Source organism: Pezoporus wallicus, unplaced genomic scaffold, assembly GCF_028554395.1.
Source record: "Pezoporus wallicus isolate ANWC-B61680 ecotype Strahan unplaced genomic scaffold, APGP_CSIRO_Pwel_v1 scaffold_7402, whole genome shotgun sequence".
NCBI lineage: Eukaryota > Metazoa > Chordata > Aves > Psittaciformes > Psittacidae > Pezoporus > Pezoporus wallicus.
In genome coordinates this window covers 2,545,307-2,617,096 of record NW_026641037.1, presented here as the reverse complement: position 1 = coordinate 2,617,096, position 71,790 = coordinate 2,545,307, and the positions used below count along the sequence as shown (strand labels likewise).

The following is a 71,790-nucleotide window of genomic DNA, read 5'->3' as shown; positions in this document are numbered from 1 at the left end:
GGTTTCCTCATGCCCTGAAGTTGTACAGTGAATGTTATCATTAACAGAAATCAAGTTAAACATCAACACCAAAGAGAAGGGAATCAGGGTACAAGAAGAAGGCTCAATGTGTTTGTTTCATTAAGGCATATGCATGTTCTGCAGAGAATTTTCATACATTTATTAGCGGTTCAGTTTGTTCTTTTGATCATTAATTCCTCTAAAAAGTTACTTATTTTTATAACACTAAAAAAAAGATGTTAAAAAAAAAAAGCTGCCAGACTGTTCATGATAGTTGATTTGCATTTTGCTATTTCTCCAGATGGCCTAAACTCTGTCAAAGCTACTGCAGGAGTCCCCTCCATATCACAGTTGACATGGTGAACTACAATTTTTATTGTATCCTCACTGGATCCACTTCAATCTGTTTAGACCTGGCATGTATGAATTGAGCTTAAAAATTAATTCTAAAACAGTAAACTCACTCAGGAGTATTTACAAAGGAGTTTGGACAGGCTTAACTGAACAGATCACAAAGAATCATTAGTTATACAAGTCGAAAGGTGTGGATTGTACCATGGCTTAGACTGTAATGTAAGACCAAATTCCTTTCCTGTGAGCTTTACTGTATGGTTATTGCCAAGTCACAAGAGTCCATAAAGGCACGGGCAAAGCAGTATACTACAGTAAAATCCATAGAAAGTATCTGGACGGAAAAACATCTTCCTTGAAAAAACTGAACATTCTCTCCCATTCAGCACATGAGAATTCACCTCTTGCAAGCACTTATATCTAATATCCCACATCTCTAAGCTAGGTCTTAAAATAATCGCTCTTATATAACTTAAAGTGAGATGACTAATATGATTTATTTTGGTTATTTTGCTACTTGAAGAATTGATTAATTATGATACAGAGCAGGTGGGTATCAAGCTAAGTAAACCGGCTTGTAACACGTTTTTCTCTTTTGTCTTAGAGAGAAAAACATATTTTGTTTCCGTCTAGCTTCTGGCTTTTATCACTGAAAACCCAAGAACATAAACCACATTATAACATTGCCTAGGAATGTTATCCATTGCTTCAGTAACTGCTTATTCAGCTAGTGAACACACTGATACTGCAGTGCGGCACTTGTGAATGTTGGCCTGACAAGTGCCAGCTTAAGTCAGTACTGTAGGACAGAGGATGCCAGCAGTTTAGTATCTCTCTTCTTATTTGTCTTACTTTTTAAGACACGCAGAAACAAGAACAGGAAGCATTTTACAGTGCTTCATAGACAAACTGCCACTTTAAGTTCTCTTTCTAGGTTTTCCAAGTAATGACACAAAGGTTAATTGTTTTTCTCTTGCTTTCAGACTGTATTTTAACGTATTATCAGCCACCTTATTTGCCTTTCATCACCTGGGAAACTTCGAATGAAACTGTAAATGAAGCATAAACACTTTGACATCACACATGTATTTAACAGCACAGAGCTTGCTAGGAAGAAACCATGCAAAATTTTCTGAGAGCTGCAAAGAAACATTCTTGCTGTATGTGTGCACACCTTAATCTACACTTAACTTCTTTCTTCTAATACCCCAGAGCATAATTCAACGTTAAAAAAAAAAACCAACCTGTGCAAAATACATAGTATCAGCCTGTAAAAATAAAACCCCAAAGCAGAGTAAGATCATGCACAACTATGAGCAGTGTTTTAACAGGAACGACATTTGCAGAGGTCTTGTTGCCATTCAGACACCACAGAGCATTGCACCTCTGCTGTGAAACTACTGAGAATTCCTAGTCCATGTATTAGTTCAGAGGACTTTTTTTGGCTCTCTAAAGCCTGCTGAAAACCAGCGCTGCTAAAAGTTGCTTCTCAGCTTAATGGATCATGTAAACATTCAAGGTGGTATCCCAGTGCATTCAGGGCAGCTCATATTTTGTTTCTATGGCCATGAAGCAAGTGCCATGTTGGCTTCTAGTTTCAGATACTTGTAAGGCCTTTGCCAAGTCAGTGAAACTCAGCTGAGTAAGTTCTCATCCTCTGAGAAGGGCTCTTGCCTTTTAAAGCTCTTCCCAACTAGGTAAAGTATGTGGACTTAAAACTGCCTGAGCAGTCTTCTCTTTGTTAGGTCCATGCTTACGCACCGCTGGCCAGCCAGCCTGCTGGAATAAATAAGTTTGCATGACTCCCGTGCTCAGTTTTTTCAGAGTAACTTGAAAAGTATTTAAACTCTTCATTATCATTTATAAAACTGTTTATTCTCCACGGCAGCTACGCTGGGCAAGTTTTCTGCTTATTTTGGGTCCAGTATTGCCTCTCTGGAGGAATGCCGATTTCAAGGTCTTGATCACCTTCAGTTTGATTTAAGGGATAAAATTAGTCTCTGACTAATTTTGAAACCAACTGAAAGGCAATAAAATGTTTTGTCCCTGGGGACTTGTTTCACAGATAAAATTAACAATCTCAGCCAAATTTACTGCTTAGGCAGAGTGCGTTAACTGTTCTCCTTCAGACAGAGGCCTTTGGCAAAATGGTGCTTTGTCCACTTTTTTTTTTTTCCCCCTTCCTTTTGAATCCAGAGTTTTCTCGTTTGGGATTCTGCTCTGTTCTTGGCTGAGTGTGTGTCTCCACCCCCCTCTTCTCTCTTTTTAGTCTTGTTGGAAGTGGTGTATGAATTCTCAGACTTCTCACTCTGCTTCTAACTTGCTTTTGTTTCAGCTGAAGGTCTTTCCCACAATATTCTGATTTACAAACCCACTTTCCTTTTTGTCTTCCTCATGACTGCACCTTTCAGGTCTAGAAGTTCAATTGCCAGAGCTAGTATTTACAAACCATGCCGTAAATGTGCTTCATAAATTGTGCTTCTGTGATGCTCTGTGGTACTGAGATCACAAATGTGGATGCCCTATCCCTGGCAGTGTTCAAGGCCAGGCTAGATGGGGCTTTGAGCAGCCTGGTCTAGTGGAAGGTGTCCTGCCCATGGCAGGGGGCTGGGACTGGATATTCTTTCTAACTGAAACAATTCTATGATTCTGTGATTCTGTAAGTTCTGTGCTAGCACATTACCATCCTGGTCCAGTCTGATGCTCTCCCATGCTTTACTGCTGCAGGAGGAAGTACTTCTGGTATCTGTTACACTGGGAGATGTAGTCCTAGTGAAGCCATGTTTGGAAATAGACCCAGAACCATTGTTGCTGCTTTTACTAATCTGCACTGAGCACAGACAATTGGAAAGGAGATCTAAAGGGACAGCTGGAGGCTTCCTCTGTACAGGAGAGATACTAAGCTGTAGAAAGCTCTGGTGTTGCGAGTTTTGTGTTTCTTATTGCCACAGTGATCTACCAGAAGTGGTATAATGACTCCTGGCAGGTCATGGGCATGTCATTTGTGTCTCCATGACTTGACAATAAACAGGGGAGAATGGTCCTTACCAGCAGAGCAAAGTGCAGTGAGAGCACTCAAGCTGACCAGGTACTAAGACAAGTACTTTAGCTTAAGTTGCTTAGTTAAGGCTTGTGCTTTTAACAGACATGCTACACCTAAGTGCTGAAGATGTCCTTTGGGGTTTTGTGTACTTGTTTTATATATAGATACACACACATAAAACCATGTATAATTTAAGTATGAGAATTATTTTGGTAGAGCTATACAGATTCTTGTGCATTGCTTATCTAATCATGTTAACAGTCTCCTATCTTAATTAACATAAATTTATTTGAGAGATGTGAATGATTAAAATTATTTCAGAAGGGCTTGTTGTCTGAAGAAAAATTATAATTTTTTAAAATAGTGGTGTATGGAATGAGAAAATGGAAGGTTTAGCCTGGGATGAGTCTTTTCATTCATAGGGCTCTTTGGAGCAGAGATATCATCAGCTTTGAATTTCTGTATGGTAGGTTAGGAAGTAAGTCACAGCCACGGTGGAGGATGAAAAGAAGGACTTGCATAATATAATAGAAATTATTTTCAAATAAGAACAGTTCAGTGACTGCTAGCAAATGAGCATGAATCTGACTGGAAAGGAGACAACTTTAGAAAACTCAAGCTTAGGGAAACCATACAGCAGAATTTTGGCACACATAACAGAATAAATGCCACTAATTAAAATGTATTTGAGCTAATTAGTGGGTTCAGAGTTGAATTAGGAACACTTCTCACAGCTTGAGGAGGAAAGATAAAAGAAGGGCCAATTTTTCAGAATGTTTAGGAAAGGAGCAATCTTACATATACATGCTTTGAACAGCACATTGTGCATAGCACACTGCCATGTGGAAGGGACTGGTGAAATGCGAGAATGGCCTCTCACTGAGCAGATCAGGGAATTCTGTCAAGCTCACAGTTATTCATGTCCAATTAGTCCTACTGCAGCCAAAATCATGGTTGAAGTCTGTAATAAAACTCCCACAGTTTTTCACAGAACCAGGATCTCACCCATTATGCGTGCATTGATGCATAGTTTCCACTAAAGGAGCTTCAGCCAAGAAGCTAAGCGAAGCATGGAATCTGAAAGTAGAAAGTACAAATGAGAAACTTGAATTTAAGGAGGAAAGGCACACTTCAGAGTTTCAGCTCATTAGAGAAAAAGATAAGAGCTTCCATGCCTCATACTTTAGGTTTCCTCATTTTCTGATTCTGTTGCTATGGCATTCATAAAATCACAGCATTTTAATGCAGCAAAGGAAAAATCTGAGGCATAACTGTGGATTAATCAGTTGTCCAGTTGTTTGAAGCTAAACCAGGTTCAGCGTTTCTGAAAATCATCCCGGTTTAGGTAAGCCATTAAATAGGGCTTAGGTATCTAACCTGAGAGATCTGGGTCTGACTTGTGCCTCCATTTACCACAGCTGCCCTATCCACAGAGGCCATAGCACTGTGTTCAGAGTGGGCTTGTGGAGTTACATGGTGTGAAGGTTCAGCAGTCAGCAGAGGGCAAGTAGAACCACATCTCACTTGTAAGTGCAGGATGGACTGTCCAAGTCCAGCAACACAGAGAGGCTGGAGAATCCTAGCCTGCCAGGGGCTCCCTCCTTCTCTGAGTGCAAAGAATCATAGAATCATAGAATAGTTAGGGTTGGAAAGGACCTTAAGATCATCTAGTTCCAACGCCCCTGCCATGGGCAGGGACTGTTCACTCTAAACCATGTCGCCCAATGCTCTGTCCAACCTGGCCTTGAACACTGCCAGGGATGGAACATTTATCACTTCTTTGGGCAATCTGTTCCAGTGCCTCACCACATTCATAGTAATGAACTTCTTCCTTATATCTAATCTAAACTTCCCCTGTTTAAATTTAAACCCATTCCCCCTTGTCCTATCACTACAGTCCCTAATGAAGAGTCCCTCCCCAGCATCCCTATAGCCCCCCTTCAGATACTGGAAGGCTTCTATGAGGTCTCCAAGCAGCCTTCTCTTCTCCAGGCTGAACAGCCTCAATTTTCTCAGCCTGTCTTCATACAGGAGGTGCTGAAGCTGCCATCCTCCTGACCCTCCTCTGGACTTGCTCCAGCAGCTCCAGAATTTTTTATCTATCATTAAGGAAGCACATAAAAACCACAGTGGTTCTCCTTTTGTTTTTTTTTTATTTCTGTATGAGCAGAATGTGCATTCCTGAACCCTCCTGCACCCGCAACCAAAAAAAACAAGAAACCAACAAAACACAACGACCACAACAAAGGAAACCAAACCACACAAACACAAAACCGACAACAGAATAAATCTAAAGAGTCAGAAGCTGTTCTTTGGAGACATACCCACAGTAATGATCCTCTTCCTCCTGTCACTTGTTCAGGCACTTTCTGTGCAACATGCAGACAAAGAAAGAATAAAAAGCAAGCACACATAGAAAATAGCAACCTTTAGCTGTAAAGATGTGGTTTTGCAGCTCTCCAGTTTCCTTTAGTTTCTAATAGCAACCACAGAATGTCTTCAGCTATGGCAAGCAATGTTTCAGTCCTTTTGTTAGTAAATGTTTTAAGTACCTTATCTTCCTGCTAAACTGTTTAAATAGCAACATCTTATGAACTGTATTAACCAGTTAAAAGCGTTTATATCTACATTTGTCAGAGACTTTCCTTAACTTTTCTTATAGAATGGATGTTCTTAGAATTACCGAGATGAAATTCATTGTCAGAATTGCAGACGTAAATGCAATCCTAAAACTGGAAAAACAAGGCATATAAATACATAAGAGATGAAGGGTCCCAGTTTTCAGTTTCACGATTCTCCCTTAAAATTCAGATTCATTGTACATTCCCTGCACAAAAATTAGAAATAAATGGAACTTTTGGAAAGTTTGATAACCTTTTACAGAAATTTCCTGCTTTAACAATAGACAGGCCTAATCCTGATGGACCTAATTATCAACATAGTATGATAATTATCAACATTTAGTGTGAGGTGTCCTTGCCCACGTCATGGGGATTGGAACTAGATGATCGTAAGGTCCTTTCCAACCCTAACTGTTCTATGATTCTATGAACATGGAAGTCCATGGGAGTTTTACTAGTGAAAGTATTGTAAATCTAAAATTTGTCAGAAAATAAAAAGTAACAGCAAAGGAGGACATATAATTTAAGCCAAGGCAGGAAATAGTTTTTTCATATAAATTTGAAATACACACACACAAAATTTGGTTAAGATATTGAAATCTCAAAAACTTCCTGTTGGAAAATTCCTAAGCACCATTACAAGAATCAAAGAGGTGGCAGTACCTCAATCATCAGTCATGTCTCTCAAGGTACTCATTCCTTCTTACTTTTTTCCTGCTGTTCTGTTCCAAGCTACATCCCAGTTTAACATTTAAAATTTAGCTAAGCGTTATTCAGAGCAAAACCTCTCACAGTCTACAGTTGTATAGAAAAGAAAGAGGGGGAGAAGCTAGGAAGGCACTGCGCTTTCTATATGGCATGGCTGTAAGTGCATGGAGATTGCCTGTGTTGCTGGAGTAACAAGTGTCCTCCTCAGTAAAAATCTGGTGCTCTCATTGGCAAGAAGCTCCACTCCCTTTCAGTTCACATCTCTGCTGGAATGCAGAAACCAGTAACAGAAGTTTTTCACCAGTGATCTGGCTCTGTCACACTTGTATCTCATCTTTTCTTCAGTTTGTGGTGACTTCTGTCTCTCCTATTGTTGTGGTAGGGTTTTGTGAGACAGTAAGAGTCCTATTCCTTTATTATGCATGCTAATTATGAGCTGGAGACTTGCTCATAACTTGGAGACTAATCTTCTGGGTACTTCCGGCTCTTTTTCAGCTGACTGCAAACAGGCTGCCCAAAGTCATGAAGAGCATGAAGAGCTTAAAAAGGATGTTATTTATATTAATCATAGAATGATTAGGGTTGGAAAGGACCTTAAAATCTAGTTTCAGTCCCCCTGACATAATCAGGGGCATCTTATATTTCATAGCTTAGCTGCCAGTTAATGCAGATGGGACATACAGGTGATTTCATTGAGTATTAAACAACAGCTAGGCACTTCCTTGGAGCTCTTTCATCCCCTTCACCACTGCTTGCAGGCACAGAAGAGACAGATGAAAACACCAATTGCAAGAGGCTGCCTGCAGCAAAAGAGTTGAGGACCCCAGACAGCAGCAAGGCTCACCTTCAGGGTCATGGCTGGTTTGGGACCCAGTTTTGGGAAGGGTTTCCAGAGTAATGCATTACATGCATGGGAACTCTTTCTGCTGCAGTTTCCACTCCACAGGTTCTTGCTTACCCCACCCTAAAACCGACTGGGAGGTAAAGAGGACTGATAAGTGTACGGGTTGTATGGATTTCACATCACTGATACAGCAAACAGACTAAATCAAATTATTTAAAACCACCAAATTACAGGTGCTTTCTGAACATCTTCAGGTACTTGCAAGGTTGAAAAGCTGTACCCCTGCACACAGCAGAGAGAGAGCCCTGAGGCTGATGACAGAATTTAAATGGTTTTGAAATGAAACATACGAAGTGTACTGGTATTTTTCTCTTTTTTCTCTTGTTTGCCAGAAAGCACAGCCCGAGCTCTTGAGTTTTTACAGATCTCCTGTAAGTTACTGCATGATCATTTTAATTTGGTTTTTACATTACAATCTTAGAAAAATGCATATACTGAAACTTGTAACCTTTCCAAAGCTATGTTTTATCTTATTATGACTTGTTGGCTTGTTTTCTTGGGAGAATCTCTCACCTGTATCTGAGTGACAAGATATAATTCTGCTGTACTGAGTTGGAGAGAAGACAATGGTATATTTAATATACCTGAAAAGTGTAGAGTATAATACTGATTACACTGTTATCTATTAAAAATTATTCTACAGGACACATAAAGGGAGCACTGCATTTGGGACTGTGAAGCACATTAATTCATAAACTCAGAGTCCAACTAATGCATTCTCTGTCAGATTTCACAGGGAGGATTTTGATTGACTCTTGATTTGGGTGGGGGGGGAAAGATGAACAGTCCTCCATCTTCCTTGGCAGATTTTCAGGGAATAACAAAATTCACCACTGAAAATGCCTGTACATGTCTTCTAATCTGTATTTGTCTCCTATTGGTTGTGATAATCATGGTCTTCTGGACATCATAGAATGCTGGGTGGCAAGCAGGTATAGAAATGCTTTCTGGTTTGGTGCACATTCATAATGCCAGCTTTTAGGTGTTTTGTACTAGCTCAGAAATGGTGAACTGATGTAAAATGTTCACTAGTGAACGTTCACAGTCATTAACTGGATTAACCTGTTTGCTGTGACAACGTGGCTGAAAGCTTTGCTGGCAGGTTTCTTCCCTCTATATACTGGGCTGTGTTGGGGGCCGGGTTTTACCTTTGGCAAGCAACTGCACTTTATCTGTAATGGGGCCCAGGGAAAGATGCTCTCCCTGCTGGTACTTAGTTCATTTCAGGTTTTTTCACTTCTAGAAAAGCACCTCAGTGGTCTTACACCAAGACCTTGCTTTGTACAAGGCGTTAATAACTATGTTTAAATGTCCTTATTCTTTTAAATTATATAGTCGATTTTACTTTTCTCATGATGGCAATTTTATTGTAAGGGTTTTATTTCCTTTTTACTGTGTACAAACTCAAACACTGAGGTGGCTGTTAAGAAACAAAAATTATTCTTGCATCATAGTTAATAAGTATGTGTAAGAGAATAATCTTGTAAAAGCTGATTGTCTCAGTTATTAATAATTAGGATTTATGAGTTAAGTAATATGCTGCAACTATATCAAATTCCCTGGGAATTTAATGTAGAAAGTCGAGAGATAATTTTAGAAATACTCCCATGTGTGAATTTTCCTTATAATTAATGCCTGAGACTGTGAAACCCTAGGTGACAACTGAACTAGCATTTTAGGTTATGCCTGTGGCTGCTCCTTGTATGCCTTCCTATTTGAAGCTGATGTGGCAATCTGTCTCATTTGTGAGACATAAGAATTTGTCAAATTTTACTTTACTGTGCTTTGCTTAGTTTTATTCTTAGTACTATGTGTGGTTTTCCAGGATTACTCTGGGAGAAGAATTAACATATTTGAACTTCATGTGCACATACATGTGGTTGGCTGTTCCGTTTTCTTCTGTATTTTTTTCTGTTTACTACCTATTAAACAGGCTTAGTATAAGCAGTTTTTAATATCTTAAAAAAGATAATAGAGCACTCTTCATCTATTTTTTCTGGTTCATTGATACATGAACTCTTGCAAGTCTGGAGGCAACAATTAAAAATCTAACAATTTTTTTTAGTCAGGAGCTTAAGCATGAGCCCATACTTAAATAAGCAAGTTATTTTTTTGAACTTGAGATGTAAAATTTGAACTCTTGAAGTTAGGCATGTGTTGATGCACCAGAGTGAATTACAGCCCATTGAGGCTACCCTGGTCCTTTCTCCTGTGATTCTGTACTCAGGCATGTTTGGGGGGGATCAGTTAGATAGCCTTGGCAATGCCATTTGCCAGCAAGTCTGATGATAGCCCTTCTCTTTAGATCTCCCTCCTTCTCTAATTAAATTATTTTCTTGTAACAAACACAATCATCACCTCAGCTTTTAAATTTCCTAAGTATCAGTTCAAGATTTGGCATCTGCCAGGTACAAATGCAGTGGGGTTTCTTGGTTAAATACACTCTCAGGATAACAAACCACCCTGCTGCTTCTGCCAACCACGACAACTTGAACAGTTTCTTAAATCCATGTGCTGCTTCTGCCCTGAGAACAGAGCTCTCATTGCGCATTCAGAAACCACCCGTCTCATATGCATAGCGCAGGACTAGCTCTGCACCCCCAAAAAATCTCTTCTGCACCCCCCAGCTGGTCGCCAGCCCTAAGCCCTTCAGGCAGCTGCTGGGTGGTGGGCTCTGCCATACTGGGCTGCTGGCCTAGTCTTGACATCAAAGCTTTTTGTATTATTCTTTGTTAGCAGAAGTCTGTGGAGAGATCAAGCTTGTATCTTGCAGAGAATGAAAGCAGACTGCTTTCTCAGTCTCAGCCAGGTGTGAGGAAACATGTTCAGCCTAACAAAGGTTTTGCTGCTCCCAGCTGCTCAGCCATTTCCTAAAAGTCTCTCAGATGTAAACGACCTGAATGTTTCACCACTAATTCAGGTGACAGCAAACTTGAGAATGAAGGCTAAGATTAAAGGAATAGGTATGTGCCACATGTCCTTCGGTGCCTTATTGTCCCATCTCCAAGCCTCTGGATTGCAGAGTGTCCTAGGCTGTGAATGTCAAGCCTGGACTGAGCATCTTGAAGTATTCAAGGTGTTCCTGTTCTACTAATCTGCATCAGATACATTACATGGGAACAGAAATCACACCCAGAGGTGATCTGTCATCCACCTGAGGGAAGCCTGACAAATAATCAAGTTTTGTGATTCAGTACTAGGAAAGCATTCTAAGTTTTATTTTATATTCATATCCAATGTGACATTTAATAGTGGAGCTAAATAATAACCCATGCTTAATGTTCCCCATAATGTGATAACATGGCTTTTAAAACATAGGGATATTTTTTTTTTTCAACAGAAGTAGACACAAGTTTTGACTGTGGAGAGGAAGATAGTGGAACAAGGCCATGTTGTCATTGTTACTAGATGTGTAGTTAGAACAGAAGTGTTCGTGTACTTATTTCAGGGCCCATGCTGCAAGGCTCTCCCCTCCTGGCAGTGGTGGCCTTGGCAGAAGAAAGTGGAAAGCAGAACCTCCCGTGCCGGCACCAAAATGTGAGTCGTGTTTTGTTTTGCTTTTTAAAACCTCCTGTTATCTTTTTATCTACGTTTAAGTTATGTACCAAAGTTACAGTTAAGTTTTACTAGTTTTACAGACACATGCTTATGTCCTGTTCTCTTACAGAAAAGCTACTCCTCCCAGCTTTTCTCCAGTGCTTCTTTAGCAGTGAGCCAGCCCCAGCTGGCCGAGTCCAATGCTTTCTCCCATTAATGAGCAAGCGTAGGGGCAGCAAGAATGTGCCAGCCTCTGCCCAGGTTGGCAGTCGGGGATCACATGGTTGCACACAGGCATATCTGTCAAGGATAAAATCAAACATTTTCCCTGTGTAGAGGTACTTGTGCATTCTTCCAGCGAGAAGCCCGGCCGAGGCTGTCCGTATGAGTTGGAGAGGGGCTCTGTACACTGCAGGCTGGTGTGCTTCTCCATCCACCAGAACTGGTCTAGATGCCGCTCCTGCCCGTGCTGCACCTGAGTGTACGGTAACGCTGTGGTAACTACTTCAGCTGTTGGCGAGGTGTGACGCTAATTACTGCTGCCGGCCCCGGCCTCCTCCGAGACCGCGCTGCGCGGCCAGCCGCGCCTTAAGGGCTTTGCCGGGGTTACGGTTCACTGAGGCCCAGTCAGGCTCCGGCGGAAGCCTAACCCCTCCTGCTGCTGTTACCTGCGCGTCCCGGAGCTGGCCCGCGCTTTGCAGGCAGGGGAGGGGCCCGGCGGCGGGGCCGGGCTGGGCCGTGGCGGGCCAGCCGGGCACAGCGCCGCTGTAGCTGCAGCCACAGGGGCTGACGGAAGGATACGAAAAGGCCGCGCGTCGCAGGTGGGGCGGGGAGGTGGCCGTGTCCCCCCATCCCCGCGGGGAGCTGCCATGAGGTGAGGCCCTGGGCCGGCGGGCAGACTGGGAACTGGCCCTCCCCTCCCCTACCCGGCGGTTCAGCGCGGGCTCTTCACTGTGGGATCAGCGCCTGTCGGCGGGAAGCGCGGGGTGCGTACGATCCGGGGGTGTCTCTGCCCTGCCCCTCCCCTCCCCCGCGGCCCGGCGCCCGCCGCGCCGGCGGGGCTGTCGCGGCCTGAGAGGTGCCGCTTGCTTCCCCTTCGCCGAACTGCAGGGAGCGGTGGTGGCGGGCGGGAGGTGCTGCCGCCGCCCTGAGGTCGCGGCGGCCCCAAGGAGCGGACGATGGATGGGGAGGGCGAAGCGGATCTCTCAAGCGACAAGGCGGCGCCGCGGTGGAAAAGGAGGTCGACCCCCCGGCCGCAGTCCCGTGTCTGGAACAAGCCCCGGCCCCAGTCGTACCAGAGCCCCAACGGGGTGCTTTTCACCGACTTTCCCGTGGAGGACAGGTGCACCTTCACCGTAACTCAGCCTTCCGGCACCATCGGCACCTGCCTAGGCAGCAGAGCGTTGCGAAGGAGCCCCTTGTTTTTCAGCTCCAGCATGGGATCGGTGTCCAACGGGACGGTGCGGCCTCCAGCCCGTCAAGCGATCTCCCCTGAGCGGTCCTCTCAGGTGCTCCCTATGGTCTCCAACAGTTCTGTTGGTGTCACTGCCAACGGCACCATTACCTCACCGGGAAGCCAGCTGGGTCGGCCCCTCAGGATTTCCAGTCAGTCAGCACTTTCACCACAGCGAGAGCGGATTGTTTTCACGGGCAGCCCTCAGCTCTCACCTACTGGAAACACGTCTTCCCCTAGTAACAGCAACGCGGCAGCGCTGCCCTTGCAATACAGCCGGGTTTCCAAAATGCCAGAGAAAGTACCGCCGGTTTCGCAGGCGATTTCCCCAGAGCAAGGAGTGCCTCCTCAGAGGCCTGCATCCCCTCGGGATCAGCCTGCCATCCTGAGCACCAACAGCCCCGCCGCTCTCAAAGTAGGCACGCAGCAGATCATTCCTAAGAGTTTGGCTTCCGAAATAAAGGTAACGAGTAAAGCCAACAGCCAGAATGAGGACATGAGCAAGAGAGTGCTGAAGGTCCGCAGCATGGTGGAAAGCCTCAGCGTGCCTTTGGTTGCCGACGCTGAGGAAGAGGCTGAGGGTGACTTGGAGAGTCCAGGGACCCTGCGTCGCGGCCTGAGATCAACATCCTACCGCAGAGCGGTGGTAAGCGGTGTGGACATCGACAGCTCTAATAATTTTAAGAAAAAGAACAGGATGTCACAGCCCATACTTAAAGCAGTTGTTGAAGATAAGGAGAAATTTTCGAGCCTGGGGAGGATAAAGGTAAGTTGTGTTGATCAGTGGCATGGGGATTTGAGTAGTGTAGGTTACACTGGAGTGTAATTTGCAGTCTCTCTTGTCTGTAAATGCTGGGGGGGGAGGGGGGGTGTTCAGTTTTCTTTTTGCTACCTCCGAACTTTATATGGATGAGTCTCACAGGTCACTTCCAAGTGTTGCTTTCAAAGTAAAGTGGCAGAGGCTTCAGGGACATGATTACTGTGGAAATCTGGGCAGTTCCAAACTGTGTTAATGGTAGTCTCATGCTGCGTTTCTTGCTGGATTCCCCAGCACGTTGAGGTTTTCTTTCACAATCAAGATGATGTTTTAAAACCTGTTTTCCAGAAAGTAATAATAAAACCAGAAAAAAAAAACCAACGTAATAAAGACACAAAGTCTGCTAAAGTAGTAGCATCCTCCCCTACTCCTCTGTCTGAGACATAACTTTTAAAATATTTTTAAAAATCAGAGTGAGGGTTTGTTTTTTTTTTTTTGTGGGGTTTCTTTTTGTTTGTTTTGGTTTGTAATTGGTAGGGACCACTTCAGGTATCTTTTTATACTTTTAATGCCTGCAAGTAAAAGCTGAATGTCTGTTTATAGTTTTTGGTTGTAATCCCTTAGGAGTAGTAGATCTATATTTAATGTTAGCATTTTCAAATTGTAAAGACTTCCTGAAAATCTTTTTACTTGAACATACAATATAGTAATCTTCTATTCCTTCTTTTTAAATACAGTTTGTTACTTTAAAAATGTATTTGTTACATTCTGCACAGTTTTTAATTGTGTAATAAAGTACTCCAGGCTGACGGGCTAATGCTGTAGCTATTGAAATAATTATCAGCTCTATGACAATTTTCAGTGAAATTAAAAATTATGGTTTGTGAAAATGCTACAAGTGGTGAAATAGTAACTGATTAAATTGTGAACTCCTACAGCATAGGAAGGTGGTTTGTTTTGGTTTGGTAACAGATTTGTAACAGTAAGTTGTATTTAAAATAGGAGGACATGATGTTGTCCTGTCCTTACACCCTAAACTCTTTTTGCTGATAATATTTTCTTTAAATAGACCTCTTAGACCATAAGACTTGTTGCACCAAAAGAGCTGTTTTATTTCAGGGGTTTCTTTAGTCTTATCATTAGTTTACAGAATATTTGATGTGGCTGTTATTTGTAGAGTGTGTGGAAAGTGGCAGCTGCTCAGTCCTGCACCTTATGTCCTCGTAGGAAAGGCCCAGTGACAGGGGACAAGTTGAGAGTTCATTGAATTCTTGTAAAGCTAGTAGTATACTACGCTTTTGAAGCGTAGGAAAATGAAGCATTTGGGACAAATACGTATAAAAAGCACACAAGAGAAGGAAAACTAGAGCAGATTTTCACCTTTTGTGTGGAAACAATCATTTTCATGAATACGTGTCCAGCTCCAGAAGTTTATAGATTAGGGTCTGTCAATTTGGTGCCTAAGTATCAAATAAAACAGAAGCTCTTGGTACTGTTGGTTATTTTTGCATTCTTCTTTTAATGTGTATTCATCTCTTTCATGTTAAAATCGTCAGAAGAAAGTGCTGAAAGGACAAGGAACGTTTGATGGAGAAGGTAAGTCCTTTTCTGTACAGACTTGATAATATGCTCAATCACGAGAAATGAACTTCAGGATCATTTTGCGCACTTTCGTATGTAGTCAAAGGCTAAGTACCTTGTTTTACAGTAAACTGGCTAGAATATGGAACTGTAACTTTGGTTCTAGACATACTTTAGAGACTATTTTAAAGAATACAGAATGGCAGGCTAAAAATTGGGGTTTAGAGGCTTCTTTTGCATTCAAACTCCTGTCCCTCCTAGAAGATAAACTGACCAATGTGTCCATATCAGCTCTGACAGTTCTTTAGAATTACATGGATGAGGCTTATTCTTCCTCCATTTGGCACTGCCTTCCTGCCTGTTCCTGGTGTCTCCTCCCAGGTGCAAGATGTAACTTTTGTGCATCAGCTAATGGGTTTGGGGTAAACACCTGCAGCAGGTGCCTGAATTGTTGCTCCTTGAGTTTATGGTTCATGCAGCTATTTCACTCTTTTCCTTGTAAGGCAAGGGTGCTGGAGTGAATTCTTTGACTTCCTAATACTCTTGCTACAAGTTTCAAGTTCGTCAGAAGAATGCTGTCTGTGTATCTGTTTTTTATGTTACTCATTAGTTCCAGGCTTTGCCAAGTTTGCTGCTTTTCTCAGTATTTTGACATGAAAAAAATCTTTCCTGGCTATGAGTCCATGGCAGTTTCATTGTAACAACTGCTACTTTCTTGGCTTTTATTTGCTAGATGCCTCCTTAAGGTCATCTCAGCTGCTGTGTTGCCTTCCTTTTCTTCTTGTTTCTATTCAAAACATTCCACTTTATCCTCTCTGCATCACCCTGTCTTACTTTCAGCTTTCTAACGCTATCTCCTGATGATGCTTTCTACGTTATCTTCCAGTGGCTTCCTTTTATCTTGGACTGATCCCAACTAATAACTTTCTCTGTAATGCCTCTCAGAATTCAGTTGCTGTACACAATTTCCTGACTTAAAAGTGTATAAACTATACAGCCATGTTCCAAAGAACAAATACAAAAGGCCAGACCTTGTGTAAGATTTAGCCACAGCTATATGGTCTGAGCAGGTGAAACAGATCCAGCCAGCTTGGTGTAAGACCTCAGGAGCTGCAGCTGTGCATGGAGCAGCTACACCTTTTGCTCCTTTCTCTTGTAGGGGAAGATTAGCTATTGTCCAAATCCTGGCCTGTCTCTGCACTACTGTTTAGAGTTTGCTTTCTTAGCACTTAATCCTTCTTTGTTATTTTGGCCTCAAATTTCTCTGTCCTTTTCTGACTGCTTTTAAAAAGGGTGTGTGGTAAGGAGGTTGGGAAATGGAAAAGTTATGCTCCACACCTGCATTTCTTTGCCATTGATATTACTGAATTAATATTAATACCAAATTAATACTGAAATACATAATGAATGTATTTTACCTCAAGGTTCATAGGCCTCCTGCTTACCCAAGCAAGCTTGGGAGTTTCTGTTTGGAATAACTTGACCTCAGATTGCTGAAATTTGGATCATTACCTTCTTTTAGTGAAATGCAAAGATGGTAATTTAAAGCTGACAAAGTTGGTATGGATAGTGGATTTACAATGGTCTGGTAGATTAAAATAGCTAGACCTCCAGATTAATGACTCTGTTCTACTGACATGCTTGTTCCATTTTTAAATTGCTGGCTAATTATGAGACATTGTACAGCAAACCAAGGAAGAAAAAATTGTTTTCTGCTTTTTCTTGACAAAGGATGCATCTGTTTTTTAATTCAGTCAGTGTGGATCTTCTTGGTAGCGGTACAGTGATCCATTGTTACTGTGCTGCACCATTGTCCATCCTAAATAAGATGCTATCTTTGTCTTGTGGAGTTTGTGAACGGCACATTGACATTTTGGTTTCTTTCATTGTTTAGATGTTAACTTACAGTTTTTATGAAAACAACTAAGCTAACTTTCTAGCAATTAATGGCATATTGGTGTTGTTTTATAGAAGATGCTGTATTATATCAGAACTATAAAGAAAAAGCTTTGGACATAGATTCTGATGAAGAGTCTGAGCCTCGAGAGCAGAAATCAGATGAAAAGATTGTTTTTCACTGTAAGCCCCTGAGATCAACATGGAGTCAACTGTCTGTTGTAAGTATTTGATCATCACATAGCCAGACAAAGACGGAGTATCTAACAATCTCTTGAAGCAAGTCTCTTTACTTGGTACTGGAGTTTTTGGATGAAGTTTGTCACCTTTTCTGTTCCAAAATATAAGATGTCTCTGAATACTTATTTTTTTTCCTCCAACAACTTTACAGCTATTGAGATGTTATTAATCCAAATCCAGAGGTCTCAATTTAGCTTTTGTCTAGGTTTTATATAAGGTAACTCCAAAAGCTTAAGGAAAGCATAAATCATATTTTAGCAGTCAATGCTAGTAGGTATAGACTGATGCTCCTGCCAGAATCAGTTTCTTTGGTTACCTGACACCTTCCTTTTTCTAGTATAGGTGTTTGTCGGCTTCTGTGGCCACACCACAGAGTGGTTGGAGTATGTGATTGAAATTACCAAGAAAAAACCTGTATAGTTTTAAGATGAAATTAAATACAAGTTCGAAATGTAAAGGAATTAATACTTAATATTTTTACACTTTTAAGATGCTGATTTTTTTTTTGTTGTTGTTTCTTTTTTTTTGTCCAGCAGAGCTTAAAAAGAAAAAAGAAGTATGTCTCTTGCACACAATTGCCAGTGTGGCAGTGTCGGCCATACTGCTGCAGGTCCTTAGAGTTATGGTTCACAGGCATGCATGATGATGCGTCTGGCTGTTCTGAATGACCTATGGTCAGAAAGCTCAAAAAGACCATTTTACATCCTCACAGTGTGTGAACTCGAAGTGAAATCTGTGTAGTTCCTTTGTTGTTCTTCATAGTTTGCTTTCAGTGAATTGGAGCTGTGCAGACCAAACTTTAATCGGGACTTAGTCCTGTTCATTTTTTTTAATTGCTAAACTTTAGTTTTCTTTTTGTAAAGACAACATGGAAGTCCTGATCAATTACTAGTCTTTGTTTCTGTGCAATTGAGAGAGTTAATTTTAGGGTCCTGTATTTGGCAAGGACACAACTTTACTGATCCGTTAAGCAGGGGGGAGTGCCTGTGTGAATTCACTAAAAGGGTGAATTATACTAAAGAAAAGCTTCAGTTAGTTACAAGCAAGTTTCTGCCAAATTGTTCTGAATAGCTGTAAGCCTCCTTCAAGTTGGTTTGACAGGATATATTTAAAGGAAACCATTTTAGATGGTGGTATTCTACTATACTTAGCAGAGTCTGTGAAGGATCTGCAGTGGATTTTTCTTAGCAGCATTGTTAAACAAAGTAGAATTTGCTGTTTCAATCAGTACAGTAAACTTGCTAGCTTCCCTCTTAATAAGATGGCAAATTAATGATGCTAGTTAATACTTTACAGGTTTTCATTGTATGCATGATTTTGAGATGAAAGAAACTAAAAAAAAAACCTGTTTCTGTGGTTAATTTTATCCTTTGATCATTTCTGTGGCTTCTGGATGTATATCCCTAAAATGAAGCATTTGGGATTTCTGTTGGGTTTTGTTTATGTAATTTGTATCATTATGTAGAACCTCATCTTTGTATGTGGTATAAGAAAGATTATTATGTGGCATGATCACCTAGGATACTTGACCGCTAGGGTCATTGGCTATATGTATCCTATATAAATTAGTTACTGAGGCTCAGCAAAATCTTCTAAGGCTATTTAGATTGTCTAGAAGAGCTGTCTTAGAGATGTTGATGACCTTTTGCAGTTTAAGATATTGAAATATGAATCCCTCTCGTTCAGTAATTATAAAGAAAGCATAAGAATGTGGTTTTGAAACGATGTGCTTAATGAAAAAAAAATGTGCTTAATATTGTAAAATGTTTGTTTATAATGAAGTCAACTAGGTTGGGGCTTTTTTTCTACCTCCTAGGCAAGCTAGCAGTTATGTTCATCAGCTGAAGTATTTTGGAAGGAATGCTATTCAGTAACAATAATAATTTCAAAACCATTAATTTATCATGAGACCAAAATAATATAAAGATCATTTCAGTAAGAGAACCTTCCTGTACCGTGCTCACGGTTATATAAACCAACTTGTGTCTTTGTGATTTCTAGCACAGGAAACTTCCTCATTGTCTTTACTTGATTTACAAGATTGAAAGTGAGGAGTATATGGGAAAAGGGAGTGCACTGTGAAAACAAAATACGGGAATCTGAATCTCATTGTATCTGGGTTTATAACTCTGAAAAATCTATGCATTGTCAATGTGTATTAAAAAGTGAATGTGGAATTGTAATAGCAAGTCATCTGGAAAATGGTTTCAATGTATATTATGAAAGAGGGAAAATACTATGTTTATGGTATTTGTTAGCAGTGACTATGCTAGGAAATCAAGTGGAAAGAGAGGAGAAAGAATCCACTCTTTCTGTAGGATGTTTCTTTGGCCATATAGGCTTGACAGCTATATGGAATTGTCAAATCCTTTGATAATAAAAGGGCATTTCTGTCTTCCTGCAGTGTATGCACAAATGTGAAACTAAGATTGAGCTTTTAAGGGGACATTTAAAGGTGCTGTTTAAACCCAGTTCATTTCACATTTCTCTCTTCAACCCTCTTCTTTAGGTTCCTATTACAGATCAGACAGTAGTATCTAAGATTAGTTCAGCTAGCAGTATGTAAGCAGATGGTTATGTAAGGAGCTACCTTATCTACTATCTCTGTTCCTTCCAACCTTCATCTATTAATTTTAAAGTTTAATTTAGGGAGCATGACTAGTATTTCCAAGATGTATTCCAATAGAATCTTGCAATGTTTTTGAAGAATTTCAAACAAATCCTAGGCAGTGATACCAACTTGTGCATGATATTGAATGTGTTTACTTTCCAACAAATGCAGCATTTGGTGGGTGTGGATACTGAGTATGTGCATTATTGTGCATGCAAAGAATCACAGCAGTGGTTAGTTTGGAAGAGACCTCTTGAGTTTTCTTGCCTCTGCTCAAGGAAGGTCATTTAGAATAAGTTGTCCAGGACTGTCCAGTAGTCTTCACTGTTTCCATAGGTGGAGACCTCGCTGCCTCCCTGGGCAACCCATTGCAGAGTTTGACCACTGCATCAGACTGGTGGACTTTTGACTTTGATGTCTGGTGTTCCAGGTTATTACCATTCAGCCTGGAGAATGATATATGTTCACTTTTCATTACTACTGTCAATGCTGCTGGATTCTTACAAATATTCTTGAGATCTAGCACTGGAAACGGATATCCCATGGTCTGGGTAATGCTCATAATTATTGAAGTATTTAATATTAAATGGGTGTTTTAGGATTAAGTCCTCCATATCATGCCCAGTAGATTCCATGTATTTATGTAGCACTGCACTGAGATTTTGCATGTTCTCTCAGCTGCTCTCTCTCTGACCCAAGCTTTGGTCATCTTATCTGTTGTTTTTCTGATCATCTTCCTCTCATCTGGGACAAGCACAGTTGTGATTTTTTTTTTTTTCATTAATTTAGAAACATGCTGCAAGTTGCTTTACCAGGTTACTCAGTGTCGCCTTTCCATGGTTGTCTCTTGTCTGTGGTATCAAACAAAAACTACCTTGTTTTACTGTTGAGGAGCTTCATGGCAAATCTTTGTGTTAGCTCTTGTTTCTCTCCCAGTATCAAAGGGTGGATGTTCAGTTTGGTTTATGGTGCAACCCCTTAACTATATTTCTCAAAGAATTACTTCTGGTGAATTCTCCCACTGCAGCGCCTCCTTATTCTGGAGGAACTTATTGTACATAACCACTGAGGTAATCTGTTGTTCTGTTACCCTTTCCTCCTTATCTCCATGGTTTAATCAGTCATAACTTATTGCTGGAAAACAGCAGTCCAGTGTGATAGTAAGATTTTTTTGTAGCTGTAGTGTTGGGCCTCTTCTGTTCTTCCTGGTTATGTTTTTAGCTTGTATTAAGATTTTGTTTGCACAGTATCACAAATGTGATTTTTTTTTTTTTTTTTTTTTTTAGGCTATTTCAGCTAAAACATTTTGGACACTTCAAAGTAGGAGTTGAATTTTCTCTCGTAGAGTATGCCAAAAATAGTCTCCATATTTGAGTGTCTTTCTTTTTGAAAATGTTGCTGTTGATCAAGAATATAAGGTTGAGCCATTTGTTTATTACTGTGTACATTAATATGTACTTTGCATGTACACACCCATGTATGACAAAATAATGATCACGAAACACAGCTACAGCTTTCTGAACAGAATACTGCAGTTGTTGCATCGACCTCACAGGAAATTTGCAGTTGCTGTATTAACAGGAAGCATTGAAATATCTTGGATATGTTCATAGGTATTTCCTGTGTTGGCATATTTTTAGAAAAGTCTTCCACTGCATCCAGAAAAAAAGTGACACTGTACTTCCTAGTGAGTGCTTTAAACCTTTCAGGTCGTTGATTGAAACGTACCTTAAGAGTGTAGTAGAAAGGCATCTAATCAGTTCTAGCTTGGTATTCAGAAGTGTATGCTTGTGGTGACACAGGAATCTGTAACTCTTATTCAGAAGAAAAACTGCTCAAACTCTGGAATATTTATGTTGGTTTTGTAAGTATGTACATGTGTGTATATGCTATGGTGTGCACACAAACTAAAGCACAGCAATTCTAAATGTTGTGTCATCTTTACTCTTGAGCCTGCTCTCCAAGTTTTGGGTGCCTGGTATGCAGGAATAAAATGAGGTATAAAATATCCTTTAAAATTCCAGGGAACAAGTAGAGCAAGAAGACAACACTCTTGACAATAGTACTTGAGGAGCTTTTGGAGAAGACTGAAAAAAAATGAGAGAATCTATATGCATCTGCTAGGTCTCATGTCCCATGACATTTACTCTGCAAATAGAATAGTATCTTTCAGATGTGTAGTGCAGTGGATTTTCTCCTCTCCTCAGGTCCAGTGTGTTGTATGCGCATGACCCTACTGTTTTGGGGTCCTATGTGCAACACCCCTCTAAGAAATGTGTAGTCAGTTCTTCCTTGGCGCTTTGCTTTCTGGTTTGTTTTTTTAATACTTTCCTGTTAAATGGCGTAATGCATGTGATTTGCACCAGGAACAAATAAACTTCAAGGGTCTCTGGTGTGGAATTTGGTAGCTGAGCGTGTGACTTCAGGCTGTGGAAAACATGGCTATGGCTGCAGTTCCTGATGGTTGTCTGTGGAGAGCTGGGGCAGACTTGTCTTGGGTGATTTGGCTCTAGGGTGCCAAGTGGGGAGAGGCATTGTAGGGTTGAGAATAGAAATACAGGACTTCTCCATGTCTGTTTAGAGTAAAGCTGGAGCTCCTCTGAAATAATGTTTTGGCCAACACCAAAGGTCTCTACACCTTTAGATGTGTTTAACAAATGAATACACTGAGACATATCAGGCTGACTTGGAAAACAAACCTTGTGATGTGTGTGTGTCAGTCAGGAAATTATCTTGAAATGAGAAAGCAGTTTCTGTGTGTGTGTCTGTGTGTGTAAAATCCAGGGGTGCTGTGCATGGTGATAGTGATTTGACCGTGCATGTTCTTGCTGCAGTATTTCTGTGTTTGTGTCGTGGGATAGTTTTTAATGAAATTATTTAGGTTTTGATAAGTCAAATGGCAGATGTTTTTGACTCAATTTCTTATTTCTGCTGGTTCGTTACTCCCTTTCTGAAGTGGACAGATGCTTTAGCTGAATTATTAGTATGATGTTTTGATAGTCCTGTTGAGTGTTTTTTAAGTCACATCTTTTCCTACAAAAGATGTTAAGAATTTTAATTTTTTATATATATTTTTAGGTGAAGAAGAATGGATTATCAGAAGCGATCAGCCAGGAAGAAAGAAAAAGACAGGAGGTACTTTTTTGAAGTAACACACTCATTTTGGTTGATTGTTTAGGGATGCACTGTATGCCTCTTTTAATACTCTTTATTTGTTGATAAGGAGACAAGTTCACCACACTGCTTCCTGACCTGGAGTGAAGTATCTTCTCTCCCCAGGGAAAATAAATAACCAAAACCTGTGTGTTGCTGATGTGCATATGTCCCTGCCATGGGTCTCCTGCCAACATCCTGTGGGTCTTGCTGGAGAAGTGATTCCTAGGTATGCTCACTCCAGCAGATATGGCCTAGTTGATGGCTACTGGGCAGCAGCAGTCACTGCTGCATGCTGTGCCAGGGAAGGTGTACAATTAACCTGGTGTTCACAGAGGGTAGGAGGTGGCACATAAATTTTTAAAAGCAGTGAGGAGCAAAGAACAGCTTTTTACAATGCTCCTTAGTTGTAACTAATCCTGTGAAGTCGTGAACAATTCTGAACACGCGAACGGTGTGTATCTGGTGTAACTAACCTTTCTCCTTTCACACTGAAATGAAGTAGGTGCTTCCATGCTGGCAGCAGTACAGGCAACAGCAGCAATTACTGATGTAGTTACCTTATCTCTCTCTGTCTTTCTCCTTTGATCCTTTTGTCCTCTAGCTTTACTCTTTCTCTTTGCTCCTTTTGTCCACTTGATCTGCTTTACCCTCCTTCCTTACTTACAGGGGCTATATCAAAATGAATGAGAGGTGTTGAAAAGAATAGCGTGACCTAGCCAGCTATATCCCTGCAGTTCTTGAGGTATGTCCTTAACAGGGAAAACAAAACAAAAACCAAGTGTTGTTTTTTTTCTAATAGAAACACTAGCATTTCCTGCTGTGGTAATTTGTTCCAGTGTCTTCATTTTGCTTCAGGACATACCTCGGTGAATATAGCCCAGTGAGATGTGACGGGTATTTTCTGTGAAGCTTAGAGTATAGCAAGCCTCAAATGTTAATTTAGCTGTGTAACCTACAGCTGCTGTGTTCATTCCTGAAATACAGAAACATCTTGTGTTACATACATGGGATTTAGGCAATGGTTTGTTCATTTTGGGTTTTGGTATTTGTTTCTTCCATAGTGTTACTACATTTCCTTGGCTGTTTTCTTTTGCTTGGGGAAAATGCAGTGCAGCAATTCAGGCCATGTGTCCTGCTTTTGTCTCCTCCTGCTGGGAAGCTTTGAGGCATGATGCATTTATTTCAGTCATATCCTTCAGCTGAGTTTAGCCTATGTTTCCTGGAGTCATATTTACATCCTTTCAAAGAGAACAAGTTCTTTAGATGCCTTTTAAATGTAAAGTCTTCAGTGTTATCATAAATGTTTTCAAGCCTGATAGGGTTTTTTTATTTGAATATTAGAGGCCTATTCTTTCAGAGAGTGTCTAAATAAATACTCTGAAGATGTAGTTGTACTACCAAGTTTTCCTTATGCTGTATTTTTTTAAATTGCTCATTATCGGTTGTTCTTTATCTAGTCTTTAAATTGCTTTTTAGAGCCTATTAGATTATTTTTGCCATTATAACATATTGTCACTGCAGAAAAAATGTTTGCTTATTACCTTGATTAAATGTCAGTGTCATACAGTCATACACATACCATCTTTCAGAACACATTAGTGAGATGGATCTCTGTGCATCTTTTGTCTAAACAATAGACAGACTGATGTGAACTGAAACTTTTTTGATGTTTTATTGTAAGCTGGGAACACTTAACTGTGCCATATGTATACAAACTGCAGTATGCATCTGGCCTTTTGAGAGTGTTTCCTGTCCATCAGGAGTCAAACCTCTGCTTACCTTGCTATCAGGCAAATGAACCACAGAATGGTTTCAGATGTCATTCATAAACAGTGTTAGCAAGCACCTGGTAAACAACCACATTCAGAGGCTGGGGTGGTGTAGTTACTGTATGTCAAAGTCAAGATTGTTCCTTAATCGTTTTTTATTCTCCAAAATGTGTTTGGGTCATGGTAAGATGATACACTCTCCCTCCTTACACATTAGAAGCAAAGAATCTTTCTTTGTCTGACTTTGTTCTGAATTTGTTTAATGACTTTCTGTTACCAAACTGGGAAGATATCCATGAGGGTCTTCAGTAAAAGCATGAATAAAACCCTTCCAGAACAATAATAGGAGAGCTTATATATTTGCCTGTGTTGAAAAATGTCTGGGTAGAAACGAATTAGACATGGTACTCTACAGCAGTTGTTAGGTAAATCCTTTCTTTGTGAGCACAGCTGGCAAAGAGGTACAGTGAGACTGAAGACTGGAAACATAACTGCCAGGCAGAGGCCAAAATACCCTTTTGGGGCACCTTTCTGTACATTGTTTGCTGAACAGTGGATAGGTTTGCCACCAGAGTTTGGTTAATGCGTATGCTCTCTATAAATTCTTGAGGCTGATGAGCTTGGCAGGTAGTTTAACAGTGTTTCAGGGATCACCTTTGCAAACCTTGTGCAGCAGTTTTGACTCTTGAGAGTAGTATGTAGTATGTTGTAGCTGTTACCCAACTGTTGCTGTATCTTTCATCAGATCCCTTCAGCTTTTTAAATAGATAGTAAGATAGACTACTAGTACATACATTAAGCCTCCTTTGCTTGTTTCTGTAATGGCCTTGTAGGTTTTCTGTGAGTGCAGTCATGTTTGCACTGCTTCAGCCTTTAAGGCTTCAGCTAAAGCAAATTTTGTTTTGTTCTAAGAAACCCAAAACTTGTTATTTGATTATGAAGATCCCAGTTCTTTGAGGAAGACTATTTAGAAAAGTAGGAATAATTTTCAAAGCACAGCCTGGGAACAATGAGATTCAGGATACCCAAGAGAAATTGTATTTGGTTAAAAGCTTACCTTAGTAACACCAGCAGAATTCACTAGGTTGGAACTCTAAGAAATCTTATGAACAAATGTCCCTTGGAGAATGTTTTGCATTTTTTTTCCTATTATGGTTTGTCTCTTTTGGTGGTTGGAAATAGGAAGACTACCTTCAACCTGCCTATAGTTTCCCTTGCCTTTACCTGGTCAGGGAAGAGCAGGGTTTCTCTATTGCATGTACATAAGACCATCTGAGTGAACTCCTTCTCCAGACTGTAAGCTGCAAGACTGTTTTTCTGTTTGTAGAGCCATGGGCATTAGCCTTTCTAAATACTCAGACCTGAGCTGTGTCATTGAAAGTACATGTTTCTCCTTCAGTTTGAGAATGCTTAGAGAAGTTAGTTGCAAATAACTAATGAAATTACAGATACAAGTATTAACATTAGTTACATTAAAAACAAAGTTATATTGCTACCTCTGCTGATTGTATAATTCTATGTTAGTAATGCTTGGAAGGTAGCACTGATGACAAATATGACTTAGTGGAGCTCTTGACAGAAGGGCTTAGGGAATTTTTTTTCCATGTATATGCATACAAGAGCTCTATTAGTCCAACAGCACGTAAAGCCTAGAGAGGGGAAAGATGTCTAAAAGCTGGATAGGTTTTTACATGAGATGAGCATTTCCATAGAAACAAGTAAGTGAATTTCAAAGTCCATTAAAAGTTTGCTTTGTGTCAGCCAGCTGATGAAAGTTACCATGGCCACCCTTTAAGTGGTAGGGTGATAGAACAGAGTTGTTTGTGGGAGGAGAGGGAATTTGCTGGAGGTGTCTCTCTGGTGCCTGGTCCCTAATGCCTGAAGGGGATGGTGGCTGCTGACCCTCCTGTCTGCTCTGCCTCCAGGCTTCTGGCCCTGCTGCACATAGCTCCTGCAGCTTGGTTTATCCGGTGCCTGCTCTGGATGACTAAAGCCTAAATTTTATGAAGGAAAACTTTGCTTCTCTGCAGATGCTGGCAGAGTTCAGTTACACGTGATGCTTTCAGGTAAATAGCTTGTCAGCTTCCGTTTAAAAATTGAAAAAGCAAATACTGGCTGGTCAACAGTAGTATGACTGAGAGAAGCTTCCAGGTGGACCACAGAAACATACATGTTTTTTAATTTGAAACCAAACCACCCAACAGCAAACCCCATGTTTCATGAGTAAGAATGGGGAATGATTGCAGTTGGTGTTACGTTTGTTTTTTTTTTTTTTCTTCAAACTCTGTTTGCAGTTGCATTGAAATGTCTGAATATAGACTATTTTAAAAAGTTTTTGGTGGGATTTTTTTTCCCCTTGTATTAAGTCACTCATTTCTAAGTAAACAATGCAGCTATCATGGAAATGAATGTTTATGTTGCAATTGCTATCTTACATTCAGTAACTTTACTTTGCACCCCTCCTCCACATTTTCTTTTAACAAAACAAACAGAAAAGAAACCAAAAGAGAAAAGCCTAGTCCATAATAAGCCTTTTCTTTCCTCACTCCACTTTGCAGGCAATATTTGAAGTGATATCTTCTGAGCATTCTTATTTGCTGAGCTTGGAGATTCTGATCCGGATGTTTAAAAATTCGAGGGAACTGAGCCTCACGATGACCAAAACGGAGAGCCATCACCTCTTCTCCAATATCACAGATGTTTATGAAGCAAGCAAAAAGTAAGTTTAGCAATGCATGTCTACATTTAAAAAAATATACTGTAAAAAAATTATATTTAAAATTTAGTAATTATAAATTTATTTGTATTTTTAATTATGCCTGAGGGGTGATTACTGGAAGTCAAAATATTGTTCAGGCAAGTAATGGAACGCAGTATGCAAAATAGTGTCTTTGGTGTTACCACAAAATGCAGGAGCAGCTGCCACGTTGCAAATTCAGCAAAAAATTAGGCCTGACTTTAAGAATGAGAAGTCAAGTGTTGCACATCTTAATATGTGGAGTCTTAGTTTTCGATAAGCTGTAAATAAATGAGAATGGAACTTGAATTTTTCTTCTTTGAGAGCACTGAAATATATGTGCTCTGCAATGCTGGAGAGTCATTTAATGGAACACAAACAGCTGAAGTTTTACTTTGCTAACCATAGGTTCTGGTTTTGTAATGTGAACAAGCCCTTGTCTTATATTGTATTTTCCTTATATAACTTAGAGGTAGCTCCTTGAATAGCGGAGCTTTGTTTAGTACAACTTTATTGATATATGGTATTGTTTGCAGACTGAGGCTCTGCCTTACCTATACTCTTGTTCTCTGAAGCATCTTGCTCTTACTTGGAAAAATCTTAGCTTTTCTCACCAGAATACTCTTTTTTTTTTTTTTAAGTTGGACGGTTTTTTACTTTTCTGCCTGTACTGCTTTAGTAAGAGCACTTACAGGTAGGCTGGACTGGAGGTGTCCAGTTATTGTTTTAATACTTGTTGGGACATACAAGCAAGTTTCTCACTGAAGTCTGAAGTAATCATATATAATGACAACTGTTCTTCCAAAACTAGTTTGAAGATGGGAAGGCACAAATAGCAGTGGACACACACATGAATTTGACAGAATCACCATGCCACTGTGCTTAAGTTCACATTTAATGGGGTAGGAATGGTATTAGTTTATCTGAAAATTGGTAGGGAAGGACAGACCATGGTGTTTTTTAGTAGAAATAAATATCCTTCAAGCAGTTCCTAAGGAAAATGTTGATACATTAAGCATGCATAGCTAGTCTTTACAGTCCACCAAATTATCCCTAGTGTGCCATTATTAAACGGAAAAATGGAGCAAGAGTTTCATACTTGCTCTTAAGAATGGACTCTTGCCAGTGATTTCCTTGATCAGTTGAATCACTGTTTACTTTCTGTGGAGCACTCAACGTGCAGAATTGCATCATACTGTGTGACTGTGGTATCTTTTATGTAAACAGCACAGGCATTTTAGTGTTTAGGAACAGTGCTTGTGCACACCACAGCACCTGACACCAGGGACTTGTATTTCTATTAAAAAGATCTGCTGTGCTGGGCTTTTTGCCCCCTTTTTTCACTTTGGTAAGTTTCCTCAGTACCAAATCAATAATGAGCAAAATGGACACGCTACAAATATTGCCTAATGAAGAGGAAATGTTGGCAGACCACGATACAAATGCTGAAGAGTCTTGTTTATGACTGCTGATAATTACTGCCATCATTATTTAATATGGGACATGTATACAGATGTGCACTCCACAGTGTACTGCAGAGTTATAAATACTCAAAACTCTATTCTAAAAAGTTGTTTAACGAGGCTTTACTTTTGTATAATTTGTTCATTGTCTTGGCCTGTTTAATAGCAATATCAGCAGGTAAAGTACTAAAACATAAAGTCTGTGTTTCTTTTCTTACGTCTTCTTTCCAATTTGAAATAGCACAATGGCTAAAAGATGCACACTGGCCTAGATAAGGTACTGATTATCTTAACTAGAGCACTGTACAGCTTTAAATGTATCTTTCTACCTGTGGAACAGAAAAATATTAGCCTTCTTTCAGAAGTGGGGCTAATGGTTGGATAGGAATCTGTAAGGCTGGGGATATTGCTGGAGTTGTTTCTTCCCACCTTTGCCAATTTTTAGGTTTTGTTTTGTTGGGTTTTTTTGGTTTGTTTTTTTTTTGTTCCCTTTTCTTTTGTCACCTTCTTGTAGAAACTGATGTTCTGAACTTTGTAGTGTTATACCTGCATTTACCTTTGTGGAACTTCTCAGGTGTCATGTTCCCATCATGATAATGTCCTTTCTTGGTGTCTGTTTCTCTGAAGTCCTATGAAGTCTGCGGAATCCTGCACCTCTTCTGCTGCAGTTTGATTTTGTCTTCTCAAGTTTCTGCAGTAATAAGATTTTGTTTTGTGGAGCATGCATGTGAGAGTCTAAAGTATCGCATCAAGTGCAAATCTAATTTAGGAGCTATAGAACAGTTGTACATTTATTTGGACTTAATTGGTATACTTTCATTTCTCCATGTCCCTGTTCCCTTCTGTTTCTCTTAGAGTTGAGGTCTTTTGCCAGGAGCAGGGTATTGTCTGAAGCCACAGCCATCACAGGAATGGGAGTTGCACAACAGCCATGTTGTCAGGAAGGGCAGGTTATCAGAGTCCTTATTTTCCAGGAGTAGTACTTTTTAAAGGTTTCTCCTTACATGAAATGTGAATTGTTAAAAGTATCATGAGCCCATATTTTGCTAGACAAACGCTGATGGTGCAGAACCATTGAGTTAGAGGGGAACTGACATCTTTTTTTAGAAAGCTTAATAGAAATCAAAGGTTTAATTGGGCTGCAGGCTTTGCGTCTTGTTGGGTTGTTTCCATAAGCCACAGCTGACTGTACTAGTATAGCTGTGTGAATCGGGGGGTGTTGTTTCCTGCATTGAAGAAGCCTTCCAAATCATTAAATCAACTTTAAGTCTCTCTCTCTTAAAATATTTAAAGCAGAGATGGGGGTAGGGAGAGCAGTATTTTTAGGGGAAATCTTACAGCCCTTTTGATTAACAGTCCTTAAAGGGAGGAGGAGGGAGTAGGGAGCAAGAATGGAAAAATACCACATTAGCCTAAAATTATAATCTTATTCTTTCTTGTCTGGAAAGGCTAATGCTTTAAGAACTTGGGTTTTTATAACTTGGCGTGAAACCAGAATTTATAATTCCTTTTTTAAACTTAAATGAAAACATATTTTGTTTCCTGAGTTATGCAATACTGTTGAACTATAACAGAACTTTCTGCTGCCTTTCTCCAACCTCATTCGTGTAAACAACAAAAGCGATTTTAGAACAGAAGCCTCTTGGTATCTCTGAACTATTATTTCCCATTTTCAAGGTCTTTCAAGGTAGCAAAAGACATCCTTTTATTATAAAATTGTAATAAAATCGAGCATGTGTCCCATTATGCTCTACTTCAAGCAGCATTTACTTAAAAATACAGAATCTGAGTATGACTGTAATTATCAGTGGTTTTGGTTGCTCAGAGTCTGGTGAGCTGAAGAATCTGAAATGATAAATCTCTTCAGACAAAATTGCTTAAAGCTTATATCTAGGAATTTTGAGTTAGAACATGTTTAATGGAAACTCTCCAGAAACGCCAAGATAGGCTTCTAATGCATGACAAGGCCATTTTGGATGGAACAAAGCTGCTTTTGTTAGAAGCAGAATACCGACAGCAAAGACTGTCTCTGCTTTTGGGAGCTCATTGGAATGTCCCTAACAAAAGAAGGGTTGATCTGAATAATTTGTGCAGCATACAGTGTGTTTATGAAAAGATCTTGTAAGGTGGCTTCAGAAAGCTTAAGTCTTATGTATTTGCCTGTACGTGAAATACTGGATTTCATAGCTGACAGAACACAAAATCATACAAATTGCAATCTGAGCCAGTGAGGGCTATTGGATTGAGATGTAAGCTGATGGGGAAGGCATAGGCCATTCAGGAAGCCATACAGGAATAAAAGCCTGTAGTCTGAGAATACTGTGCAATCAATCTCGCTAGTAAGAAGAGCTCTCTCCAGTCTCGGTATGTGGTGCAAGAGAGGTCAGCTTCCCAAGGGCCGGTCTTGGGAAAGAGGAGTTACGGGGAAATTAACAAAATGTCATGAAGAACAATTGATCTGACAGGTAAAACCACCAAATTTACAGAAGAAAGGAAAATTTTAGCATTTTTCTCTCTCTCTGGCATTAAGCCAAAAGAAGCTTATTGAATATCAGAAGATCAGTATGAGCAGAAAAAGACATGGACTAAAATATTTCTTATTTCTGACAGTTTTAAACTGGCTCGATTTCGGTAGAGAAGCCCCCGGTGTTTTGTGAGGTAGGCTAACATGCTGTCTAAGTGAATCTTAATTTAATTTTACATATGTAAATTTATGCTAGGAACTAGGTGGGCTTTCTCATAGCACTTTTTTTGTAAATTACGTTAGTGTTTCATCTCTTTCCAATGATGCAGCTTCATCTTTTTTCATAGGAAAATACAATCCTAGTCTTTTTTAAGAAGTGTGTGTATTGAATCGTATAAGTGGGCATTAATAACATTACTTTTTGAGAATGCAGAATTCATAGAATCATAGAATCGTTAGGGTTGGAAAGGACCTTAAGATCATCTAGTTCCAACCCCCCTGCCATGGGCAGGGACACCTTACGCTAAATCATATCACCCAAGGCCTCGTCCAACCTGGCCTTGAACACTGCCAGGGATGGAGCATTCACAACCTCCCTGGACAACCCATTCCAGTGCCTCACCACCCTAACAGGAAAGAATTTCCTTCTTATATCCAACCTAAACTTCCCCTGTTGAAGTTTTAACCCATTACCCCTTGTCCTGCCACTACAGTCCCTAATGAAGAGTCCCTCTCCAGCATCCCTATAGGCCCCCTTCAGATACTGGAAGGCTGCTATGAGGTCTCCACGCAGCCTTCTCTTCTCCAGGCTCAACAGCTCCAACTTCCGCAGCCTATCCTCATATGGGAGGTGCTCCAGTCCCCTGATCATCCTCGTGGCCCTTCTCTGGACTTGTTCCAAGAGTTCCATGTCCTTTTTATGTTGAGGACACCAGCACTGCACACAATACTCCACGTGAGGTCTCACAAGAGCAGAGTAGAGGGGCAGGATCACCTCCTTCGACCTGCTGGTCACGCTCCTTTTAATGCAGCCCAGGATACGGCTGGCTTTCTGGGCTGCGAGTGCACACTGCTGGCTCATGTTCATTTTCTCATCAACCAGCACCTCCAAGTTCTTCTCCACAGGGCTGCTCTGAATCTCTTCTCTGCCCAACCTGTAGCTGTGCCTGGGATTGCTCTGACCCAGGTGTAGGACCTTGCACTTGGCATGGTTAAACCTCATGAGGTTGGCATCAGCCCACCTCACAAGCATGTCGAGGTCCCTCTGGATGGCATTCCTTCCCTCCAGCGTATCGACCGAACCACACAGCTTGGTGTCATCAGCAAACTTGCTGAGGGCGCACTCAATCCCACTGTCCATGTCACCGACAAAGATGTTAAACAAGAACGGTCCCAACACGGATCCCTGAGGGACACCACTTCTTACTGGTCTCCAGCTGGACATTGAGCCACTGACCACAACTCTTTGTGTGTGGCCATCCAGCCAGTTCTTTATCGACCAAGTGGTCCATCCATCAAATTGATGTCTCTCCAATTTAGAGACAAGGATGTCATGTGGGACAGTGTGGAACGCTTTGCACGAGTCCAGGTAGATGCCATCAACTGCTCTACCCCTGTCCATCAGTTCTGTAGCCCCATCATAGAAGGCCACCAAATCAGTCAGGCAGGATTTCCCCTTAGTGAAGCCATGCTGGCTGTCACCAAGCACCTTGTTGTTTTTCATGTGCCTTAGCATGCTTTCCAGGAGAATCTGCTCTAGGATTTTGCCACGCAGAGAGGTGAGACTGACTGGTCTGTAATTCACCCGGTCATCCATTTTCCCCTTCTTGAAAATGGGGGTTATATTTGCCTTTTTCCAGTCGTCGGGAACTTCACCTGACTGCCACGATTTCTCAAATATGGACAGTGGCTTAGCAACTTCATTCGCCAGCTCCTTCAGGACCTGTGGATGGATTTCATCAGGACCCATGGACTTGTGCACATTCAGATTTTTAAGATGGTCTCAAGCCAGTTCCTCTCCTACAGTGGGCGCAAGGTCTTCATTCTCACAGTCCCTGTGTCTGCCTTCCAAGACTTGGGTGGTTTGGTCAGAGCCTTTGGCAGTGAAGACCAAGGCAAAGAAGTCGTTCAGAACCTCAGCCTTCTCCAAATCCTGTGTAGCCAGTTCTCCCGTGAGCTTCCTGAGTGGGCCTACGTTCTCCCTGGTCTGTTTTTTATTTGCTACGTACCTGTAGAATCCCTTCCTGTTATCTTTAATACCTCTAGCTAAGTTTAATTCTAACTGAGCCTTAGCTTTCCTAACCTGGTCCCTAGCTTCTCGGACAATATCCCTGTACTCTTCCCAGGCTGCCTGTCCTTGCTTCCACTTATTATAAGCCTCTTTTTTCATTTGCATTTTCCTCAGGAGCTCCTTATCCATCCAACAATGTCTCCTGGCCCTCCTGCTCCTCAATTTGATTGAGACAAGATAGTGATCTGAGTAATCCTTTTTTCCCCTCTTTGGTCTGCAGTGATGGTCTTAGTCTGTGTTCTGCGTTTTATCACAGTTCTTGCTGTTAGCAGGTTTTGAAGAAAGCTGAATAATATCTTGAGGACATCCAGCTGAGTATGGTTACCCTGTTGGATAAGTGCCACAGGTGTGTTCTGGGGGAGAATTTCTGTGCTCTTTCAAAGAAGGTTGTTAATGCTGGAAGCTTTGAAGCAGATAAGTGGCTTATTGATAAGGCTGAATGATTATGGTGATTATGTTGGATATGGTGGACAGGGTAATGAGAATAAGGGAGAAGAATCCTCCCACATCATGTGGAAGTGAGACATGAGGCACCTGTGGCTCTGCAGAACCTGGAACATTGTCCTGCCCCTCAATAGATGCTGGGGAACACTCAGACCACGCATGGCACTGAGGCTGTTTGAGGTGTTGCACAGCACTGCTGGATTTACCACTTGTGGTTTTTTGCCTTTCTGCCAGCCTTGTTGTATAATCTGCTTTTACTGCCAATGGGGCCTTTTTTGATTGTTGGGAGACTTCAGGGATTCTGGGGGACATTTGTAGAGCAGTGAGCCCAAAATATCCCCCTCACCCCACCCTTTTTAAATTTTATATGCCCACAGAACACATTTATGGATTTGCATCATATTGATGACTTGCACTAAAAACAAGTGCATTTATCCTTGTTTTTCTTCAAGATTGCTTCCTTCGGGGTTGGTTCTGACATCAGCGCTAATTGCTGAACTCTCTGGCTTCACCATCTAGGAATTACTCATTTAGAGGGTTCTTCTGGCAGCTGAAATAAATCCCTGGGTTGACCTGCACTGTTCCTTTGCAAATGACTGGCAGTGTTGGTAAAAACTAACTTCATAATAATATGCAAGTGGAACTTTGGTATGCATTCCTGACCCAGTGATAGTTCTTTTATAATTTAGCCTTTTTATTGGAGACAAGATCAGGTAACATGACTTCAGTACTCACGAGCACCAAATCTGAACGCAGTCATACTTTCCTTGACTCATTTTATTGGCTGAACAGAATTTAAAAATCTTTATACATATATCTGCATTTTATAATTTAGTAAATACTTGGCAGTTACCCATTCCAAAAGTGCCCTTGAAGAAAATACATAGTTTTCCAGAAAATACAATGAGCCTTTAGCGTCAAACTGTTCACTTAAACATATTGAAAAGAATACCCTTAACTTGCAGGTTTTCATCCGCCATCGTGGTGTGTTTTCATGCTATATCATAGACTAAACTGTTGCCACCTGTTCCTCAGTGTAGGAGAGGGACACAACAGGACAGTACTGAGGCCATGACATTGCCATGGTGACTGTCTGCTTGACAGTGCGTGAGCTTGTTCTTCCCACTGCTGCTGTGCTGCCCTCCTTGGTAATCCAGGCTTTGACCCCGGAGATTTCCTCTTATGTAGCTCTGGTGGGTCACCCACAGTCATAGTGGTGACCAAAGCAGGAAAATGCTTTTTTGGCCAGTACCTGTGGAAGAGTTTCTCAGCCCAAGATACTTACTTGATAGTGAGCTAGAGGGGTTGCCAGTGGGGATGGGTTTAACTTGTAAAAGATTTTCTGAGAACAGCCAGTGGTTTATTTGTTTAGAGTAGTAAAGAGAAATGGTTTTTCAGTATGTTCCCTTCTGTTCTGTGTGAAGTCCTGTTCAAGCTGTCCACTGCGTTCTTGGTTTCAGATGCCCCTCTGAAGGAATGCCAGCTAATTGTAAACTGAATCTATCCAGTTTGCTTGTCTGACTTATGCAGTCCTCTGTGCAGTTAAATATAGCTCATGTTAGATTTCACAGCCTCTGCTCACGTGTCCTTATTTTTGCCTTTGCGCCTGCTCAGAGGATCACTTTTGGAGAGGCTGTCTGAGAATCTTCAGTAATGCTGTGTATGACACGAGTGTTGATGAAGGGCATTTGCAGCTGTCTATCTGTTACCAGTGAATTCAACCTCATCCTCAAGTCAGTTATTAAAACCAGGTAGGACTAGAAGCCAGGATAAACTTCTTTACTACTTCGTCACTCTGGCAGATTGTACAGTATCTTCAAGAAACACCAACATAAACATGAAACTTACATTGTCTTTACGTTTCTTTCTCTCCAGTGCTCAATGTATGAAATTTAAATACTAGTTGCATAAAACTTGTATTCCTTCAGAAAATCTGTGTCCCAGGGGTCACTTGTGGTGTCATTTCAGTGCTGACCATATGTAGCCATGGTTTTGTTTCTCTCTAGCATACTGCCTCCATGGTGTTTTACCCAGCAGATCTTGAAATGTTTGTCAAACTTTGCATAAACAGTTTAATCTCTTTAAAATAGTATTAACTGGTGTGATCTTTTGAGGACACCTTTGGGTCATGTTATCATGTTAATGACTGTGTTACATTATTTTGCAAATTAAAATAAAAGCTATGGAGCTGGATTTTGGTTTAAAAAACCCTAATAAATCAAGGCAACCGATTTGCCTGTTTTCCAGATTCCTGGAGATGCCACCTTGTGCTTTGCTCAGAGTAGGCCCTTCAGAGCATTGTTTTTGGAAGATTACTTGATGAAGTAGTGTATCAAGTATCTTGTTTGGGTTTTAGGGTTTTTATATGGTATGGGGATGTACCCTGTATGTATCAGCTCTTTTTAACACATAGCCAAAACCTAAATGACCACTGTTTGCCAAAATCAAGAGTAACGTGTGAAGGTCCTCTAATTACAAACTGTAGTACTGACTGAAGGATAGAGGGAACCCATTCTTTTGATGAGTGTTACTCAAGAGTTTTTTCTAGAGTAAATCAGGGTGGTTTTCAGCACATTTCTCTCCCCCTTCCCCTTCTTCCCTGCCCTCGCCTCCCTCACCTTTCCTGAAATAATATGACTGCAATAGCCTCAAGCATTTGCATGCCAGGGGAGAAAAGAGCTGAAGAACAGTCCTGCTCAACCCTCTTCTGTGGTGGAGTCAGGTCCACCCGAAAAGGCAGAGGATGCAGGCTGCACCTTTAACCAGTTGGCTGTTTTCTGTGCCACTCTGTTTTTTCTCTTAAGGCTTTTGCAGTCTCTCCCATATAATACTGTCTCTGGTTCTTCTTCCTTCTCTGTAAAACATCATTCTCCTTCCTTATCTCACTTGAAATAGACTGACGGCAAATGACAAGAAATAGTGAGCAGTAATGTGTATCATCAGGAAAAGGTTCAGTAAAAGAAATGGCAGAGCTCCCAAGGCTGTGAGAACTCAGCTAAAATTACTGTGTCTCAACTGCATGATTGTAGGTGTGCATTTTCGTTGATTTTTTTTTTTTTTTTAAATTGTGGGTTTGCTGGAGCTTGACATTGTTAACAGTGTTTGTCAGATGAAAGGTAATTCAGTTTCTATTTTAAATATACAAAAGAGATATTCTTGAATAGCGGCCATTAAAATCTTACTTTGTTTTACCTCTCTAGAGAATTCTAGTAATTTTTTTCTTGCCTATCTATGCCTGTATTCAGAACTTCATCTGCACACTGTCCTCTCTGCTAAAATTATTTTGACACATAGATGATCTTTGTGTCCCTTTCTGAAAAATGTATGACTCTGAAGCTCTAAACTGTCAATCTGTCTTCCTGAGGAAATGCAGCACAGATGGTATGTAAGTCCATGTCCCAGACTCTTATAAGGAGAGACTCACTGTTGGGTCCCCTTGGAACTTATAATTAGACTACTTTTCAAAACTCTTCTGCTAGTCCTTGGTCTCGGACTTTGTGTTCAGTTTTTTCTTCTATCATTATGTACTCTAGGAGATGGTTCATTCTTCTTTCTCTAGCTGAGGTCATTCTGAGAACTGATTCTTCTCTACTTGTCTTCTAATGACTGTATTTAATGATAACAGTATAGCTTCTTTTCTTAAAAGAAACACCACCCAACCCCCAAATCTTTGCTGCCAGTGACTTAAGATGTTTTGTGTTATCCAGCAACAGATGGGGTTTGTGTGAAATAAAATTATTTATTTTGAGGTGAAATATTGTTTGAAACAACGATTGAAACTATATTCTAGATGACTGGCCTTATTGTGAGTTTAACTAAGAGTCATAACAGCATGCTCTGTGGTAGAGGGCTGTTACAGGACAAGCATAGTAGAGTTTGTTTGTTTCATCCTTTGTTTTTTGCTGATGTAAAAGGTCTGGGTTTGGTGCTAGTGGTGCCTGAAGGTTTTCCCCCTTCCTGGTTACTCTCTCAGTTCAGCCAGCTGCCAGCCAGCCAAAGAATAATCCACAAAACAAACCTGGTCAGTTTTCTGTTGTCTCCTTGTCAGAGCAGTTCCTGGATCTCATTGAGTCTTAACCCACAAGCAGTTGTGGTGACACACCTGAAAGCATGGTAGGAAAAAGAACAGCATGAAGCTGCCATTTGCCGTGATACTTATTTGTGTTGAAACCTATGGGTGTATTCTGTAAACAGATTTTCTGTTTAACAGAAAAAAGGAATAAAACCCCCTCAGTCCCACAGCAGAACCTGTAGCTCTTCTTCATTAGCCTGACCTCTACACAGAGTTATATATGTAAATGTATTTAAGGACAGTAAAGAAAATGTACTTAAAAATTTTAAAGCCTTCCGGCTGTAACCCAAAACCTATTTATCCAATAGGTGCTTAGTATGTCCTTTCCACAGCACCACTGTCATGAGCATCTGAAACTCACATGGATCCTCTCAAACTCTGTGTTTTGCTGTTGGTGTTGCAGGGCTTGTTCTAGTAGCATCTTAGGACACTTTCACCAATTTTCAGATTTACTGTTGCTGCAGGAAGCACAAAAGAGGAAAACTATATATATCTGTGTATTTGGTAGTAAAGTGGGTGGATGTTCAACAGTTATATGAACTTGCGTCTCTGCTTTCCTTGTACAGAGACTGATAAGGAATGAAGAAGCAGCCTTTCTTAGTTGAGAGAGTGCTCAGTCTTCAAGACATCAGAATGGTTTCAGAGAACTCATGTTGCCTTTCTTCCATAAAACAAACATGTAGCTTTGAAAAGGCACCAAGTTGTTAGTAAGTTTAGAAATATCTGTGCTTAGCAAGGCTGTCATTGTGGGAGCATGTATGTGTGTTCCCTTGGCTCCTCTCATGTTCCACTGTGTCGATGTGCTTTATTTAAATAAGATTTTAAACCTCAGATTCATGAGACTGAAGCTTTCATCGCAGATGAATTACATTGCGATGCTCCACGTTACTCTGGACAACAGTGAGGTTGGTCTGTGCAGTGTTTATACCTGGGAAGTCTTGCCTGCCCGAGTGTGGTATTCATTATCCTACATGTCATACTGTAAATTCTGCTATAGATGTGGCTGCATGAATATGAAAATCGTGTACACAGATGCTTATTTATACCTTTTATAGGAAGAGCAGCTTGATGTGCCGCTGTATCAAAACCTGCAACTTTCTTCCTGTCTTTCAACATGTGATAGTTTGCTACTCCAGATAACTTCTGCTACAGATATGTAGGAAAGAAGCTAATGTGCCTGTGATGGCACAAGGAGAAGTCCAGCAGCATGTGAAGCTGTACTGTGTCATATCTTGCAGTGCTGTGTCCTGCCCCTTGGACCTTCCCATGATGGGTGTTGCTGCTCTCCCTTCTGAACCTGCAGAAGGCTGACAACAGCATAAAGTGGTGATCGGTACACTTGCACTTTGAACTTGCTTTCCTTTGGTTGTGGAGGTTCAGTGGTTGCCAGGTTGGCACAGGTGAAAGATTAACCTGGGAGTGTTTGCAGTCTCCCTCTGGTGCAGGGCTACCAGGAGGTGTGTGGCTGCAGCGGTGCCCATGGTGATACCCGCTGGACTCTTGAGTCACCTCGACACTCTACATCACCCCTACTTCTAGGCTGTGGTGGAGAGTTTCCTGGCTGGTAAACTTCCCTTAAGACTAAGCAATGCTTGAATTATGGCTTTCTATGGTTCATATTTCTATCGAACAAAAATTTCTTCTCAGATACCAAGATTGATTAGTTCTTTTGTATATAGTAACATCATCTAAGGCCCAGTTAGAATTAAACTTAGCTAGAGGTATTAAAGATAACAAGAAGGGATTCTACAGGTACGTAGCAAATAAAAAACAGACTAGGGAGAACGTAGGCCCACTCAGGAAGCTCTCAGGAGAACTGGCTACACAGGATTTGGAGAAGGCTGAGGTTCTGAACGACTTCTTTGCCTTGGTCTTCACTGCCAAAGGCTCTGACCAAACCACCCAAGTCCTGGAAGGCAGATGCAGGGACTGTGAGAATGAAGACCTTGGGCCCACTGTAGGAGAGGAACTGGTTTGAGACCATCTTAAAAATCTGAATGTGCACAAGTCCATGGGTCCTGATGAAATCCATCCACAGGTCCTGAAGGAGCTGGTGAATGAAGTTGCAAAGCCACTGGCTGTCATATTTGAGAAATCATGGCAGTCGGGTGAAGTTCTCGATGACTGAAAAAGGGAAATATAACCCCCATTTTCAAGAAGGGGAAAATGGATGACCGGGTGAATTACAGACCAGTCAGTCTCACCTCTCTGCGTGGCAAAATCCTAGAGCAGATTCTCCTGGAAGGCATGCTAAGGCACATGAAAAACAACAAGGTGCTTGGTGACAGCCAGCATGGCTTCACTAAGGGGAAATCCTGCCTGACCAATTTGGTGGCCTTCTATGATGGGGCTACAGAACTGATGGACAGGGGTAGAGCAGTTGATGTCATCTACCTGGACTTGTGTAAAGCGTTCCACACTGTCCCACACGACATCCTTGTCTCTAAATTGGAGAAACATCAATTTGATAAATGGACCACTCGGTGGATAAAGAACTGGCTGGATGGACACACACAAAGAGTTGTGGTCAGTGGCTCAACGTCCAGCTGGAGACCAGTAACGAGTGGTGTCCCTCAGGGATCGGTGTTGGGACCGGTCTTGTTCAACGTCTTTGTCGGTGACATGGACAGTGGAATTGAGTGTGCCCTCAGCAAGGTTGCTGATGACACCAAGCTGTGTGGTTCGGTTGATACGCTGGAGGGAAGGAATGCCATCCAGAGGGACCTTGACACGCTTGTGAGGTGGGCTGATGCCAACCTCATGAAGTTTAACCATGCCAAGTGCAAGGTCCTACACCTGGGTCAGAGCAATCCCAGGCACAGCTACAGGTTGGGCAGAGAAGAGATTCAGAGCAGCCCTGTGGAGAAGGACTTGGGGGTGTTGTTTGATGAGAAAATGAGCTGGCAGTGTGTGCTTGCAGCCCAGAAAGCCAATCGTATCCTGGGCCGCATCAAAATGAGCGTGACCAGCAAGTCAAAGGAGGTGATCCTGCCCCTCTACTCTGCTCTTGTGAGACCTCACGTGGAGTATTGTGTGCAGTTCTGGTGTCCTCAACATACAAAGGACATGGAACTGTTGGAACAAGTCCAGAGAAGGGCCACAAGGATGATCAGGCGACTGGACCACCTCCTGTATGAAGACAGGCTGCAGAAGTTGGGGCTGTTGAGCCTGGAGAAGAGAAGGCTGCGTGGAGACCTCATAGCAGCCTTCCAGTATCTGAAGGGGGCCTATAGGGATGCTGGGGAGGGACTCTTCATTAGGGACTGTAGTGATAGGACAAGGGGTAACGGGTTAAAACTTAAACAGGGGAAGTTTAGGTTGGATGTAAGAAGGAAATTCTTTCCTGTTAGGGTGGTGAGGCACTGGGATGGGTTGCCCAGGGAGGTTGTGAATGCTCCATCCCTGGCAGTGTTCAAGACCAGGTTGGACGAGGCCTTTGGTGATACGATTTAGTGTAAGGTGTCCCTGCCCACGGCATCGGGGTTGGAACTAAATGACCTTAAGGTCCTTTCCAACCCTAACGATTCTATGGTTCTGTGATCAGTACTGGCTAATGCTAACCCTTGGCTATTGCGAAGTGGGGGCTGCAGGTGATAGCCCAGGTCTATAGAGCACAAGACAAGTGACATGGCCAGTCGTTTCCCTCCATTCTCCCAGGTCTTTGCTTGCTGTGTGTATTAGTTTGGCTTTTCTAACCCATCTGTTAGATGGGAATAGCCTCACACCCCTGTTGCTAGACACCCTCACAAAATTATTTATAAGTTCATTTTTTTGTGACATCCAAGAGATCATTTTTTCCTATGACAAATAAGTATGTAGGTGACTTTTCAGGCTCAGGGAGACAGGCAGAAGCACCCTGCTTCTTCTCAGTAGTGTAAAAAGCATGACTTTGTTCAGCATGGGAAAGGTTTTTAAAATGAAGACTCCTGTTGTGATGTCTTCATAATTTATCAGGAAGATTTACATTTGTTGTGCCAGAGTGTTCTTTGTGGTTCATTTGTCAGGGGGTATTAATTGGTTGAATCAAGATGGGTGTTTCTGAAGTGCATACCATTGAGCTAGATCCCGTGAGCACTTCCCCACTATCTTGGGAATCCCGCTGGAGCAGGCTATATTGTCAGGGTTGCCATGGCTTTTCTTACTGTTCTGGATTTCTGCCAGAATACTATAAATAGCTGAAGAGGCAAGTGGCTTACCAGGAGGACAGTGACTTGCGTGTAGGCTCGCTGCAAGTTTTGTTGCAGAAAGAAAGAATAGACTGTTGGCGTCTTTTTTTGCTTAGTAGTTGCTCAGTGGCTATTGCCTCATAAAAGGTATTTTTCTGGGCTGCTTCACAGTGTTTGGTGTTATGAATATATGTGTATATATGTACCGTTTACCATTATTTGGACTGTGGTAACTCCTCTAATAAACTGATAAATTTCAAAAACCTGTGGCTGCAGTTCCTTGCTGCCATCACCCTCTTCAAAGCCATTCTTTCTTAAAAGCTCTCATTCTGATCAAGCATAAAAATTCTAGGGAAATAAGGCTGTAATTTTTCTCCATTTTAATGATTTTAAATCCCCCCCATCCCCTTTCCCCCAAGAAATTGCTTTGTGATGCCGATGTTATGCTTCTGTTCCTGGTCAGAAATTTCAGGTTTTGAGAGGCTAATCAGAATTTTTATTACTTTAACCTGAAGTTATCTGAAATTGGTAAGTGTTTTTCCCGTTCCTTTATCTCTAAGAGGAGGAAGCTAAATTGTACTTGCTTCTACTTCAGGGGCTTTTTTCTGTTACTGGATAGTGATGTATCAGCAGTAGCATCACTATGAAGCAAAATCTGCATTATAATCTTATTTATGCCAGGCATACAGCTCATTATGACTTCAAAAACATTACTCAAGAATAATAATAATGAACTTTGAAATAAGTGACCCACGAGCCAGACCGCAGTTCACTTCCACACACAAGATGGCTTTGGTGGTGACAGACTGCTATTTCAGTGACTGTGGCATCTGCTGGATTGGAACAGAGGCCCTGTCCAGAACACAGGGTAACAGTGGAGAATTACATGAACTTGCAAGGAGATGAGACATTAGTACTGCAAGCAGTAGGAAAAAAAAAGTCAGGTAAATGCCTGAGAACCTTGAGTCTGTAACTGCTACATAACCTGTATACAAAACAGTAATTATATTGTACTGTCCCTCCCCCTCACCAGCCCAGTAATACTCTGGTGTGTGTGCTGTCACTTTGCAAATAGAATCAAATGATCTCATGTTTTCGCTATAAGTTTTATGTGTTGTTTTTGGTTTTTTTTAACTCTTGGCTCTCTTGGGTGCTGACCACCTGGTTCTGCTGGCATTCCACATTTACTTCACTTTCAGACAGATCTACTACCAAGTCTCTTCTTTCCAGTCTCACTCACTCAAAGGCTTTGCTTTCATTTTTCTGCTGTAGAGACGCTTGATGTAAATACACAATTTAGATTCCTTGCAGTACCTCCAGCTTTTCTGTATATTCCTTTTGTGTGCTATTCTTTGATTCTACATACATTTTGATTCTGTAAGGTAATTATTTTTCTAACTCGACCTGCCTAGGATTTTTTTGCCTTCCTAATTAGAACTTTTTAAATCCAGCGCAGTCTATTTTTGGAATATCCAGATAGCAAGATAGACTATTCATAACAGTGTAAGTCCTGCTCAGCTAGTGTCATTATCTAGGGGTGAAGGGAGAGTAAATGTTGAGAAGAAATGTTGAACAAAATGGTTCATGGCATCTGTTTAAGTAGAGCTCTGTTGGTGGGAGTTTTGCAATTGTAAATGAGACATCATTCAGGCATAAGAAGGTGATTTGTATGAAATAGTTTATAACATCGTGCATGTACCACTGTGCATTTATGTTCCATGAATTAACTAGAGGTTTTTGATGAAGTTATGTATTCCAGTAATTAATTACAACAATGCCAGTGAGTAGGAAAAAACAGCTTGAGAAAATTGCCTGAGAGTATTGGCAAGTTGTTCTTTCTGCTGCTTACCAGTGTGCCAGTGATTTGCCTAAAGACATGGGAAGACCCTTTAGAGGAGCCACCAGAGCTTTAGGGAGGAAGCTCTTGTCATAAAGACAGGGCAAACTCCAGTATTGCCGAGATCTCTGGTGTTTCTCGATATTGCTATAAAAAGAAAACAAACAGGAAATGAACTAAACCTGTATTTCTCAGTTTGGCATGTAGCCTTTGGAAGGGGGGGAGTTTGGAGTGTTACAAATTGGATGTCTCTTTCAAAGAACCTAAGGACAAGATGAGGGAAATCAAATGTTGGCTTACAATGCTGTTTGACTTTACTTAACTGGACCTGATTTTAACTAGAAAAGTTCTAGATTTAACACAAATGCTTTAAATAAATCCTTCTGGTATTAAGAAAAAAAAAAGTAAAAAAGGCCAGTCACCCAGTGCAACTAATTCATATTTGGTTAAATTGAATGTGATCACTTGATCCTCAGTACTGCTCATTATGACAGAAACTGTCCTGAAACTTTAAGTAAAAGGATTTTATGGTGCTTCTGGTTCACTGGTTGTGTATAGAATTAGCAGATTGGATGCAAAACCCCCCAAACTTCGACTCAAACTTTTGATACGTGATTTCCAGAGGTAGTATTTCTTGCAGTTTGTGTTGTGGGGTTGGGATTTGGGTGTGCTGCTTCTCTGCCCCCTCCTTTTTTTTCCCTTTTTTCTTTTTTTTTTTTTTTTTAAATCTTCTGTGGAAGACTTTTACTGCTCTTTACAGTGACTCCGCCTGAGGATGTCATTGATGAGGTACCAGATAAATTCTGAAAGTGGAAGTTCTAGCCCAGCATGGCCAAACACCTTGTCAGCATGCCATAACATACAGCAGAAAGAAATGTTGTATTTCCTCATTTCCTGAGCAAAGTGAATTGGCTGTGCACTGAGCAGTTCTCTCAACTATAAACATCTGAGTAGAGCAGAAACAAGTTCCAGTTGTCTGCGGTTCATGGTGGTCAGTGGTTGTAATCTTACTGTTGAGGTTCATGGGAAAGTGTAGGCTCTGACTTGGAGACTCATTTTTTTCATTCTATTTTAATTTTTCCCCTTCTTGTACCCCATGACATTTCACACAACTGTTAACTTTAGTGGCTGTCTATGTATTGTATGAGATCTCACAGCAACTTAGTGTGCATTGCCAGTTAGTGCTGGTCTGACACTAAGAAAACCAAATATGTAACGTAATACAAGAGAGCGACAACTGGAAATGTTTTGTGCTTTGAAATGAGATGGGTGGAGGGCAGGAGGGTGCTGGAGGACTCTCCCTTCCAAACACATCCAGGCTGTGAAAAAACCCTGCTGCATCACTTAAGGGGAAAACTGAAGAGAAAGCAGCACACTGCAGCAGGCAGCAATGCGTCTGTTTGTAGGCAGCGTCTTGTTTTTCATCAGATGATAATACTGATACACATCCATCAGTTCAGTCTGCAGTTAATGTGTCAGAACCTTAAAAAAAACAAAGCCAACCCAACAAAAATCCTGCCTTGATTCTTCTGACTGTAGTTGACCAAGTGAGAATCTGCCAACCACTTGGTTCAGGCGGGTTCTTCTAAGCCCACCTGAGGAAAAAAAAGGCTTAATTTTAGCGAACCCATGTTGTTAAACACTTGCGTGACAAGCTCCTGTTCTGCTCTTCTTACATGTTTGAGCTTTGTTTGTAAAGCAGATTATGGAGAATGTTGGTGGCATGCTTAGAAAAATGCAGTGCTGCAAGGTGACAGGTTCTGAAGAACCAGTGTTAGTAATAAGAAAATGTAAAAAAAGGCTGAAATAAAATGTTTCAAACTCTTTTAGCTTCATGTGAGATCAAGGATTTCCTTAATTACCAAGTATTTCCTTCATTTTTCTGTGCTGTGTGAGAAGCTTTTCATTAGCTGGTTTGCTCTAGGGAGTTCAGGATTCAAGCGAATCACCTTATGGAATGGCAACACCAGGATGGGCAAGATTTCAGCAGCTTGTATATTTCTGAGGGTTGCGCTGATGTTGGAATGTCAGTGTAGGTAACTAATGACCTGCAGTAGCTGAGCCATGAGAGCTCTCGCACTCCAGACAGTAAGGTATTTCTAATAACTATTGGAGAAATAAAGGCTTTTGGTTTCTGGTGAAATTAGAAATGCAGAAAGGAGTGGAAAGCTTTTAGAGGCCAAAGGGACTCACAGGCAGAACAGAGGACAATGAGGAAGTTCATACAACAATTGTATTTAGGAGAAAGCATCTGTCAGGCTTTTGGTTTATGTTCCCATTTTCACTGTTTCCAGTCTGTGTTTGGTTTAAGAAGTGGATTAAGGTATATAGTACGCAAGCACGTTGTGCAGCTCAGCCTGCTGAGTACTTTTGTTTTCTCTGTTTAGGAGTCGCACATAACTTTATTTTATTGAATATTTCTGGTATTGCACTTCCTTTATTACAAGAGGAAATGTGTTAATGTGTGCTTGGAATTGTTTGGTTTCTTTTTCACCCCTGTTTCTGGAAATTCTCGTCCAACCAGCTCAGTAACACTGTTCTGGTTTTGGCAGATAGAGAATGGGAAGTAGTTTTGCCAATATTGCTTACACGGAGCTCCGCCAGGTGACACTGCCACCCTTTGGCCTTTGTCATGTAAAGGTTTCCTTTGCTGGTCTGACAAAGAAGAAATGATCTCAATCTTTCATGAACCATTCAAGTTGCCATTAGTTTATAGAAGTCATGGATTGGGTCAGGTGCAAATTGTTTTAAGAGAAATTCTGGTTCTGTTTGGGTTTTGTTTCTGATTTTTTTGTTTGTTTCTTTTTTTTGTAAAAATGAATATTTTTCTTTTCCATAGGTTCTTTACAGAGCTTGAAGCAAGGCATCAGAACAACATCTTTATTGATGATATCAGTGATATAGTTGAAAAGCATTCTTCTTCAACATTTGATCCCTATGTCAAATACTGCACCAATGAAGTCTATCAGCAGCGAACACTGCAGAGATTACTGTAAGAGCTAATTTTAAAATATGGTTGCAAAATTGCCTCTTTTCTAGTAGGAGTGAGTAGTAGGCTGTGGTATTTTGTGCAAAACCTGGCTTCCAGCTAAGCATGTGCTTACCTGACTAGTTTTTCTTAATGTGCAAGTTCCTTTGAAGTTATTGAGCTGTGCCTGGCTTCAAGGGCCAGTCCTGATTGTGGTCCTGTGTTCCATACCCTGGTGTCGTGGTTTAAAACCAGTCAGAGGGCTCCTTCGCTCACTTCCCCCCCTTCTTGCCCTCCCCCTACTCCCAGAGGGACAGAGAGGAGAATCAAAAAGAATGCAACTCCCACGGGTTGAGATAAGAACAGTTTAGTAACTAAGGTATAACACAAATCACTACTGCTGCCACCAATGATAATAATGATAAAGGAAATAACGAGGGAAGAGAACACATCACGTCACCACCAGCCAGCCAATAACTTGCCCACCAGCCCGACCAAGCACTGACCAATACCTCCTCCAACCCTGCAGTCTCCCAGCCCTTCCAGCTAACTCCCAGTTCCATCCTGGGCATGACGTGCTGTGGTATGGAATATCTCTTTGGTTAGTTTGGGTCAGGTGTCCTGTCTCTGCTTCCTCCCGGCTTCCCCTCCTCCCTGGAAGAGTGCGAGGCTCACAAAGTCCTTGGCCAAACCAAAATCAGCTCTGCTCCCAGGACGAAAGTCAAAACATGCACTGCACCAGCTACCAAGGAGGGGAAAAATGACTGCTACTGCTGAACCCAGGACACCTGGCCACTGATACGTGCGGTTTAATCAGTGTCAAAGACACTCTCCTTGTCTATTACGTGGGAGTCTGTTCATGTGTAGGAGCAGCTGAAGTTTCCAAATGTCAGTCCTGGTCTAGCATATCTAAGTAAATAAAGCTGAAGGCTTAATTGATATGACTCCTTCACAGCACACTTTCCTATTAATAAAATAATGATTTATTTAAAATCTAGCAACTTTCACAATTCTTTAGTAAAACTTACCATTTAATTCTCTCCCACCTTTTTTCACCAGAGCCACAAATCCGGCCTTTAAAGAGGTGTTATCACGGATTGAGTCCCATGAAGACTGTCGGAATTTACCAATGATCTCTTTCCTCATTCTTCCCATGCAGAGAGTTACTCGTCTTCCCTTACTGATGGATGTGAGAACAGTTATTTTTCTATTTGTCCGTGATGCATGTTCTGTTAATGTTAGCCTTCTTGCAATTCCCAGCTCATTCCAGTCTTTTCACATCTTCTTACTTCTACCAAGTACAGGCTGTAGATGGTCTACTGGTTATGAATTACTGTTGCATTTGTTTGCTTGCTGTGATTGGTACCTTCTGCTCCTGATGCCCCTTTCTAAAGTTAAATATTTAAACATTCTAATAGAGAAACTTTACAGTAAATGGTCAAAATTAATCTGACCCCAAGGAGGAATCCAACACAGAAACTGTGCATAGTGTTAGGACTAAAATCAAACCCTACAGTTTAGAAAACAAGAGTTTCCATTGTACAGATTAGGTAAGGACCCTTCTGCAGTAAATACTTACTTTCAGGAAGAAGGTCACAGAGTAGCGCTGAAGAATGAGCTCTGTACTTGAGGGCACAGGAACTGTTCGTAGATGGAACAGCATCAACACACACTATTTCTCACCACCTGGTTACACTGTGGGCATTCCCTTCCTGTGCAAGTTACTAGGTGCCTTAGGAAGTGCAAGTGAGTACTTCTGAAGCAAAGCTTTCATGAGACCTCACTTGGAGTACTGTATACGGTTCTAGTGTCCTCAACTTAAAAAGGACATGGAACTGTTGGAACAAGTCCAGAGGAGGGCCACCAGCATTATCAGGGGACTGAAGCACCTCCCCTATGAAGATAGGCTGAGACCTCATAGCAGCCTTCCAGTATCTGAAAGGGGCCTATAAGGATGCTGGGGAAGGACTCTTCATTAGGGACTGTAGTGACAGGACAAGGGGTAATGGGTTAAAACTTAAGGGAAGTTTAGATTGGATATAAGGAAGGAATTCTTTCCTGTTAGGGTGGTGAGGCACTGGAATGGGTTGCTCAGGGAAGTTGTGAATGCTCCAACCCTGCTGGTGTTCAAGACCAGGTTGGATGAAAAGGCTTGAGTGACATGGTTAAGTGAGGTGTCCCTGCCCATGGTAGGGGGGTTGGAACTAGATGATCTTAAGGTCCTTTCCAACCCTAACTATTCTATTTTTCTAAAGTTCACACCAGGATTCCTGGCATTTCTGATAAAATGCTAGAACTAAACTTATGAGGTGGACATCAGCAGTAGTGCAGATAAAAATCCAGGCTCTGGTTCTGGCATTGGAGAGATCTACAAACGGGACAACTAATTTTGTTCTGCTACATATTTGCAAACTATGCATTGATTAATTTGATCATCTGGACAGTATCATAGTTCATTCGTGGACATTGGGTGCTCTCTTCTCTACAGTACATTTCTAGGTAAAAAATGGCATCGTAACTCAGTATTACTGTGGTGTGTCCCTAGGTGGGCCTTTTCCTTCTTGTTTTTTTTTTCTCCTCTTCCCCCTCTTGAGCTAAAAGCATCTAAACAAGCAAACCAAGCATTTTATCTTCCACTGTCCAGTTTGTTTCATTTGTTTGTTTTTCTTGGATATTGTTGTGTAAACCTTACATTGAGACTTCCAGTGAGTATGATTTTTAAGGCTTCAGTATCAGAACTATGGCTTCAACTACATTCAGAGGAGAGAACATACTTAAACCACAGACTAATTTAAAGTAAAATATCATAACATGTTTTTTTTTCTCAGTAAAAAAGTAATTTATCTGGTCTGTCATTGATTGCCTGTTTCTGGTGGGGCTTCATCTCTAACTGGTAAGAATGAGCTCTGCAAATAGATGTAACAATTATGTAAATCATGGATTGGATTTACTTCTCATTGCTTTCCAGCACTTCCTCTGTTTGGATGCTGCAGCTGTGCTCCCTTCCATGTGCTTTTTTGTTCTAATAAGATAATACTGATGTATATATTTTTTTCCTGGTTCTTGTACCAGTGTTGCCTGAAGAGCATTTTCTTCTGTTAATCCTTTGGAAACACCTTCCATGGAGAGGTCAGACAGAGTAAGCTAGTACAGTTTTCTTACTGGAAGTGCCATTGTAAATAACTGGGTATTTCAACTTCCAGGAAAAGCTTAACACTGGAACAGGAAGGACCTGGTTCTGTATGGCTGTAGTGGGATTTGTTGTGGGTTTACAGAAGTTGGAGATAAGTTGGTGAATCTTCCCCTGTCCTGGGAGGGTGAAGCCTCATTCTCCCACTGTGCTGCTGTTGTGGAGATGGGCTACAAGATGCAAAACACTGTGTGGCTCCAAAAGCTTTCAGAGGAGGTGTTCTGCTGATGTGACAAATCACTCTTGAGGAAGTGATCCAGTGTTCTCTCATTGATCTGTCCCAGCTGTGACTTCACCTCTGATTTCAATTAATATGTATGTGCAATTCTGTGTTTGTCACAGCCTGTGCTTCCTAGTCCTCTGAAGTCACTGACGTTTTATTTCAGACCATTTGTCAGAAGACTCCCAAGGATTCATCAAAATATGAGAACTGTAAGCAGGCTCTGAAAGAAGTGAGCAAGGTAAGTTCTTCAATTTAATTTGGATGCAGAAGCTTTTCTGCTTTGACTGTTCTTCTGAAATCATGCTGCATACTTTTGTCATTTTGGAAGCCCACTGTGAGAGGTGGCTGGGTTTGGGTTATTTTAGTCACCTGATAATTAATTACCATGTTATTACTCATCTTGTTCACCTGTTTCATTATGTAGTTGGGCACACTTGTTCTGTTTGCTACCACTCCTGATGACAGAAAGCTGTATGGCAGGACCAGGCATACCAAAAAAGCCCAAGCCCTGTCCTGACAGTAGAGAAAAGAAAGGCTTGAGTTTCTCTGGAAGATTCCAGATTCTTTCTGCTTTTATTGTAAATTAACCAGCTCACCTCTTGTCAGTGGCCCAAAGTTGTTCTCTCTCCTGGAGTCACACTTTTTTGCCAAGAATCAGTGGTTGCGAAGAGGAGCCCAAGTCCATTTTCCATGCGCAGACTGTAAATTTCAACAGCCCTTGTAGAATAAATTTTACTTCCTTCCATGTGGACCCGAGAAATCAGATTACCTTTTTTAATTGGTGGGAAATTCCAGTCTATCCATTTAATATATTCTGGAAATTGTCAGCTCCTTAAACCAAAACGTGGCATGAAAAGAAAACCTGAGGATCTAAGAACTGGTTATTTTTTGCCACCGAGATCTCAGAATTTCAGAAAGTGCAGTGCATCAGGAACTGCTGCGAATGGGAAGTGCCTGCTGTGCTTTAGTAAAGCAAAACAAATCTAGCAAGTTGTGGCTAGACATTACCTTGGGCCTAGAACATCCTTATCTACTTTAAGGGAAAATGGATGATTTCCATGCATAAATAATGCAAACGGGAAGAGCACTGAAGCATAAAACTGCTGAATTCTTTTATTTAAGAAAGGCCACTAAGGATCGGTTTTAGGCCTAAATTACTGTTTGGTTATTACTTAAGAAGGTATTCTAAACCAGGCAGCATTGTGCTGCTGCCACCACAGCTGGGTTTTCCTGCAGGAACAGTGTACGGTGTGTGAAGTGCGGGGCTATAGAAGGGGAAGAGGCCAGTTGATGGTTGGGAAGACCATGTGTGATTATGTGGGGTTATAGGGAATGTGTTTTCATGCCCTTCCATCTTTGCCCCCTGTTTTTACCTGCTCCCCAACCCCCTGTGCAGACTTCAGGGAAACTGTAGCCTGCTGTAAGACTGCAGACTCTGAAGGTCTGCTGTAATGAAACCTTTTCTGGGGTACTGTTTGCTTTAGCTTAACAAGCTGGTAGCACAATGCCTCTTGGGGGACTGCCGAATGCGTGTGGTGGACATGGCAGCATGTTGTCCTGCTGCGCCAGTCTGAAGGTTGCTTGTTTTGGAGCTGATCATTAACTTGGGCAGAGCTGTGGCCATTCTCCATCAGAACTTTGAGCTGAACCTTTGTACCATATGGATGCCCCTGAAGAATAAATAATTATTGTAGCAGTATTGGATAACGCAGCTTGAGGGGGACCTTCGGTCATGCAGCCTCAAAGCAAGAATTGCTGTCAAGTCAGACCTGGTCACTCAGGGTTGCATTTTCTGGTCTTGGAAACATTATGGCTGTGACCCAGCATGAAAATCTCATTCCTGTGTCAATTTTATGCTCCCCCAGAAATGTACTTTATAAATCTACAAAAGTTTGTATTACAGATCTTGAGTACATGAAGCCTGTTAGATAAATGTCTCTTTTTCTTAGCTGGTGCGTTTGTGCAATGAAGGTGCTCGGAAAATGGAAAGGACAGAAATGATGTACACAATTAACTCCCAGCTGGAATTTAAAATCAAGGTACCATGATTATATTTGTTACCATAAATCATGTAGCACATGAATAGCATGTTAAGTGTTAATAGGATCATTGCCAGCATAAAAGTAATTAGTGCAGGCTGTAATACTGACATGACCATTCAGCCAAGGAACCAAGTTTAGATTCTGGAGCAGGTGAAGCTCTGGAAATTCAGAGTAAGTAGGGCCTGTTGGACTTTGAATTGCTCTTTTGTCTCTCTCTTTCCTCCTCACATAAAACAAATCTGGAAGACTGCACAGCATCATTTCTAATGTGGGCAGGAATTGTTGCAGCTCTCCACTGCAAATGGAGGCCATTGAAAAATATGTCTGCTTAACTGAGTAGTTGCTGAAGTCTCTTGAGAGTGGGAACTTGTTGGAAGAATGAAAGAATTGTTCTGGGGGAGCTATTGCATCATGAAGCAGTTTGGCTTCTCATTTTGGCATGTGCTCTGGCAGTGTGTGGAGATGTTCTGGTAAGTTTATCATACCTGAATTGACTTTTCTGTAAGCTGTAGATATATAAATATAGCTGTAGATATTTTTAAGGTTTTGCTTAGATTTCTGGCTGTAGGTGAAGAACAAATTGTGTTTGTCTCTAAAGGGTACAGCAGTGTTTGTAATTGATACAGCAAACAGTGGAACTTTAATAGCCTCTGTGCTACACAGTAATTGTTGCAAAGAAATGGTTTGTTATGGCAGGATTAAAGTTAAACCTTTTGTCAGGTATTTTCATTTCAAGTAGAATGATTATGTTACAGCAAAATCTTTTTTATACGTATATTGAATTAAGTATTCTTTGCTGTGAAGATAAGTTGCTATGAAGATGTTGCTGTTGGGAGAGAGACCAGCTGCTGCTGCTTGGTGTGGAGATGGTCCTATATGTGATAGGAACAGTATGCCTGAGTGATTACTTTGACGTCAGGAGGAATCCTAATTGTGTTTGACTATCTGGATTCACAGCAGCATGAAATAAAAACCCAGGTCCATTTCTGGTCAGCTCAGGACATGTTGCTTGGAATCCTGGTCTGTTTCTACAACATTCTGGTAGTCTGCTGTGAAAACTGCCCGTCTGAGGCCCCATGCTTTTTGTGTGAGCTGCCCGAGGGGAGGGTAGCATTGGGGTGCTGCACAGCACTCAGGAGCTGCTATAGGGAGAGCCCAGCACCCTGCTTGGAGGTCATGCCTGCAGGCAGGAGTCACCTGCCTTTGCCTGTGACAGCCCATGGGGGGCCAGCAGCAGCTGCCAGGACCAAAATAGTGCGATGCCCACCTGAAATAGCAGGCAGCTTCCATGAGGTGAAATCAGTTAAGCTAAACTACACCTGTATTAATACAGTTCACTGTGATAATGCCAAGGTTTTGTCTTGCTTTACAGGTATACTCAGATAACCCTCAGATAACTGTAAAGAGTCTTAGGAGGCTGAGAGATTCCAATTTTTTTCTAGTATTGAAAATAAAATCTAGGCTTTTATTAAAAAAAGAAATTCTCTACAATTATTTTTTTGGTAGGAGCAAAGAGCAGCAGCCATGGTCATAGTTGATCTGACAGGAGTTTGGGGAGCCTGACACCCTTGGGTGACCTGCTCAGCGGTTTCATTCGTGCATTTTGAATCTGCAGAAGTGCCCAGCAGGGCCTGAATGGGGATCCCAACCTCATAGGAGCAGGAGGCTCCGTGTGACTCATCCCTGTGTGTGTGGTCACTTGCAGCCCTCACCAGCTTCATGGCAGTGAAACTGCTTCATGTATGTTGTTTTCTGTGTTTTTTAATGCACGTTTTTAATTTGTGCATCTTAAATGTGCACTTAGTGGTTCAGACCTTATCTGTGGTTTGAGAGCTTGCCAGCTGGTGTATAAAAGACTGCTTTGGCTGCATTTCAGCACATTTTTAAGTTCTGGCAGCTTGTTTTATATAGAAAGGAGATGGTTGACACGATGTACTCTTTTGGCAATTAAGGAAAAATTAATATTAAAAAGCTGCCTCTCAAATAGAGTCAATTAGGAAAATGTGATGAACTTGCTTAGAGTACAGATTAGAGGAGTTCAGTTTGTCTCAAATAGGAATCTTTTAAGTACTTTGTAAAAGAGTTGTCACGGTCCTATAATGCTGTTTTATAGCCATTATAAATTAGATCAGCTATGTCTGTTCTTGTGGGACCTCATAGAGGGCTTGGGGATTTTTGTTTATTATTTTGTTAGATGTAACTGAAGTGTGTTTCACAGGAGTAGAGAGGAGCTACTCAGATGTCACTTTTGTACATGGCTCATCTGTAGAATTGAATTTTTAATTCAGATGTCAAAGTTTTTAATTCCTAAATCTTTCACCTTTAGCACCAGAAAAGTTGTGGGTTTTTTTCCTGCAAATGTGTTAATTTACTGTTCATGAAACAAATGTGTGTGACTTCAGTGTTCAGGGACCATCCAGCCCAGAGTCCTGTTTTGTGAAGTCGCTACAAGCGTGATGGTATGATGGCTGGGGCATGGGCTGATGTTCCCCACTCTTCTATACTCACCTGGAGCCATTACTGCATTTCCAGAAATGTAAAGGCCACTTGTTCAAAAACTTTATTCATGTTTCTGAATTTGAAGGGACTGAACCAGCAGAGTTTTGACTGAAAATATGCCATACGTTTTAAAGCTGAATGTTGATACAAATCTGTGTTTTCAGTGTGTGATTCCAGTGATGGGGCTTAGGAGTTCTTCTGGGGTGTTGTGTCTGAGCACCAAGCTGAACTGCCTTGTCATAACCTGTGAGGTTTAACAATGACCCTTTAATAATGTGACCAGCCATGGTAAAAATGACCTGATACAGACGTAGGAGAAAGCAATGAAGTGGTATTGGCAGAAAGCCCAAGTTAGTGGCTGATCCAGGATGAGTGACAGTTAATGAACTTAAAGTTACACCAAGCCAAACTGATTCACTCTGATTCATTAACAGACTTGGGCAAAAAAATCTTGTTACGAAATAGGGATTTGAAACAAAATTCAGCATTTCCAAATGAGAGAATACAATAGAAAATGCATTTAATAAACTAATGGGTAGTACAAGCCTCAAAACCTGCAAAAATCATATCAATCAAAACGGAATACGTGAGCTTGCATTAATTGGGAAGAAATATCCAAAGGGAATTTCATCAAGATTCAATATGCTGATACTGTCTTAGTAGCATGAATGCAAACTCGCCAGGAATCGCAGCAGATAAATGAAACATGTTGGTATTTATTAGTAGCCACTTGAAGTATTTGGGCTTTGAAGGGTCCCTCACATGGGTCTGCAGCGTAGCGGAGGTCACCTTTGTGCCAGGGGAAGTCTGTGTTCAGGTACCAGGTGAGGGCAGGATGTTGGTTACTGACTGTTCTGGGTGCACTGGGTCAGGAATCAGTCTAGGGCAAGGTAAAATGTGGAATCTTCTTTAATGGGCTTCTTTAATGGGCAGCAGTTTGCAACAGCTCCAGTGGGCTGCTGCACTTTGCATTTGAGCAGCCTTCACCTGCTGTTAGCATGCTGCCTGCTAAGGGAAGGCAGGGGGGTGGAAGTTCTGCGGTGCTGCATGGGGACAGGGAAAACATCTTTGGAAAAGCCACTGTAAAATTGTACCTTGACACTCAAAACCAAGGGGTGGTTATATGGAAAATGAGGGAGTTACTATTCTGCTTTGCCAACAGTCAGATCGCAGTCAGAGCACCGTCTTGGTTTTGGCATGGTACTGTGGGGCAACTGCTGACAAGCTGGAGTTAGCTCAGTAAAAGGCAGCTGAAGTGATTAAAAGATATAAAAAGCCAACCCATGCAGAATGAAGATGACAGCTGACAAACTGAATGAAGAAATACTTTTTTACAAGTACATGAAAGGTGCTTTAAATGAGGAGGAGGAGGGAAGCATTTTAGGTGAAGCTAGGACAGTGCACCGGTAATTGTATGATGTTTCAGGAGCTACTAGTGAGGACAGCAAGTATGTGGAGAACCTCCCTTCCTGCTCTTAAGGGAAATAATGTGGGAGGTTTGGTGTGGTAATACCTCAGAAGAATGATTCTGCTCAGACCTTATAAATTGAGGGGTGAACTGACTGACTTTTCTGGGAGCCAGTGACAGAGTTGTCATGCCTGGTCTGAGAGGATGCTCTAACAAGCGCAGACCCCACTGTAGTGGCATGCCTGGAGCTGTCTGACTGGCTGCGTAGCAAATCACAGAGCAATTGTGGTTGAGTGTAGCAGTCACCGTTTTCTGGCCAAATGGAAGATGGGGAAAAAGCTGAAGGTGATCCCGAGGAAGGACAGTTGTTTGCTAATGTGGCCTTTTGTAAGTCTACAAATGAAGAAATGTCATTTGAAGACTTTCAGATGTGTCTTTCAAACAGCAGGTGAATTTATGATGTCATGAGTTTATGATGTTATGATTTATGATGTCAGTTTATGATGTCATGAGCTTTATGATGTTATTACTGGTTTGGCATTAAAATGGACAGCTAGTTCAAACCCTATGTAACACATACTGCTTTACGCATTTTTTCAGAGCTGTGTCGAAACTTCAGTTTACTTAGTAGAAAATGGATGCTACCACACGACTGCTAAGCCTTCTGCATTCCTCACCTTACATTTTAACAGCAATGAAGCCTGCATACTCTGAACATCTCAATAATATTCAGTGCTGTACTGGGACCAGTCTAATCTTGTGTGCTGTCCTCCTAATCTGTTTATGTCCGTTTAACGTGCTTACGGAACACTTCACAGTAGGTTGTACAGCGTATTTCTGTTAAAGAATTTTACATTTTTCACTCTGTGTGTGGCACAGAACACACGATCAGAATGAGGCACAGTGTTGTACCAGCTGGCCTCAGGGAAGTGATGAAGCTTGGTGTGCCATAGCCCTCGGGTTTGAGTGAGAAGCTGGAGCTCTTTTTCCCAGCTGTGTAGGCAGAAAAGCTGTGAGGTACCTAGAGGAAAATTCAAAGTTCGTATGTGCTTGAAGAACGATTGCTTCACACGTTCTACAAAACCTCACATATTCCTGGAGGATGGTCTCTTTAATCTCTTTAGGAGATCTCACATGGTCTGTTCCATCCCAGTGGAAGCAATCAAGTCTGCTCATTCTTCCCTTAGATGGACAATTATACCATGTGCATGAATGATTTTCAAGTATTTGCATGCTACTACTTGTGTATTGTAGGAAGGACAAAGATACTTTAAGTCTTGATAACCTGTTATTTGAGTTTAAGCATGTTGTTTTTCCCCCAAATACATAATACAGTTATCTGATTGTTTTTAAAGCTCTACTTTTGAAGGATTAAAAATGTTATTTTCTTGCTTTGTAGCCATTTCCACTGGTTTCCTCTTCACGCTGGTTAGTGAAAAGAGGCGAATTAACAGCGTATGTGGAAGACACTGGACTTTTTTCTAAGAGAACTTCTAAGCAGCAGGTGTACTTCTTCCTCTTTAATGATGTCCTCATTATCACCAAGAAGAAGAGGTAAGAGTGTCACCAGCATAACACTGCCTTTGTGTTCAGCTCCTTGAAGTCACAGAGAGAACAGCCGAGTTACAGTTGTCTTTTAAAGTTACTGTGACTGTTGCGTGTGCTTCACCCCAGGGGAAGGGAACACGGAAGCTTCCTGGCTTCTCATAGCACGTGTTTAGCAATGACAAGTAACTACTAAACAGGATTTATTTTTGGCAAACACTGCCAAAAGTCCAAATTGTCAAACTAATTTGAAGAGTTCATCCTTGGTGCCTTAGCAATGGGAGAAGTTTGGGAAGGATAAAGAGGTAATGTTTATTCCCCTCCGTGCTTTCCACAGTTGGGCTGCTTTGAGGAGTGATGTGTGGGGGACAGCTCTAGCAGTCTCCATTTTACCACTAGATTTGATGAGGGGTTTAGACAAATTGAACAGAATGTACATTCTCTGCTGTTGCTATTAGATACTACTTGATAGATAAACCTTATTCTGGGACTAAAAACTGTTTTCAAACAACTGTTTTTTTTTCTCTGGGTTGGCCAGTTAAGCCAAATACTAGCTATTTTTAAAAGACACCCTTCAAATTCATTATTTAAATAAATTTTGAGGAATGAGATACGGTATAAAATCTGTGAAGAAAATGCTAATACTTAAGAAAACTAAATGAGAATGGAGGAGAAAAATATTAAGTGAAGATTTTGGGGTTTCTTAATAAAGATGGGAAGGCAAGTGAATAGATTTCTCCCCAGCTATCTTACTGACGTGAACACGTTTCTGAGATTCGGTGTTTATCAAAGCTTATGCTGAAATGCTTCTGTGAAAGTCCCTTGTTCAATCCCTGGCAGCACATCAGAGCCGCATCACACTTCTTTGAACAGTGTGTTTCTTCTCTTATGGGACTGCTGTTAACATATTACTGTACTGGTAGCTAAGTAAATGTTGGAGTTGGGAAAACGGTGACGCATCTATTATCTGTGTTGTTACATTGTTTATTGGTTTCCTATGTGATAGCCTGGTATCCAGATTATAAACCAGATTTTTATAACAACATATCCAAAATTTGGGATTTATGACAGCTGCGAGCTGTTGGAATTGAAATGTCCTAAAGGGGCCCAGAGGTCAAAATTGGAAGAACGCTTCATGTGGATGATCAGGTTCACAGTCACTCTTTCAAGACCACCTAAACAAACAGATACAATTGAAAAGCACTAATTCCTGCAAGCCTCCCAGATATTCTCAGCATGAAGCATGTGCTTTGCCTGAGCGAATCAGCTTCTTAATAGGAGTTGAGTTCTGGGTAATATGTTTTCCCACCCCCAGTGTTACCATGGATGCCACAGCAGTGGACAGAAATACTTGTTGCTGTTTGAGTTTAAATGTTTGTGTTTCCCTTGAGCAGTTGTGTTTCAGAAGATTCTTGACATTGTTAAAAAAAAATAAATAAATCCTTCCTCGTTACTGTGCTAAAAATAATAATTGCTTAGTGCCCCAGTCGTGCTGTGCACCCTCACCCCAGAGTTAAGCTCCAGCCATCCCCTCTGAGCGGTTTGCCATATATGTAGGACCTCGCACAGGCAGCCAGCAGTGGCTCGGTCGTAACTTCTCAAGGGCTAGGCTTGGTGAGACCTGCCAGAAATGTCATGTGGGTAGCTGTGGAGTAACTCTGCTCCAGCCAGGTAGGGCATATGTCACTGCTCCCATCTGTGTTTCAGGGACACTTGCCAGATGTCAGACTTATTATCTGAAGAACTGAGTGAGCAATGGGCCCAGAAACCTGTTCATAATGAGAACTGTTACATTTTAGCTGTAAAAAAAGATAAAGAGAGGTCTTGTGGTGGTGTATCCTCAAGGCATGCTCCTGAGTTCACAACATCATAGAATGGGTTGAGTTGAAGGGACCTTAAAATTTTCATGCATTACCTTGATAAGAGCAGTCAGTGCTAGCATGTGTCAGGATGTCCACTTCTTGGTGGAAGGGACAGCTTTTGTATGGTTGGTGCACAGGAAGGTACTAGTTAAGTCTTACACATGTGAACACAGATGTTGTCTGGCATGAAGCAAAGAGCTGGGTGATGTTTGGAGCACTCAGTATATACTTCAGAGTTGCCTGTGCAGTCAGTGGAGAAGGCAGGTCCCTTTGGAGAGCAGTTCTGAGTTGGAAGTCTAATTCAGCTTGTCCAGATTGCCCTCCAGAACAGTGTCTTTTGTTCTCTGACTCTTCAGGTAACTCTGGGAAATGAAATGGAGAAATTTGGAAAGGTAAATGTTGTGAATACTCTGCAAAGACCCAAGTGTAGACTGACTTCAAGTAACCTAAATATTTCACCTATTCTTTCAGCTTTGTGGTAGTGTTTTACCAATCATAGAACCATGGAATACCAGATTGGAAGGGACCTCAAGGATCATCTGGTCCAACCTTTGACTTCTGTTCCCTCTATTTATCCCCTTGCTGTACTGTGAATTGCCACCATTTTGGCCATGACATCCATTACAGGGACCAGAAAACCAATAGCTTATGCTGACATTGGGTTTTGAAGGTAGTATTCTGACACAAGGAGTAATTAATCTTTTAGAGTTGTTCTTTTAAGCTGCCTCAGCTAGTCAGAAGATGCACCAGTTAGTTACATCCTGTACGCTTCTGGGAAATTTCAGGTGAGCTCCAGAGGGGCTTATAGTTTTGAATGAGTGTACATTCATGGAATACTCTGTTGTTGGTAATCCCCTAAGGAATCCCCTACCACTAGAATCCTGTCTGTCTTAGTGGCTCTGGCTTATCATCTCTGGAGGTGCCTCAACAGCAGAATGCAGCTGGACTTCATACACTGGATTCACCCTGAGGTTCAAGGCTGCTTGCAAATCCAGGGTTTTCTCTTTAAATGCAGGAGTGATTTTGTAACTAATGGCAAGCATAAATGCAAAGTAACTTCTGAGGAAGACCAAGGACTGCAGAGTAGTGTAGCTGGAAAGAGTAAAGGGGATTAGGGGGACTATGAGCTTGCTGTTAAAGCATGGGCAACCAGAACAGATGATACTAAAGCAATAGATAATTTGTCTTCATAAAAGCACCTCTAAAATGAGTACACATTCCCTGCAAAGGAGTAAAAAATAGTCCTGTTGTTTCATGTTCTGAATTGAAATAAAAGTATAGCAGAAAAGTTCAGTCTTAAGCTAAAAACAGATGTGGGCCCATTCATATTAGTTGATGATGGTAATTCTAAAGGACATGTTACTCCACTGCCTGGCTGCATGGTTCTGTTCATAACACATCTGTGCGCATCAGCACTTCCAGCTGTGTCAGCGTCTTTCATTACCCATTTGGAAAGAGGAGAGTTTATGGGCCTCATGGGGCACAGGAAATAAAATGGTGAGGACTGCCTGGTAGTGTCAAATTGGACTATTTTGTTGAATGGAGACAAGGAAGAGGAAGGATTTGTAGAGGTTTATCTCTGACTTTTTAGTAAGGAATGCTTTTCTTACTAGTTATGCCAACGTGTAGACTGCATCTCTTTTTCAGACAGAAGATTCCCAAAGAACTACAGCAGCATTCCTTGCTGGTTTTGCAAGCTCCATCTTGGCTAGGCAGGGATTCTCAGACTGGAATACTGAACCGACTTCTTTAAAACAAACAAAACCCAACAAACCCAAAAGCCCCCACTCCAGTCACACCAGCCAGCCTTTTCCTGGTTTAGAGTTTATATTTTAAGAAAAAAGAGAAAAAGAGGGGGAGACTGATAAATATTAGGTTAAAAAAATGTTTTTTCCTTCTTCAGTAGGTACCCTCAGCTACTGTGGGTGGCACCCAAAACAACTGCCTTCAAGGGATAGATAAGTAGCATCTTTTTGCAGATAAATGAGTGAATTTGAATCTGGAGGTGGATTTAGGGGAATGTGAAACATGAACCTCCTCTCACAAACTCTCTTAAAACACACTTTTATACAGTAGGACAATCCCAGTAAATGCAAGTGTGTTACGTTTCAGGGATGAGCTGTGTGTGCGTCTTTCCAAAGGAAAAAGATGTACAGAATACATTTGCATTAAAATTCCAGGGCTCAGCAGCCCTGAGTTAGTTACATATGCAGAAATTGAAATCTATCTTTCTACATGCTGATAGTTGAAGATTTCTCCCAGCTTCTCACTGTGCTCATGTTAAATGGCTTTAATTAAAGCAAAACCTATCTGTAATCTGTATTTTTTTCTACTTTGGGACCCAAGAAGTCATGTGTAAAAGCACAATTAACCTGGCTTCATTCTTACAGAGCTTTGGCAGAGTTTGCTCCTTCCCTCTCATTTCCTTTTTACTCTTAAGGAATATGGAAGCAGCAGACTAATCAAAAGTGAGCTTAATCAAAGCTATGTGGAGAGGTTTGAGATCTATTTGAAGTTCTTGCAACGGTGCTTTTGGAAGTTGTGGTATGTTTGTGCCTTTGTCAGTTGTATCTGAACAGGAGTTGCGATTCCAGGTGAACTGTGGGGAATTGTTGGTCCCGTTTTGAGACTTGGAGAAAACTAAATGGGGAAGAAAAATGTTATCTTCTGAACTACAGTGATTTCAGTGCTGCTATATGATAAATCTTACTAAGCTTCTCTGTCATTGCTTCTGGTTTCTTTATAAAGACCCCAAGCTGCTCGACAAAAGGTATTTGCAAGAATTAGTTCTGTTAGTATCATGTTCTGTCATTTGAGAATGTACAAAGCTGTACTGCAGAAACCCCACATTTCAAGTATTTAATTCACAGAACAAAAGTAAAAGCATACCCCATGTAATTGAAATAAGAACTTTCACACTAGATGCACTGGCAGGACCTATTAATCCACAAAAATCCACAAATACAATATGATCTGTAAGCCTGTTGTCACTTGAAGAGTAGAGAAATTAATCACATCCTGTACAAGTTACAGGGATCAGCAATGACTTAACGTTTTGAGTCATAGTGTTACAATGTTGCTCAGTTGTGTTTTAGCAATTCTTCTGAAGGATGAAAAACGGGAATTACAAAGATCATTAAGTTAACTGTCAAGGTATTGGCAGGTATTTTCCCAACAGCCCACAAAATGGGGAGCATGTATCCCAACAGCTGTTAAGTAGTCATCTCTCCATTTTCTTACATTATCTGAGCAACCATACAGGAAGAACACGCTTCAGTTACACCTGCCAGAAGGAGTATGTCACCATCAGCATTTCAGATGGCTTAAGTTCCAGGTGTTTGGGATTTGATTTGTGTCAGTTCAGTGCTTGGGGTTGTGTGGATCTCTGGCATCTCGAGTATTTTTTCAATTTAAATTCTCTTAATGAACCATAGCAAACTGAGGCTCTAGTACAGCTTTTCATCAGTCGAGATTGAGAGCTAAATAATGTTTTACTTTAAAGTGGAGTATATATAGCTGCTCCTTAAAGATTGATCTGTTAGATTTACTGCAAAATTTGATAAACACAGCAGAGGATGGGCTAGGAGGGAGAACTGGTTTGATGCCTCTGTAAGTGGGTGTTTTTTCTATCTTTTCTTGTGGTACCACTGTAAGACAATAAATCTGGCAAAATTTATCAAGCTTTGATGAAATTATGAGGTAATCAGTTTATCACTGTTCTGGGTTTATGATAGATCCTGGTAAACCTGCAAATGCATGTAAGGCAATGCTGGGAAACATTTTGCTTCAGTGGAAGCAAAAAAGGCGTTTTGGGGTGATCAGTCTTTCCTTGTGATCACTTGCTGTTTCTTGAGTAAGTGATGTAGATTCTTTTAACTGTTTGTGGGCTTTTTAGGTTTTTTTACCTGTATTTCACAACTTAAAAGATTGGGAACACACCATGATTTTCCACTAGAAAAAAAAAAAAGTTTCCAGTATTGCCTTGATACGAGTAAATAGCAAAACCAACAGACACGAGAACTGTTTGAACTCGCATCAGAGCTCTGAAGATGTCTGGGTATTCAGAAGTTGAAGCATGAGTCATTAACTGCATTCTGACAGATGGGCAGCATGCCTTGTCCAGATATGCTTCTTCCTGTCTCTGCAAGGCCTTCACCTGCCAAGATGATTTTGATTAGCTCAGGTGAATCTCACATTTAGAAATAAAAGGCTGCTGTGAAGGGAAGAATGTGTATTTTCATTTAAGTCCTGTTGTTAAAATCAGTAACACTTTTGTGCTCTGATTTGTGATGTCTGATGTTCTGTCCCCTGCTCCACCTGCATTTCAAACCTAGGGAAAGTAAAGCTGCTAACTTAAATAATTTCTTAGAATTCTTTCTGGTCACATTGGGAAGTTACTACGTGCACATAGCAATCTTTATCCATATCACTTAGAGTTGGTATAGTTATTTACAAAGTACTCCCTCTAAGAGGTAAATTGCACAATGTTTTTGCAAGAACAATAGTGTGTGAGAAGCCTTTGTCCATTTTTAAAATTATTTAAAATGTATTATTAAAATTATATAAAAGTATTTAAAGTGAAGCTTGGTGGTGGTCATCTGGAATCAGAGCGCAGATTTTTAGGGGGCATTTTACAGGGACAGGAGCAGGGAAACTTTTTTTTTTCCCCTTGTAAAATTCAGGTCTGATATTCGTTTGAAGCTACAGAAGTAAAAATGAATTTCTAGGTAATTGCTGTGCCTGATTTCCTATTCAGTGGAGTAAAGCCAAGCTCACTCCACCTCAGGACCACCAAAGTCATTTAACTGTGCTGCTAAATTACATTCTGTGGGGTTTAAAAACTGATCTACTTTGTGTCTTGGAAAATTGGTACTTTCAAAAACAAATAGAACAGATGAAGATCTGAGGTGCCAGAAGAATCATGCCATACTGTGTCATTAAAAGTGGATTCTGTGACTTAGTTTGCTTCAAGACATAATTAATGGAAAATGAAACATTAAATTGGTGGGGTTTTTTCTTCCCTATTTTGTTCTGCAGTGAGGAGAGTTACAATGTCACAGATTATTCTTTAAGGGACCAGCTGGTGGTACAACAGTGTGACAGTGAGGACCTGACTTCTTCTCCTGTAAAGAGCACTTCAGCTATGCTATACTCACGGCAGACTTCTGCAACTCACCTCTTCAGACTACTGGTCCTCAGTAACCATGCGGGAGAGAAGGTGGAGATGCTCCTGGGAACAGAGAGTCAGTAAGTGAATAGTTACCATTTCTGTAATTTTTCACCTCCCAACCCATCTGAGTTTTAGGCTGTCAGCAACAACATTCCCATCTCACCCTGTGGCACACCGTGCTGCTGTGCATGCTGAATAGTTGAACATGTGAATCTAGGTATAATGTGGGTTACTACAAGGAGAATGTTACTTTTACTGTTGTAACTCAGGGAAGCTTTCTTCATACTTACCTTGGTGAGAAGACCTTGAATAATCAGACTGCAGAGATTCATTTATGTTTGCTCTGTCTCTGATGCTTTCATGTGCTGGTTTGTTCCTTACAGGTTTAAAGTATCTTACCCTAATTGTCAATTCTTTTAGCAGTATGGTGTTTACACTGTATTGTTTGTACACAGAGCACAGTACTATCAGGAGGAAACTGGCACAGGTATGTCCTTAGGCATGATGGTGGTTGCAGGCAAATCATCTTAGGGTATGAATGCAGAATGCTTTTGTCCTGGAGGAGTGATTTGTGAGTTAGTTATTGTAACAGTTGGATGGTGCAGAAGTGGAACAGTACTGGATTAAATGGGAGGAGGCTGGTGTTGCCCTGCAGAGCTGTGCTGGGATAGAGGTGGTCCTTGTTCTCCTGACAACAGTTTTCTGCTTTAGAAATGAGCAACAAGAAGTGTCTTGTTCTGTCGGGAGCACATATCCAAGAGGCTGTCATCTTGCTCTGGTGCCATTAACTTCTACACAACCCTCCACAAAAGTGAAAGATTTTATCTGTTCTCGTGGAAGCTGGAGGCGGGAGGGAAGACATGAAGCAGATGTAGCCCAGCCTGGAAAACTTTAGTTTTAGGTTTGCTTTCAAAGTTTAGAATAGCCCTGAAAGAAACGATAGATCATTAATGATTTCCATTAAAGATCTCATTATAAAGTAAGCAGATGATTCAGACGTGTTTGGAAATGCGTTTTTATTGGGAAAAAAATGCAGGACATTTTTAGTTGTCTGGGCTTTTTATGAAAAGAAATTTTGTTCTGCAGATGTATTATTGATTTGCTGTATACTGTTTGTCATATAAATAGTCCAACAGATTGTCATTCAGAGAAAAAAGATTCTGAAAACAGTTACTGTGTTTGGAAATTACCTGGTTTTATAGAGCATTATCCTGTATACAAAAGTTACAGGAAATAACCTTCTCTTAGCTTTGAGAAGGTCAGGAAGGGAATCTGCAGTGGGAACCCCAAGCTGAATGGTTTAGAGTGCTCACTGAATAGAGTTAAGTTTTAGATGTACAAAAATGTTCTATCTGCCTTGTCTCTTCATGTGGTGTTTGGGTCCCAAGTACAAAAGTACCTGCATTAGGTCAGGACTTCATATTGCCCGGTGAATAAGGCACAAAATACACAGTACACACAGATTATAAAGAAATATACACTTAAACTGGAAAGCAGTCTGATATCTTTGCCTTTTTCTTAGAGTTGCCTGAAAGGAAATGTACTTTTCCTGTTAAGAATGGTTGGTTACAGGGAAGGAAAATAGGAGTATAAATAACACCTTTTTCTAGGAAAACAAACAAAAAAAAAAATCCCCAAACAAAAAGAAAAAAAAAAAGCCCCAAACAAAAACCACCAAACCCCACCAGCCCCAAAAATGCAAAACAAACAAAAATCCACAAAGTTAATGAATGTAATGCAAAGTTGTTTACAGAGTTTCCTTTTTCTGGTTGCAGTACAACAAGTTTAGTACCACCTACTTTTAATGACTGAAGTGTAGCATATGCTGTAGTTTTGGCCACTGGTATGAGACCAACTGGCATCAAATGTTAGCAGGAGCCAGGCAGTAACTCATCTTTGAGGAAGAGTGGGTATTGGGATTTAAGAAAAATAATCACATTCTTATTAAATGCCATTAAAACAAAATCTTTCTATTCAAAGTAATGAGCTTCCAAAAGAAGCATGCACAGAAAGACTTCCATTCTGAATCCCGTTATCCCCAGGAAGTTTTCTGAGTCTGTGCCCAGAAAAGAGATTTCTTGAGCTATTTAAGAAAGGCTATGAGAGAGCATCAGTGTTTCTGAAAGAGAATGATGAACTTTATTGCAGAACGATGTGTAGTGGTGCTGAGCAGTGGTGCATCTTGGAAGACATGCTGTAGAGAATTCCCCAATAATTTGTGTAAATGTCCCATTCTGTGACACTTCTAAAGGGCCAGAATTTTCTATTTTCAGATGTTTCAGATTTTTGATAATACCAGGTCTCAGCAGCAAGCAGTTGTGTTTCTTTACGCCAAAGATGGCAGCAAAAATTCTTCCTAAGGGGATGGAGAACAGGAAAATTCAGTCGTGCAATTCCCTTGTGTTATTATAAGCTCTACTGATAGCAAAGCCCCTCAACAAACAGGAGATAAAAATCTAATCTCACTGAGATGTTTGTTTTGGGAATAGAGTTCAAATTTTGATCTGCCAAAATTTGAAGCTGTAAAGATGAAGTTGTTATAGCTCAGCCAATAACAGGGGTGATTCAACATTAGCTTTCTTTTTCCTTTGCTGTTCAACATGACTTTAGCTTGTTCCACTCGCGTTCAAGATCGGTTGTCGGTAATTTGCACCTCTGTGATGCATTGTGTAATTAGAACCTAAATAATTCTTTCTGCTCTTCTCAGAGATTGTTTTTTTTTTTCTAGGTTATATACAAGGTGAGATTCAAATGACTAATGTAGGCCTCTGCTAGGTCCTCACTTATTTGTGCTAACTCTGATATCCCACACTAATGTATCTGGAAACATAATGTGCTCTCCTTGAGAGCAGAGAAGCTTCAGTTCCCCCTTCCTACCTGCTCCCCTTCTTGCTTTCATTCTAAGTGTGTGGTGCAGATAGACAGTTCTTACTTACAGGAAACCTGTTGGTTGGTGTTGTGTATTAAAATGGCTGTATTGGATTTATTTTTTTTCTAAGTAATACTACTTAACAAGCATTAGTCACAGATCCTAGTGGAGAAGTTCACCTATGTTACGGAAAAATAGCTTAAGGTATATAAGACATCATATGTGTTTACAGGTTTCTTTTATACTCCAACCTGCTTAAAATAGTTAAATGTGCTTGAATAATGTATTACTAGTAGTAGTATCACACCTGGCCATATTTTGAGAGGAGAAAAAAGCGGTTTTGTTATGCTTTACAGAGCCTTGAAAGGGGGAGTTATCAAGAGCATGAATTAGGAAATGGAGTTTTGCTTTGCTGTTTGCAGGAGTGACAGAGCTCGCTGGATTACAGCGCTTGGACAGGATGGAGATGGGCAGAAGATGGACAGGACAAGTAAGTTACAACTGATGAGATTTGTGAGAGCTTTGGCAGAAGAATGGGAATGTGCTGCCCCTTAGCTGGAGGCATGAGCATGTGTAGAGTATATGTATCCTTAGAAATGCTTCTTTCTGTTTCTGGGCTGTGTTGCTTTAGTATACATGAAGTTGCCGTCTCTTCTGTGCTTGGGGGTTTCTTGGAGTAGTTCAGTTTCACAAAGTATTTTTAATTTGCATTCATTAATTATAGTTTGGCCAGTTGTTCCAGTCTGGTAGCAAAAGTGCAAAGTTCCTTCCCTTACATGTCCATCCAGTTTGTTCATGTATAATTGCTTAGACAGGAAGCCCTGTGCATAACTTGCTGCCTCCTTTGTTGTGGTTCGTTTTTTGTGGTTGTTTTTGTTTGGGGGGTGTACTCTAAAAAGGAAATGTTTAAATTAATTATATATGTATTTTCATAGAAGATGCTCTGTTATATGAAGGGTTTAATTCAGCCTGGCTTACTTTTTTCACAGCTCTGACTCAGGTAGAGATCATCAGAACCTACACAGCAAAGCAGTCAGATGAACTCTCTCTTCAGGTTGCTGATGTCGTTTTGGTTTATCAAAAAGTAAATGATGGTGAGTGAGTGAGAACTTTGCTGTCACTAACCACCTGTCACCACTGCAACTGATCCAGTTAGAAAAGTGTCTTTTCTAATGTCTGGTTGGAAAATGAATTAGATTCCAAGAAACCCTTGAGCATTTCAGTTCAGGTTTCGGAAGGACAGCCTCTGATTAGGCAACAAGTATTCAAAGTATGTCCTGGCTGCTTGTAAGTTGTCTGCAAATGAGAAATAGAATTCTACCAAAAACCATGGGGCTCATGTAGGAATGCTTATGTTTGTTTTATTGAGTAAGCACCAGGTTTGTGTAAGAGAAACATTTATGTTAATAGTCATGTTATACACTGTGCTTCACTGCCTGCTTTTGCCTGTTTGCCGTAGCATCAGGTAACCCAAGATCAACATTGATTCTTGCCTGGATGTGCAAGAGATTCTACTCATATCTCACACTGTGCTGACTCAGTGATGCTTGAAGCTGTCAGCACTTGATGTATGAAATGTTAATGATGTTATTCAGTATTACATACAAAAATCAAAGTCCCTAGCAGTTGTGCTGCATTGCTTTTGCTAGATTGCAGTGATATTGTACTCTTTATTTCAAAATATATTTGAACTACAATATAGAAATTTGACTGATTTCACGTAGTATTTATTTTTACATACTACTTTGTTCCTAGTCTACATGTATAAAAACCCATCTATCTTAAGAAGTAGCAGATTAAGTAGCTTCTTCTGCTACTTCCTGTGAAGATAAATGTATAATGTAGGTGATGACTGTGTCTACTCAAGTGCAACACACAGAGTTCTAGCAAGTTACCTTTAACGTCACTTGAAAAAGTTTGTTACTCTTTGTCCCTTCACCTTGCAGGTTGGTATGAAGGGGAGCGGCTCCGAGATGGTGAAAAAGGCTGGTTTCCTATGGAGTGTGCTAAAGAGATCACATGTCGTGCCACAATTGACAAGAACATGGAGCGGATGGGACGCTTACTGGGACTTGAAACCAATGTGTAGTATTTGTGCTTCTTCATGCTGCACTGCAGGATTTGCACTACCTGTTGTCAGTGGGCAGGGCTATGTCCCATGGCTAACACATGGAAGATGTGGGTCACCAATGCAAAAAACCTAGTTAAGGAAGCACTGATGGTTCAGACACTCATCCCTTTATTTTGAGAGCTCTGAACTGAACGTTGCTCAACCATTAGCAGATTTCAGCTACAAGTAGTTTCTTAGGCACTGGAGATCAGTCACACATCTTTTGACTTGAGTTTCAGTTTCAGCTTTAGTTCTTCCATCCCTGTCTCTTTAAGTATTCCTTCTCCCTCTGTTTTTGAGTATTTTGACTTTCTCTCGGAAGCAGAACTCCTTGCAGCAGTTAGTGTGGGAGGCTGAACACCTTACCCATCCACTGAGCTGGATATAAACAGCAACAGAGGGGGTTTCCTTTTCCTGAGAAACTGCAGCATTACAGTCCCAGTACCAGACAGTATGTTACTAGGATACTCCCTAGTTGTGTCAGAATCCATGTGTAGAATAACTAATCCTGTAATTCATAAAGGACTACCTCTCCAGCAGAAACCCAGGGAAATCCCAGGCTTTGTATGAAGCGATTGTCTCTCTCTTCGAAACTAGCAAAGCTGACACAAGACTTTCTCTTCTCTTCTCTTACTGCTGCAGTTCTGAAAGGATTTCTGAAAGCAAGAAACAGCAGACTGCAAAATGTATGATGTTGATTGTCTTGGTCTTAGATCCATATTAGCACAGGTGTTTTAAAGGAGTGTAACTGCTGGAAATGTCTATTTTTTTTTCCAGGCAAAAAGGCACGAGAGAGGTAGATAAAACATTACTGGGACTGTGCTGCATTGGTGCTGCTTCACATGTGCTCTTCTCTGTTCCAGAGAAGACATCTCACAATTGCACTACACACACCACCTGCTAAATTTTAGCATCTGCAGTTCAGCTTTGGAATTTCACAGAAAACCACCACTACTTCATGTTGTGTGAAGAAAATGCACTCAAAAATAAAGTAGATTTCAGTGCATATTTTTGTATATAGTTGTGACAGTTTGTATTATAAAAGTCTTCACCTTTTTAAGGACCAGCTGGTAACTCAGCAGGGCAGAAAACACTTTCAACAAAAATGATGGGAGAAGTTGCAGTATCAAGGCTTTCTCCTTGTTAGATTCTCCCCCTTTGTTAAAGGGGGGTGTATGTTTTATGTACTGCAGTTATGTTGATTTGATGTGAGTGAATTGGATGTTTATAAAGATTTATCTCTGTACCAATTTACAATACATTAGGCAATAATTTTGCACAAAAACACCTGACAGTCTGACAGCAGTTATAGAGCCTTGTAAATTAAGTGAACTAATAGTAATGAGAGAAACTGTAAATTGAACAGACTATTTAACATAGTAAAAATACTGCTAATATTTTAACAAATTGTGTTGTACACAGGCAGATGTTTAACACAGCTGAATGTATAAATCCAGACATTAATTTTATTCAGATTTTTTTAATACAATGTATATATTTTTCATACCTAGTTTTTAAAAAAAAGCTCTAGTGATTTTTAAAGACTTTTTTCATTTTTACTATTGTTGGACACAGTTTTTTGGGAATTAAAGACTATTATGACTTTATAGGACAGCAATCAATAAAATTGCTTTTAATTCCTTACTAAAAAAGGTTTGTTTGTTTTTTTTCTTTAATAAATACCATTACACTGCAAGTTATTAACGTAGAAGTGAAAGCCAAAGAACTGAAATCTCTTCTGTAACCTTTGGCATTTTAAAGTTTCTGTTCTATAAAGACAAATACCACCACCCTGTGTATTACT

The 71,790-nt window shown here is 40.9% G+C and overlaps 1 protein-coding gene across 3 annotated transcripts; it reads left to right on the top strand.

Moving 5' to 3' along the window:
• The first annotated feature begins 12,122 nt into the window (after window positions 1-12,122).
• On the top strand, window positions 12,123-70,605 carry ARHGEF26 (Rho guanine nucleotide exchange factor 26). 3 transcript variants are annotated; one of them, XM_057421642.1, is made up of 14 exons: window positions 12,124-13,383; window positions 14,931-14,970; window positions 16,930-17,072; window positions 22,781-22,837; window positions 27,186-27,346; window positions 46,940-47,092; window positions 48,128-48,257; window positions 50,645-50,719; window positions 52,431-52,520; window positions 57,830-57,984; window positions 64,875-65,084; window positions 68,299-68,366; window positions 68,866-68,970; window positions 69,823-70,605. In XM_057421642.1, exons 1-14 carry the CDS (start codon window positions 12,343-12,345, stop codon window positions 69,963-69,965), a joined length of 2,571 nt encoding a protein of 856 aa, XP_057277625.1. In that variant the 5' UTR covers window positions 12,124-12,342; the 3' UTR covers window positions 69,966-70,605. The 3 variants fall into 3 exon arrangements, with proteins under 3 accessions (XP_057277626.1, XP_057277625.1, XP_057277624.1); XM_057421641.1 differs by having other exon boundaries at window positions 16,927-17,072; XM_057421643.1 differs by lacking the exon at window positions 22,781-22,837 and having other exon boundaries at window positions 12,123-13,383; window positions 16,927-17,072.
• Window positions 70,606-71,790: the final 1,185 nt, after the last annotated feature.

Coding starts and splice junctions, on each gene's coding strand:
- ARHGEF26 (XM_057421641.1), top strand. CDS start 12,343: ATGGATGGGGAGGGCGAAGCGGATCTCTCAAGCGACAAGGCGGCGCCG. Junction 22,838..27,185: donor AAGAAAGAAAAAGACAGGAG/GTACTTTTTTGA, acceptor TCCACTTTGCAG/GCAATATTTGAAGTGATATC. Junction 27,347..46,939: donor GTTTATGAAGCAAGCAAAAA/GTAAGTTTAGCA, acceptor TCTTTTCCATAG/GTTCTTTACAGAGCTTGAAG.